This window comes from Dermacentor albipictus, chromosome 2 (assembly GCF_038994185.2).
Source record: "Dermacentor albipictus isolate Rhodes 1998 colony chromosome 2, USDA_Dalb.pri_finalv2, whole genome shotgun sequence".
In the NCBI taxonomy this organism is placed as follows: Eukaryota; Metazoa; Arthropoda; class Arachnida; order Ixodida; family Ixodidae; genus Dermacentor; species Dermacentor albipictus.
The window spans coordinates 167,510,510-167,571,457 of record NC_091822.1 but is presented as its reverse complement, the minus strand read 5'-3'; the positions used below and the strand labels follow the sequence as shown (position 1 = coordinate 167,571,457).

At 46.2% G+C, this 60,948-nt stretch overlaps 3 protein-coding genes across 3 annotated transcripts in view; all 3 read right to left on the bottom strand.

The window, feature by feature from the left end:
• Positions 1–544: 544 nt before the first annotated feature.
• On the bottom strand, positions 545–11,662 carry LOC135910668 (carbonic anhydrase 2-like). The gene is made up of 7 exons (XM_070533143.1): positions 11,551–11,662; positions 9,526–9,561; positions 6,412–6,591; positions 5,799–5,956; positions 3,470–3,559; positions 2,189–2,497; positions 545–925 (listed from the first exon to the last, which is right to left on the bottom strand). Exons 1-7 carry the CDS (start codon positions 11,618–11,620, stop codon positions 809–811), a joined length of 960 nt encoding a protein of 319 aa, XP_070389244.1. The 5' UTR covers positions 11,621–11,662; the 3' UTR covers positions 545–808.
• Positions 11,663–14,138: 2,476 nt separating this feature from the next.
• LOC135910667 (carbonic anhydrase 7-like) lies at positions 14,139–32,860 on the bottom strand. The gene is made up of 7 exons (XM_065442706.1): positions 32,703–32,860; positions 27,460–27,492; positions 25,878–26,057; positions 19,020–19,171; positions 18,558–18,650; positions 15,889–16,119; positions 14,139–14,678 (listed from the first exon to the last, which is right to left on the bottom strand). Exons 1-7 carry the CDS (start codon positions 32,773–32,775, stop codon positions 14,553–14,555), a joined length of 888 nt encoding a protein of 295 aa, XP_065298778.1. The 5' UTR covers positions 32,776–32,860; the 3' UTR covers positions 14,139–14,552.
• A 9,431-nt stretch (positions 32,861–42,291) lies between these two features.
• LOC139056284 (double C2-like domain-containing protein beta) overlaps positions 42,292–60,948 on the bottom strand; it is a 33,531-nt gene continuing 14,874 nt past the window's right edge. The window contains exons 3-9 of the mRNA XM_070534386.1: positions 59,139–59,213; positions 58,940–59,043; positions 57,044–57,167; positions 54,915–55,072; positions 49,914–49,992; positions 49,437–49,536; positions 42,292–46,683 (exon numbers count right to left, since the gene is read on the bottom strand). Coding sequence (XP_070390487.1) covers positions 46,559–46,683; positions 49,437–49,536; positions 49,914–49,992; positions 54,915–55,072; positions 57,044–57,167; positions 58,940–59,043; positions 59,139–59,213 — 765 coding nt within the window. The 3' untranslated portion in view covers positions 42,292–46,558. The remainder of the gene's footprint in view (positions 46,684–49,436; positions 49,537–49,913; positions 49,993–54,914; positions 55,073–57,043; positions 57,168–58,939; positions 59,044–59,138; positions 59,214–60,948) is intronic.

The window sequence follows — 60,948 nt, the reverse complement described above, 5'->3', positions numbered from 1 at the left end:
CGCGTACACTACCATTATCATTAACGTCGTCGTCACCGTCACCTTTACCGGGCGAAACGCCTTTCATTTTTCTTTCGATTTTCATTCAGCAAAGTTGTGATAACGGTATTTAGTTAAAACAAGAAATGGGAACCTTCTTTGAATGCCAGGACGACAACACGCTGGAACATACTTATTGGCTATATAGCCCTCATTCACTCGATGGACGAAGCGCTGTGATTTACGTAAAATATTATATGAAACTGTGGCTGGTGGCCGCGCGCCCTTACAAATGAGTACCTTGAAATCGTCGTTCATGTGTTCCATGCATTGTGGGAAACACTGGGAGACATGACAAACTAGAGCCATCGTTACTGCGTCACAGGAGTGCATTCGATCACACATCAACGGCATAGTTGGGTCCGAGAGTTCTCGACACTTGGCGACCATCACGCTTTCTCTGCGCACGCCTTCGTACGCTCTTCAGCGTTCATATGGTCACGTTATTTATTCTAGTAAAAAGAGAGCAATGCCAGCTGGTGCACGCCTGTTGGAAAAAAAAAAAGACGCCACCAAAAATATGTTATAAAAAGTATACGCTGCGCATTGACCATATGAATACGAGTTGTAATTGTCATTTTCGAATAACGTCACACTACGAATGACAAGTCACCTCGCTTAAGTGACTTGAATGCAACACGAATGGGAAATGCTACGATTCGCAATCGCTCGACATACACTATACATATGCGCAGGCCATTAGCGGGACAAGACGTGCGTGATGTATCATGCGAGTATCAGTCTCGGGGCAGCTGCCCAACGCGCGGCGTCAGAAAGGCGGGAAGGAGGAGATTATCCTGCGGTCGTTGAGTTTCTGCGGCGGCCTGAAGTTGTCCATTAGGGGCTTGACACCCGTGCGATCTTTGAGCCTCCGGAGCTTTTGTAGCTATTGCAGAGAGATAAAGAGAGAGAGAAGAAACGCGTTCTTTAGACAAATAAAAAAACATATTCTTGAAAAAAAAAAGAGTATTTGTATAACGCGTGTGCAGAAGTACAAGCAGGAAACTACAGCTTGTCTAAAGGGACACATAGTACGTCGCCTCCTTTGGACCGCTAGACTGAGAACAAAGCATTCGTACAGCTCGCAGATTGCGGTAGCTGGGCTTGAAATAGCACACCCTGACTGTCGCGATGGATCAAACGCTATGGCAGCTGTGTGTGTACGGGGAAGAAATTACAGGTGTAGAGCCACCGTCGGACGTAACCTGAAAACATCAACGGCGACTTCTCTTGTTTGTCCTGCAGGGTTAGCTAGAGCTTTCCGGCGATAATGTCTTCAAAGTGTTCTATAGCTGGAACCCTGGCGTCTTCCAACATTTCCATAGGCTGGCGTTTTTTACAGTCTTCCGTATTTCCTAAGGAGGGCGCTAGCTTCCTCTCATCATTGTCCGAGTTAGGCGACGGGGCTGCACCTGAACGCCTCCGAGTGAGGCAGCATTTCCCGCCCATACATTTCTCTAATACCAAGTTCGTCCATGTGGACCACGGGTTCTCGAACACGCAGCTAACGCTCTATACCATACGTGGCGCGTCGCCCTCGAAGCCATTGCGTGCTACCATCAACGTTTAACAGCATGTTCTGACAAAAGTTTCTGATGCTATAAGCGAGTGCTGGTGTTATATGAGCACCACATGGTCTTTCCGCAATCAGTGGACGATGCTAGTGCAGATAGCTATCGCCACCCTGGCCTCTGTTACGTGCTGCGGAACAGTTAGCCGCCGCCATGCTCAGCTACTGCCTTGCTGCACATCTCAATACAAGATTCCGGCGCATGCAATGGCCTTCAAGATTAAGTGCGTGCTCCGCGGTCTCGGAGGCCGAGCTCGCGTGCATTTACGTCTCAACGCTGCCACCACGCGAACAGTAAATGTAATGCAGCACGTGTGTAGACCAACGGGTAATGCACGTTGTACAGCGAGTTCAGTGTTACCTACATGGCCGATGAATTTCACAACACTTGTTCCTTTATCTATAACGAGAAAGCAGAAGTACCAGCGAAACTAACGCTATAGTACAAGCGAAACTAATGCGACTGGTGTGGTTTACACCACACCAGTCGTTGTGGTGTGAACCTCTCCTCTTGTCATTTGTGTTTTTGACTGTTTTTTTCGTTCAAATAATGCTTATGGGCCCACGCAGAAACCTCACCAGGGACTCGCTGATGAATGCCTGCCTGTTGAAGACGGTCCAACTGACGGATTCTGTGCACGGAGGCATGGTGAGCGAGCCACGGTACGTGTAGAACTCGTCTCGGCCCGCGGGTGGCATCAGGCTGTCCAGCGTCAGCCGGGGAACGTGCGTGTCCGCGTCTCCTGACGAGCTGTCGCCACGGCCCGTGAGGCGGCGCACCATCCAAGGAAGGAGGCGGCGTCGACGGCGTTTGCTCCGGGCGCCGGAGTTCAGCGCAGCCAGGACGGCCCGCATCGCCTTCACCGATTCGAAGTCCACAAACGTAACCTGCGTCGATCGGACGCGGCTGTGTTGGCGGTGGACGAGCGATACCGAACGGGAAACGAACGCGATTCCCCGCGCCGCCAGAAGGCTGCAGCTTCGTTTCCGTGAACGGACCCGCCGCGGTAGCTTCTATGGCGTTGCGCGGCTGAGCTCGAGGTCGTGGGTTCGGCAACGGCGGGCGCATGTCGAAGGCGGCGAAGCGCGGTAACGCTCATTTACCTACGTTTGAGTGCACGCTAGAGAATTTCAAGCGGTCTAATTGAATCGCGTGTCTCATACTACGGTGTGCCTCATAATTATATTGTAGTTTCGGCATGTGAAACCCTAGAATGTCCTTTTATGCGAAGCATACTAGCCGCACAACCACGCTCTTCCTTGCTGCGCTGCGCGCGGCCGCGTAGCTACCATATGACGTCATAACAGCTGCAAAAGCGGAGGCTCAACTCGTGCGCTCGCTTGCGGCCGCGTAGCTACATAGCCGGGTCTCAGCTCATGCGCTCGCCTGCATGAGTTGTTTCTTGGTCTAGCCGAACCAAATATAGCCAAGCAACAGCAGTTCACCAGGCTAAACATTGGTTCAACAACTAAAATAAAGGCTAGTATGCTTCGCATCCTGGGCTTAACCTTAGCTAAGCCACAGCCATTTTTTTTCTTTCTTAGTGAACTCAACGAGAGCGCGTCGAGACTAAGTCCGGCTGGCTTAGACTGAGCCGACAAACGTTCACATGAATTTCGCCAATCAGGTTGAGCGAGTCAGTCCACCTCTCGTAGTCACTCAGCCAAACTCAATCCACCCAGACGTGTCACCGACTCGGTTAATCGCGTACCCTGTGCGACGCCATTTGAATGGAAGGATCACGTATTGATTAGCGGCATGCGAAAGGCGATTCGTTCTTTTCTGCTTCCAGTGGCCAAACGCATATCAGTATGTAGCGCAATACAAAGGAAACTAAGGTGCGTGAGAAAGGCGCTTACCCTGTATAACGTTGCAATAATGGCGACACCGTCATGTTCCTTGGCGGCATCTGCGGCGCTGTATTTCTCGTTCGTATAAACCAGCTGTGACTGAAAAAAGAAGGAAACGGCAACAATACGATAATACAACGGTAGGAAGAAGTTTGTGCTCAGGACCAATGGCGACCGGGCGGGATATAACTTTTGACCGTTGCAGCCCCGACTGCAGTGCGTTGAAGCTCAAATGCACACAAACACTTCACCACGGCTTTAGAACGCTTCACCAATGTGTTGGCGCCTTCCACCAAGCGCCATGATCGCTGCCGCGAGGCCAAGACGTTATCTTAGGACTAACAGACTTCGAAACTATAGAGATTTTCATAAAACGGTTTCTTCATGCGATGACAGTCCGATCCGCCCACCGAAGGACTCGGGAACCATGAGCGGTGTATTAGGAAATGGAAACAGCACTAAACCGGCTTAGACCGGTAAGTAACGCATTCAATGTTCTACATTGGTTCATCCTGTGGAGACGTGCCAGTTATAACTGGAGAAAATTACGGCCAAACTACCTCTAGAATTTCGCTCCGATACCGCAGCCTCAATAATTCAGTGTGACGTCACCAATTTTAAAGTAGCTTTAAAATAATATGGTCGCTTTGGTGGAGGAAAAGTTATTCGGGCCTGCTGGTTGAGTATTTGACTCTCTTGAGTATGCAATATAGTCGACTGGTTACTAGACTTTGGCAGAGACTCTCAAAGTCCTCGCCGTCACATAGAGCTGGTACAGGAACACGAGAGTGGCGTAGCGGCCCGTATTTCGTGTTTGTGTCCATTCTCCCTTCCTCCCCCTCCCCCGTTTCGTTCTATAGCCTCCTCTCAGTGTTACTGTGGCCGCTTTGCTAATGCAGAAGGAGAATTTACAAAGCCAGCTTAACGTAAGAGGAAGCCTTATCTCGGAAGTTCTTATCTGCATACGTCGATCACGACGACCACGTCACCAATTTCGATTGTGAAAAGAAGAACGTAAAATCAAATGATCGATGAAAGTACATCTTCAATTTCTGCCATAACTTTCCGAAATATGTTATGAAATACTGCGTCATTTCAAAAATCTCAAGTACAATGCTTACAATCCTGTAACTATATAGGCAATATTACAATTCTGTAAGTAAACATACATTACGCACAAAACGTACAAGATTGACGTAATATGCATCACTCTGAAGAATTCTAATAATTTGTGCGGTGGGCTTTCACAAGGCGTTCGTTAGCATTATATGAGTTTCACACTGGTTGTAAACCCAGATATAATACTTGTGCGCTTGAGACGCTCTAATAGATGCAGCTTACAGACCTGCGACATCTATTTTGGTGCGGACTTCAGGAATTGCAAACGCGTTCTTCAATTTTTCTAAACTTACTTATTTTCTCCAGTGTTTGTAAAACGTTTGACTTCTTAATTTTATTAGGATTGCAAATCGAGTAAGTTGGTAACGATCCAACTTCAAAAGCAACAATTAAGACAAGGGCAAGCGAAAGAACACAGGGCATGTGCTGATACCAATTGACTTTATTACAAGTAGACACCAGGTTATGCAAGCGAAAAAAAAAAAATGCGTGTTCTCTTTTGCCTGCTCCCCTCTTAAGTGGTGCTGTTGAAGATGGAGGTCCTAAATCCAAATCGTTTCATACGGCTGATAGAATTACATCTTTCTCTCTCACGTGATTGTTCTCAAAAGCTTCCTTTTAATGTTTCCTCTAACTGGTTACTGAGAGCAAAAATGGGATAAATTGGTTTCTGGTTGGAAAAAATTGTTTCCGCAAAAATGGAATAAATTTTTTTTGTAACAGTGTATTTGCCGAATTGTGCATTGCAGTATGTTTTGTGTGCCACATTTGTTGATTTCATATATGTATAATCTGCATTAGCAATCAGCGTTAATTCTTTCGGTTTCAATTGTACGTGAGTGCTATATGTACTGCATATACATTCTGTTTCACTTGAATTCATTTTACACATATATGTATGTATATATTATACATATGCATTATGCCTGACACTCGTGTTATTGGGACTTAGTTAATTCTAGCTTAATACGTAATACCTAACCCTATGCTCTGTCACTGCTTGTTAAAAGGGGCTGTCAAGGCTGTTACCTTGTCAAGCCATAAAAGGCTTTTTTTTCGCGGTCCTCAACATTGTGGTGTTGAAAATAAAGTGAATTGAATTGAATTGAATTGAACATAAGGCTGCAAAATGCGGCGTAGTTCCGCGTGAACGGAGCATGTATGCGCGCGTTAGAGGACACCTCCATGGGGTAGGCGATATGCGCGCGTTAGAGGATACCTCCATGGGGTAGGCGATACCGTCGACATGGTGCTCGGAGCCCTGGCGCGAGCCGGATCCCCAGTGGAAGAGCGCGTGCCGGAACACGAACTTGCCCGGCAGCCGACCGCCCCGCACCGTCCTCGCCGTCACGTCCCCCGGCGCCGCCTTGAGGGTCACTGTAAGGCCACGCCAACCGCCCACAGTCGCGCGTACTTGTTTTCAGGCAAAACGGACGCGAGAACTGTCAACCGGGGAATTTGTGGAATTCCATTTCGGGGAATTTCTCACAGCCACAGTGTTGCCTTGAAACGTTCAACCCTGTTGCTTATGATTAGAGAAAGCCGATCACACCAAACAATAACGACACGGGACAGCTTAATTCCCAGATTGCCGTTATTTTCATGTGGCATGTACCCGCATCTGCGCAAGGCTGAGATAGTCAAGCTTCGTCTCGGGAAGCATTATGGAAAAAAAAAATAGTCGGGTGCCAACGTACCCTAATGTGCGATGGTTTACTGAAAGTGTGGATTACCAACACGTCCAGTAGAGCATATTGTTCCAAGGCACCGAACAGAGAGCCCAGGATAGCGTTCAGCAGCAGCGTGGTCTCGCATCGGTGACGAGTACTCACGAGAAAGGCCGTCATTGTTGACTGTGAAGTTCTCTAACGGCACGCCGTGGCCCTCGAACTCGAGCGCCTTCATGGCGATGTCGTGCACTGCGCTGAACGTCTCGATGTTCACCGGCGACTGCTGTGTGCCGCCGCACGAGTTGTTGGCGATGCACTGGTACTGGGGCCACAACCACGTACCTGCGGCAGATCGTGCGCAGAAGCAATCGAAAAAGTCTCGAGGAAGAGGTTTGCGAGGAGTGTTTCAACCTGGCCCGAATAGGTATTGCATGGCGGCATCCTTATCTGAGGCAAGGTGGTTAATCTTGAAGATTTAACAAGCAAGATGGCTAATCTTGAAGTTTTAACAAGGTTCACGTGTGACATCTTGTGGAATTTCTTACAGAATACAGAAGACGTGGGCGCTGGCAGCATGAGGTAACCAGGTGAACAAAGCCGGGAAACTTACGGTGATGATGATGATGATGATGATGATGATGATGATGATGATGATAATTTATTGGTAGTCCCTTATGAACGGGGAGATGGCAGACAGTCCCCTAGTCTGCTAGATTTAATCAGGCATGCATATATGAATTTCATTCTATAGCACTTTTGTGCACACCTCGTAAATCTTTTTGTTTCTTCGTCTAAAATTCTCTATTAACTTTGTTACGCTAACTCTGTTGTAATGGGGCCGCTCTTATCAATTTCTTCCCTGCTTTCTCTCCACCAGTACTCTACAGGTCTCTTGCTTATTACCACTGCTGACTGGTTGATGCTTCCGTCCACTTTAAATCCAAGCGCTTCCGGAAGGGACAAGTTACCTACGGGTCTGACTGGGTGAATCCCTTCGGATTCAGTTAGGATGTACTGAGTGGTCTCCGGATTTTCGCTGCCGCATACACATGCCTCATCTTGTTGCGCATACTTGCACCGGTATGCATTTGCCTTTAGGCCACCAGCTCGAGTCTCAAATGGCAAGGCACTGCCATTTGTGCTATCGCACAGATTTTCCCTTCCAAGTTCCTTCTTCTCATTCTTGTAAATATCCATGGTCTTTCTTGCCTCCATTCTTTGCATTCCGCTGTCTCTGTCTGTCTCACTTTCTCTCTTGCTACTCCTAGTTGTCTAGCTACACCTTAGATTACCCTATACTGAGTTGCCAACTTTCTTGACCTCTTCCTTCAATCTGTGTCCACGCTTTACATGTAAAGATACTTGTACACTTTAGCTGCCCATTTATTTTGGTCGACGTTCCTGAGTCTTTCTTCAAAAAACTGATTTTGCTCTGCGCATTCGTGACTTGAAGCGAGGCCCAACACACGCTACAACAACAGAGTTAGCGTAACAAAGTAGATAGAGAAGTTTAGACGAAGAAAAAAAAAAGATTTACGAGGTGTGCGCAAAAATGCTAGAATGAACCTGTACTGCCTCATCTGTGATTACGCGTTGGGCTCCCAAGGTCAAGCGGCCTACCGATCTTTGGTTAACTCCCAGCCCCGACAAGATATCCGATTTTAAGCACATAATGGCATTAGCGAGCGTTAGCGCAGGCACCATTACTCCTTTCCAGATTCCACGCACCACTTCATATTTGTTGAGGCCCAAACGTGCTGTATGTTTCATTATTGCTGTGTTCCGCTCCCCCTTTATTTTCAGATTATCTTGGCGGGTGCTCGAGTGAGTCTTTCGTCCGTTTATGTACACGCCGCGGTATTTGCACTGCTTGACTAGGGACGTGAGTTGCTGCTAAATTGACATCATGTAATTACTCGCCTCTCTATTAAATATCATGATCTACGCATAATTCATGCGTAGATTTGTCGCTGCGTTGCCACAAATGACCGCAAGTGTCTGTAAATCTCTTGCATTGTCTGCTCGTAGCACTATGTCGTCCGCATACATCAGTCCGGGGACATTCTGTTGCGCCAACGGCAGCAAAGCTGGTAGCGACCTCTTGTGGCTGTTTGTTAACCAATGTGTGTGTCAGAATTTTTTCTTTTTTTTGTGTGTGCTGTACTCAGACAATGATTAAACAAAAGGGCCACTATGTATTTATGACTATGCTGTTGTTAACGCCTTTACACCAGCGACTAAGCAGCGCATAGCCTGACATTGAAATAATAGTGTTTGCATGCTCTGGTTGAGGAAAACGTCACGAGATGGCGCCACAGTAGTTACCGCTTACGTTTACGTTTCCGCTATTCCGCCATTCTTTAAATGCTCAGATTTACTGTAAAGCTTAAAGCTCCCTGAAGTCGCGTGCCCTCGACTTCTGTCGAACGCCTTCCAGTCCTTCATGCGTTCGATACAACATCTGGCACGCTAATATTGCACCACATAAAAGCGGAATCTCTCCGGGATATCGTATTTCTTCAGTGACACATTCCAAAGCCTTCCTTGACCCGCTGCAACCATGACGTTCTGCTGCTGATCTCGAGGTTGTGCGTTTCGTACTTGGCCGTGACGGCCGCATTTAGGTGGGGGCGAAATGCAAAAAAAAAAAAAAAACGATTGTGAAGTTATATTGTGGTACGCCTTCTAGAACCCCCTGCAGGTGGTCGAAATTAATCCAGAGTCTATCCCTACCGCATGGCGCCCCCCCCCCCCCCCCCCATATCCAGTGCGTTCCTTCACTGCCTCAATAACCATGAATGAATGATTCAAAGTCCGCCTTCCACAGTGCGGTGTCATGCGGATGGGTACTTTTGAACTGGCTCGCTTTTTGATTTTTTTTCCAACGTTGCTGCAATCGTCGTTCAACAAAGCCTACACAAACTCCTCGTATGCAACAAGGACAGCAAGGGCTATCACCGTTTTTCAAGTTTGGTGAACTGAGATCTCAATGTTTGTTTGCTCGTATTTGTTTTCTCCTTTCTTTTTTTTTGCTTTTTTACATTTTTAGATGCACCGCAGGTTTACCGTAGGAACAGCGACCGTCCGAAAGAGCTTAGTTTGAAATCGTTTTGCGAGCTTAAGATGCATTACTACCCTCTTCGTAAATGGGTGCAGAGTCACCATATATAGTATCTTAATGTATATTTAGTGTAAAAAAAGTGCATAATTTTTCCCTTTATGCAAATTCCAGAATACTAATCGAAAAGAGGTGTACTTATGTAAATGCAGACTTACCGTCATTATCATAGCTCCAACAGCGTTGTATCTTTGCTTTACGAGAAAGAGAGAAAGAGAGAGAGAGAGAGAGAAATAAACGTATGAACGAAAATGAAAAAAAGAACTTACACGCCAGTCAGAAGAGCTGCAGGGGCTGTATTTAGCAACGATTCTTTTCATTCTAACGCTTCTTGGCCTCCGTCACCGATTCGTATGAACCAGCGCTTCCGCCATCAACGCGATTTGCTTATTGGCAGGACGCGTAATAAGATATTAATAAAGTAAGAGGAGAAGAATCGTTGCGAAATACTGCGCACCAAGCTGCGATATGCGCATCCCACGAGTCCCAAATGCCATCATATGAGGAAGCCTGACGAATGCATTATGAGAAACGCGAATAGCCAACGCAAGCAGCTAGTAACAAGCAGGAGCGAGTAGGGATAAAAGAATAGTGCTGGACAGCAAGGCCTGCGATGCACCGACCTGCGAACATGGAAAAAGAGGAAAAGAGGGCGACATATGTTAGCACCCGAAGTTCTCGGTTCTTGGGGTATGCCCGTATGCTCCAGTTTTCGGCTGACTCCTAATCCTCATCAAACCATGCGCCTACATTTGACGAGTTTGCATGCAATGAGTCGAGTATTTTTCAAAAGCTAAGCCTCCTGAGACCGATGAAAAAAAAATAACGGTTTCGTAATTCTTTTTCAGAGTCGCTATTCTGATTACCGTTCGGAATGTTAAAAAACGTGAAAAACGAATTACTTCTTTAAACACCGTGGTTAGGAGCATAAAGCAGAATGGGCAAAGTGACCTTCTCCCTCTGCTTGTTCTGACAATAGATGCTTTTGTTTACCTCGGTGTATAGCTGAATATGTAACAACGTGTGATTAATCGGTACATTCACGCCGTACTTCGGATACTGATGACACCTCACGCTACACGAAGTGCGCTTTACCGATACTTCTCGTTGTCCGCGATAACACACAGGCACACCAAAAGTTAGGATAAGCATTCTCGAAGTTTGGCGGCAAAATTTTGATTAAACCACTGACGTATCATGCCCCATGCATCTAGAAACGCATGCTAAACGCCAGTTCCGTAGCAAGATTTCGGAAATGCCGTCATGTATGCAATGACACAGCTTGGCCCGGCGGTGTCCACCTACGCATTTCCAACATGTTTGCAAGTCTACCAAACGCAGTGTCTAAACGAGCAAAATGTTAATGTAAGCAGGCAGACTGAGTAACGTAAATATTAACGTAAGGTTCCAGATATAGTTTTCCTAGAAAGCACACGCAAGGGCATTTCCTTATGAGTAATTTAATGTATATGCACGCGATGTTCAGTGATCCCTAATCAGCACCTTCACTAATATGACACAGTCAATGGCCTGCATAATACATCTGCCATACGGGCACTTTCGACCGTGATCTAGCCCGATCGGGAATCGAATTTCTATGTCACGATTGGATTATTTGCACAAGCTGCAGAAGGGAGCCAGTCGCGGTCGAGCCATTCGATTCCGATCGGGCTCGATCGAAATTACACCGTGCGACTCGCATTAACGACGCTAAGCCTAAATGAATACAGAGAGAAATCGGGCTGATTCGCGTTAGCTCGTCTTGCAGTGCGTTGAGTACAACTGAGATAAAGCTAATACCACGATAGGGACACACTAGACAAAGATGACAAAACATCCCTGCCTGTCGTTGTCTGATGTGTCCTATCGGGGTTAAATGTTCTCAGCTGTACTGAACAATGCATTGCAAGATCCTCCAAATCCACAAATGCCTGCTGAAAGGCATAGTGACGACCTCAGCTTGCTTTCATGCCTTTAGCGTCACGTCTGGCGAAGGAGCTGCCTTTGGTCTCGCCGCCCTCTCTCCTCGCATCGTCCTTTCGCCAAGCTTCCTCCTATCTTATATCAAGAGTGTCACAAAAGAAGCAACAACAATTGATACTTAGAATGGGTGATCGAGAATAACCACATTTACAGTAAACACCGCTGGCGCTATATTGCGTGAGCGCTTAGCATTTCAATACTTGCGTGCTGTTCTTTTGCAGAAGGCTGGTCATAGTTGGTGATGATGACCCCGGAGGCTGTGTGGCGCATACCCACTAAAAGAGTTCATCCGAGAGTCGGGCAGCGTAGATAATTAAAATAAGCTTTAGAGGCGTTGGAAACCCTTCATCTTCACCCATTTGTATCTTTCCAAATTGATCATTTTAAAACTTCACATTCGTTCTAATTTAGGTACACTCCTGGCTTTTATTTTTACTTTTTCTGCCTTTTCTGTTCCCAATCATTTTACGTAGCAGAGTAGCATGTAGGCGCCTATATACAGGCCGTCGTAATTGCCTGCACTTCATAAAAGGACTTCATAGAATATCATAAAGAATATCGTAGAATGTAAGCAATGAATTACCAGCATCAGATTCGCCTATGTAACCGTCTGAACATGCTTGACAGGCGTCCTTTCACAATGATCTAAGTGCTTTGACCATGGCCATGCCCTGTTAAGCAGAGGTGGGCTTAACTAGCCGTCGCGATTTTTACAGCGAAGCTGTATGTGGCTAAGGTACTATGCATTTTTGTTCTCCGTGAACAAAAAACTGTCATCATCAATGGTTCATACCTCCGTAAGCATTCATGCTACCGTAAGCAAACAAAAAATGCAATGGCTCATAGCCCCGTAAGGCAGAAGCTACAAGCACTCTGCAAAGGGAAGCGAACAGTGCTTAAATTCTTTCCCATCACGCTTACAACATACACAACAGCATGTCAAAAACTGTCATCATCAATGGCTCATACCCCCGTGAGCAAGCAAAAGATGCAATGACTCATAACTCCGTAAGGATCATGGCTATACTCACCTTGCGTGAATTAGCTGCGATACCACTAACCCTGTTGTCGTTGTCGCTAATTTCAATGTCAAATGTCAAATGTCAAATGTCAAATGGCTATGCCACACCAATCCGGCTCAACCAACCACCCAGCGGCGTACGTGCATCGATTTGACATTGTCAAAGAATGTGATTGCAATTGCGAGTGAAATAATGACCACCGATCAAGACAATAAAAGAGTGTGCGTGCCCTTCTTCATGATGACCACGCATCAAGACAATGAATGAGTTCATACCTTTGTTCAAAATTACGTGTCACCTACGCGTCGGGTGCTAAACAGCTTCGCTGGGTGAGCACCTTCACGGAGTGGAATGGCTCACGATTTTTTAGTGCAGACTAATCTTATGGACTGCCTAAAGGTGACATGATGATTTACCTTCGACATTGTGCTTCTGTTTTAACTAGCGGAGCTCATCGTAGCGTTTTCTTTATATCTATGTGAAGAGAGTACTGCGGGCTCCGGCCCTTCTAAGTAATGAGCGACCATCCTGTAGTGACTAGGCTCTGCTTTTGATGCTGGTGCCCGCAGATGCCACACTCCCTTGCGCTTGTGTTCATGTGTGCATTGTGCATTTCGATAATTTTTTATTTCTTTTCCCTTTGATTTTTCCTTGATTGACGAATTTGGAATTTCGGGAGAGTCGGCTCTAACGTTGCCTACCTTCCCATGATTCTACATCCAAATAAATAAATGAATGAATACACCACTCATTCATTCAGATGCAGAAACGGGGGGGGGGGGGAAGCAATCTTCTCTTCCTTTCTCTCTTTAATAGACTTTGACAGTTTAGTAAGCGAAACGAAAAAGACAGGAAAATGAAGTGTGGGGATTGATCACTCATAAGCAGGTCGAATAATTTGCGCGTTCGAACAAAACTACCAAAGAAACTACCACCTTTCTTATTCTCTCTCTTTCTTTAGTGTTGCCATTTTGTTGGACGTGTTGCCTTTTACAAATTCAAGTTTATGTGCAAATACAGAGGCAGCAAATATAGATACACGCGAAATGACTTGTGAGAACTTTCATTCCTTCTCGGTGATAGGTGAAGTCCCCAAAGTTGTTTTCGTGTGTCAAGTGCGTAAATTTAGATGTAGATTCTCGTGATATATCAAGTGCGTGTTGATAGTTTATTCTTATTTGCTTTCTCTTTCTTGCTTGCCCCTGCCTAAGTGGTGTATTTGATATTTTGGGAAAGCCGGCCCTAGAGATGCCTACTTTTCTTTTGGATGCAAAAAATGAAGGAAGAAACTTCGTTCATGTCGTTGTCATTGTTGTTTGCTGTCCTTCTCGTTCTTGTTCTTGTTTGTGTCGTCGTTATTTTATTCAATGTTGCATTTTTCTTATTCAGATGTAGAAACATGGTCGGGTAGGGTACTTCAGGAGCGGCTATCCCATAAAGCCAAATCCATTACTCAAGCAACAATAAAAGAAAGGAAAAAAAATAAGAAAACATGTAAAGCCACTATTCTCCTTCAGCCGACAATCACGTGAAGAAGTCAAATGCATTCGAAATTTAACTTCTTTTGCAAGGTTCTAAAGTTTCTGAAAATTCAGCGCCTGGAAATTTTCCTTACTTTTTTTTCATCCTACAGGGACCTGGCCTTAAGTGATAAGGCGTCATTATCGTCAGAGCCAAGCAGTATTAGAGCAACAAGGCCCCACACACAGTGTAGTTACAATAGGTGTGTAAACATGCAAATCAACATGAGTACGAGGAAGGCAGTTGAGTAGGATGTGTATTTTGAGCAAATTTTGTGAGAGTCTACGGACAAGTGTGAGTGAAATGTGAGGATAGTCGACATGGTATAGGTGTAATATAAACACGGCTCGGTTTCACTCGGATGCGTGTTTACCTTCACGAATTGACAGTTTCAATACGGAAAGTACTTCTGGTACGGAACTGCATACCTGCTGCGATGCTCATGATTTCTATAGCTGACCAACGCTTCGCGCTTTTCAGTCAGGGCTGTCCTCCTGAAGAGGCTGTAGGACAGCCGCTCGCATCTATTCAGCTATGAAAATTGATTCGCGATGCAGCCCTGTTCGCTTGACCATGCTGAGTTATAGTCTTTGTCGGAGCCTTATTTGGCTCTTTTCTCACTTTATAGACAACACGTACAATCGATGGCGTACAGCGTCCTAATATGGGAAGTTTCTGAAGACGTAGCGTCCATTCACGGGATTGATGGGTCGGAAGTTGTTGACAAGCTTTTCAGTGCTGCTTCCGTTGCCAGGGGCCACCTTCAGGTCACGGAAAGCTTGCAGCTAGAAAAAGAAGATGAAGGTCGTTTAGATATCAGAGGCAACGCTAACAATCGCTGTAAAGAGCCTTTCGCACTGAATGTGGCGGCCTCACAGCGGTGTGATTCACCGACGAATGGATCGACAAATGAACCGACTGATTGTATCCACCAAACCAACTGGATTGATTGATTGATTGATTGATTGATTGATTGATTGATTGATTGATTGATTGATTGATTGATTGATTGATTGATTGATTGATATGCCAAAATGGAAGTCATTTTATGTTCCCGACAGTGCTCTGAACTACCACTAAAACAACGCGCAAGCAAGCAGGCTTGCTTGCTTTAGAGCACTTTCATAGAGTTCAAGCTAACCCAAGATGACAGTGACCACAGTCGACTATTCATGATATAGGCATGTAATATGTTCACTCAAAATAATGTCCGTCATAAGACTGTTCACATGCCTGTGACAAGTGTTATAGTGGGTGCACTGTTTCCTTCATGATTTTGCTGTCTTTATCTTGTTTTTGTTCTACTTTTTTTTAAGTAGTCTCCCACACTTCTTAAAAGCCAGTTCTAACGAGACTTACGTTTCCACTTTACGTCACCTAATAACGATTCAACTTTAAAATATGATTAGGCTTCACATTACATTTAGTCCATTTCTATCCTACATTTAGCTTCTGAGCCGCCTACGGAACCCGGTGCAAAGAAAGCGAAGGGCAACGATTTTATGACTTACGCAGACGACGTGGTTTAGATGCTTTGAAGTTGAATCTTGTCGTCTTAGCCGTTCAGGTGGAGAGAGAAAATTATTTACGTTCTCGAAAGAAATCAAAGTCGGTCAAAGGCATGCAGCCAGTTCCGAGAAAATATCGACAAGTTTTCAGGCAGTGCCTATGAGGATGGCAAGGTTGTCGAAAGGCTACTGAAGGTTGTTATAGACGTATCGAAACATGCCACAAGTTAGTCAATGAACAGTGATAGCAATTCGAAAGGTCAGAAAAATATCCACGGATGTTGAACGCAGAAAAAAAATTGAAATTTTTTGCGTAAAGACCGCACCAGCTTGGCTAGGTCCATTAAAGACCCATCACACGTCAGCACCACATAAATACGTATATATTTTGTACCTAGTGAAACTGATCGCAGTGCCAGCAAATTCCAGTTTAACAAGTAACCTAAGGAAAGACTTCTAGCTTTCGCATTGACCTTGACCGACATGCCTGTGCTTCGCTGATTCCATTAGGACTCCTGAGCACTGTCCAGGTGACAGCCTCCGAGCACGGCGGCGTGGTGAGGGAGCCCTGGTAGCGGTAGTACTCCTGTGCGTTTTGGGGCATCAGCTGTCGCAGCGGCGGAATGTAAGCCAGGTTCACCCGAGTGCTGCTTTCATTGCGCATCTTCCGAAGAGCTTGCACGATGCTCGTCAGCGCCGGGTTGTCGTTCCAGCTCACCTGCCACGCAAGCACGATACACAGACCTGTCAGGTATCCTGAGAAATTTCAGAAATACACGCTGTTAATCAAGCAACAGCAGGAGAACACGGGAATCCTCAGCTTGCAGAAGACGTGCCCGTGTTTCCTGTCAGGGCGTAAGAACCCTTCTCTCGCACATCGGATTGCAAACGCTAGTTGCTTGTTCGATCGACTGTGATCATCAGTACGCCCCTCTTCGCGGCATTGACCCGCAGTGTGCCTACAGCATCCCAGGGGATAGGACACGGAAGTTGAGGGCGTCATCCGTAGATTAAGACATCGTGTACAGCAAACGCCCATCGTTCGTTCGTTCGTTTTTCTTTTTCTGACAATACAAGCCTTTTTGTCGAAACGTTGATTTACGCCGATGTTTTTGTTTTGTTTTTGACAGTGAAACTGTTAAAGGGAGTTCCGGAACTGTTCTCAGGTCTGCGTACGACGGCGCAGTCGATACAAACATACCAACGCAGCGTGTGTTGGAGCCCCGAATTGTTTTCAAAAAACGTAATGAGCATAGATTGTAAAACAAACGTTACCTTGCGTATATCTCGTTCGAATAGACAACTTATATGCACGTTACCAGTAATCCGCCATTTTCGATTTTCTCATGTTGTTATACCGGCTCAAAGTTGGAGGTGAGCTAGGAGTTTGTGCAGCTGCGGTGCTGAAAGCTGACTGCTGCAGCGCAGCCTGCGTGAGGGTGTCATTGAAATCAGCTAGCCGCGACCGTGCTGTATTGCTGAGTTCGAGCAATGCTGTGAGCCAGCAGACTCCTAGTCCTTCCGAGGTTGTGCGAGTACTCGCTTATGCAGCTTCTCTGTCACTGATACCTTTGTTGCTCAGATTGGCGTACATCTGTGAAGGTTGTTAATGCGAAGCGTTCTTTCCGGAGACAATCCAGCTTTTGTCCTGTATCTCGGCGGTTTCCGTGGGCCGATTCTGAAGATAATGCAGTCTAAATATATGTGTGACAGGAGCCGTTGGGAATATGACAGTGTGTATATGTTGCTCTTCAATGAGCCTGTCTGAAGACAGCTTGGATAAGCGGGTCGGACAACAACAAAATAAACCTACTTAATGACATCACAGCATTACGTAGATGTTAAGTTGAGCTTGTCTGACTTTCTAATGCAAACGAATATATACCCCATTGTGCAAAATTCCGTCGTAGTCGGCATGACCGAGAGATGGCGGCAAAAATGACCAATTGCGCAAGCATTAAAAAGACGCCAAAAATGCTCGAATGGACATAAATTTTCTTAAGGAGGTTCCTGTAAACAAAGTGGATTGATAGATTTGAAAAGAAAAATTTGGTACCCTTCAGTGAGGGCGGGAATCGAACGCTGGACTTCAAGGTACGAGACGAGTACACTTGTCCAACACCATGGCGGCTTCACGGTTCTGGCTGGCTAAAGGTGCGGCCTAGTGCGCGTGTCAGTGGGCAAATGATTGTACAAACAATGGCGAGGACGTGGCGCCACGTCATGAGTGTATAAAAAAGAGCGCGTTCATGACGTTTCGAGGTCTACAAACGGTATAATGCTTTCGCACTCCCGCACTTGGGCAGTGTTAGGTGTCTCTGCCGAATTTTTCTTCGTACTTTACCGCTTCATGTTGATTTATTGAAATCTCCGTCAGCCTGTGACAATCTTTTTTCTTGTTTCGAGGCTGAAAATGTAGTGTAATGAGGTGAAAATGTAAATTTTTAGTGGCCTCAGACGATTAGGATAGAAAAAGAAAAGCTGTCTGCACGATTCGGTGAACAAAGCACATGTCAGCGGCTAAAATACTGAGAGGTCTGACCACAAAGCTGATTTTGAAGATGACGTGTTCATCGAGACAGAGTCGAATCCACGAAGTGGTTGAATCTTGAGTCGTGGCACGTTCGGGCCGCCGCCAAGACAACTAAGCGCTTCCCGAAAACTTGGCGAGTCGCTTCCGTATATAGTATTCGCAAGGCCACTTATCACGAAAACCAGTGCCTGGGTTGGTTTCAAAACAAGCTGTTATTGCTTTCGTAGGAGGCACGCCTTATTGATGAGTGACCGAAACTCGCAGCAACTCGACGGCTAGCGTGGGTGCTTTTGATTTCGAAGAAGGATTGTGACAAGAGTGGAGCTGGCGTGTAAGAAAAAGCAGCGAAAGGATTGGTGGCAACTTTACGCTGCGGAGCTCCGCTGTGTGGTTACGACGGACGCCGCAGGGGTGGGCCCTCAGCTAAGTTCGTCCCGCCTGGTATTCATATTGCAATCTAACTGCGCGCGCGTTTCACCATTCCACTTCATTGGAATATCGTCGCTGCGGCGAGTCGTTGAACCGGCGAACTCGCGTTCAGCAGCAGCAGAACGAGGTGGCCATGGAACTACGAATTATAAATTTTCTTCACCGCATCTCACGGGGTGCACGCGAATGCATACCTCGAAGAACACCGCGACGACCGCGACGCCGTCTGGATGCTTGAGGGCCTCTTCCCCCGTGCTGTACTTCCTGTTCATGTGTACCAGGTGCATCTGCAAGAATGAATGCAGGATGAATCATCGAACTCGGTAGTCTATAAGCGAAGAGCAATAATGTAGGACAACTACACTGCACAAGTGGTAGAGCGCCACAGACCCTACTTGTTGTTACCCTGTGTGTGACTGAGCGTTTCACTTAGCTAATTTTTCGATTGCTGTTGTACCCTCTGATGAGCTACGCTCGCACTTTTCGTGCTTAGCAATTACAAATGAACATAAGCATTAACGTAATTAATAGCAACAGCATGTTGGACTTTACGCATGTGAGTTCTCGCGTGAGTTGTACAAGGCTGCAATTTTTTTTTCGTTATCTCGCTGCCTGAGTTCCAAGAGGTTCGCAACAAACTACGTCACATACCCTACCTCCATAGGGAAAACATAGCCATTGATCTGGTGTTCGGAGCCGATGTTGGAGCGATTTCCCCAGTGGAAGTGGAATTGTTGAAAACCGTACACTCCATTGAGGCCCGGACCAGTGATCACAACTTGACTGGCTTTGCTCGAAGACACTTCAACTGTTTGGAAAGTAACAACACAATTACATGCGTCAATTATTCACCGCTCTTCGCTGAAGTTTTCAAATATTTTGAGCTTGTGCAAATTCCGTAAGTGCTAGTAGCCACGAGACAGCGCGTTGCGTTCGATGGGGGAGGAAAAACCTTGGCCGAGACGATGCCGCCAATATTTAGTTGCCCACTTCAGAATTGTACCAGCCGCATGAAATTCTAGATAACGAACGGCGTTGTGAGTGGCAAGATATACTTGCGGCTGCTTCAACGCTGGGGTCGGCTAGGCGCTCGCAGCTCTGAGAAGCAAATGGCCGCATGAGTGGTCCCATTACTCAACCATGGGGACCCGGTTCCAAACTGGGGGACGAAGAAGAAGTGACGGTAGAGAGCATCTGTGTTTTCGGCTGTTCCACTTTTCTGTAGCTTTTTAATATTGTGTGTACACAGTGCTCGCGTCGTCCTTCGGGATGGCGGCCACACGTCCCGTGCAGCTTCCCGTCGACGCAGTTGACCCAGCTGCTGCTCGGCCGGTTGGTGCCCTGTGTGCTACGACCGTCACCGACGTGGAGCTTCCAGATTCGGCCGATGACTCCACCGTGACTGAGATGGATTCCGACAGTAGCAGCTTCACGCCTGTTGAATCGCGCCGCCTGAAAAGGAAGTTGCGCCGGACATCAACAGCTGGTGAGTCGACTACAAAGACTGTTGACAAACTTGGCGCGTTACGCCGGACATCAGCAGCGAGGGAGTTGCCTGCAGAGAATGTTGATGCACCTGACGGGTTCTCTGTGGCCTTCGTAGCCACAACGGAGACGGCTAATTTGAATACCATCAACAGACAGCGGCTGTCCCAATTCTTCGACCAGCTGATTCCGGGACAAGTCCAAGAGGTCAGAATCAACGCTTGGAAGAATGTCCTTACGGTAGATGTGAAATCTCGGGCGTCCGTGGACAAACTGAAAGAAATTGGAGTGTTAGGCGGTATGCCGGTCCGCCCCTATCTCTCTCACGGCAAACGGACTTCCGCTGGAGTTATCACAGACGTAGACCCTGAAATAACGGACAGCGACCTGCGGACACTGATCAAATCTACGGCCAAGATAGTCGACATTCATCGTTTCGGCCGATCACAGTGTGTTAAAGTTGTTTTTGAAGCCGACTCCATCCCATCCCACGTCAAGGTGGGCTATGTGCGGCATCCTGTCCGTCTGTATGTTCCAAAGCCTGTTCAATGCCGCAAATGCAACAGGATTGGCCATGTGAGTGCTGTTTGCAGAAACGACATATCCTGCCGTCGATGCGGCGGATCACACCAGCATGACACTTGCAAGACAGAGACAGTCAAGTGCACCAACTGCTTCGGCGCTCATGAGGCGACGGCTAAAGACTGTCCTAGGATGAAGAACGAGAGGCTTATCCTGAAGAAGATGGTAAAAGAACACTCCAGTCACCAAGAAGCGGCCACGTCTATTCGTCGCCGCAAACGTCGTTCCCGACACCAACGCCCAGAGTCACGCGTCACTAGTCTGTCTCAGGCGCCGTCACAGCAACTCTCAGCTCCGTTGCCTCAACGTATTGAGCTGCAGAATGATAAGACGCCGCCTGCTGCAACGGCCCATGTTACCACGGTGGTTCAGAAAGATGCGGGTACATTATCCACCTCCTCTGATGTGGAATGGCCTGCTCTGTCATCAAAAGTCGTCGAACCAACGCGTCCATCAATCCGTGCCGGTCCAGTGGACATTAAGGACAAGCCGGAAGACCAGCAGGTGAACGTTCTTCTAAAAGAACTTTTACATTCCATGCGTACGCTGCTTTCAGGCCTCAATACGCCAACAGCAAGGGTTGTAGTTCAGTTTTTGGATGCAATTGAGCCGCTCTTGGCGGCATTGCAGTGATTCATTATGGCGCTACCACACAACCCCTTCTCTGTGTCGATGCACATACGTCGCAGTGTAGTGATGCAGTGGAATGCCCGAGGCCTGCGTGGTCGCCTAAGTGACTTCCGACAGCGCGTCCAGAAGTACCGCTTCCCTGTGATTGTTATATGTGAGCCCAACATGCCTTCTGCTTTCCGCCTTTCTGGATATGTACTGCTGTGGTCTCGAGAAGCTGATGAAACCAGCAAGGTATTAGTGTGCATACGCCGAGATATTCCACACTACCGCCTTGCCCTCCAGCACCATAACTCGAACCACTACATTTGCTTGACGTTAACGCTTAAAGGGCGGGTCTTCTCGATCCTCGGCGGCTACATTCCACCCAGAGATCACATTGATTTCTCGTATCTGTCCTCAGCAATCCAGAGTTGCACAGCTCCCCATATTATTGTGGGCGACTTCAATGCTCATCACCCCCAATGGGGAAGTACAGTAATGAATAACCGAGGCAAAGCCTTGTTCGACTTTATGCACTCACAGGATTTCGTCAATATTAATGATGGCTCTCCTACGTTTCTGCGTGGCGCGTCCTATAGTAGCTGCTTGGACCTGACGTTTGTTTCCTCACGACTACAGTCTTCTATTAGGTGGTTCAGTGATGTGGAAACACATGGCAGTGATCACATACCAACGTATATCTGCGTCAAGTGGTTCGCACCTACCACTTCGTCTCATGTGCGGTGCACGGACTGGCCCACTTTTAAGACATTCGTGGAGAATTCCTGTGCGAATCTCGAGTCACCAACGCAAATAGAAGACTTGATCACCTCCGCCCTCGGTGAGGCCACGCGGACCATATGTGCACCTTCATCGGGGTCTCCTATCGACGTGGAATTCGAGAGGTTGCGCGCAGTCCGACGGCGCGCTGAAAGGAAATATAGAAGGACGAAATCCACGTACGATCTCGCCCTTTGTCGCCGAGCTCAACGACACATAAAGCGCCATCTCGAGAAATTAGGAAGGAAGCGCTGGAGAAAGTTCTGCTCATCACTGGATCCTCGCAAGCCGCTGTCACGTATTTGGCATGTAGTCAGGAGCCTACGTTTCCCCCCACAAGACAGGTACCCTTTCAGTGCTCTGGCCCTTTACCAACGCCGCAATGATGTAGATGTAGCGGACGACTTCTGCAAAATGATTGTGGGCACAACTCAACCAGCCTCTATCCAATCCGAAGTTTTCGCGCCACCTTCCTCAAGTGACCACTACGACTTGCTCTTTACGATGCCCGAATTAGAGGCTGCTCTTGCGTCGTGTCGGCATTCATCTGCTCCTGGCCCTGACGGGATCTCGTACTCGTCTCTGTCTCACCTTGGCAGGGCTGGTCGCACTGCACTGCTCAATTATTACAACGACACATGGGTCTCCGGTATTGTTCCGCAGCAGTGGAAGATCAGCCGCCTGGTTGCTCTCTTGAAGCCTGGAAAGACTCCTTATGAGCTTACCTCATACCGCCCAGTTGCATTAGCCAGCTGTGTTGGCAAAGTTATGGAACGAATGGTCCTGGCGAGGCTCGAATGGTTTCTGGAAAGAAATGATCTCTATCCGAACATGATGACCGGTTTTCGGCGGGGTCGTTCTTCAATTGACAGCGTCATTGACCTCGTTACGACAGTGGAACATGAAAAACGTCAACGCCGACTCGTCGCCGCTGTTTTCTTAGATATCAAAGGGGCCTACGACAACATCCTTCATGAAGCCATTCTCGATGCCCTAGATGACTTGGGTATTGGCGGCCGGCTCTACCTGTGGATTGTGAGCTACCTCAGCGGCCGTTTTGTTTACATGTCCACGCCTGACGGAGACACTAACCGTCATCAGGTATGCCGCGGAGTTCCTCAGGGAGGGGTTCTCAGCCCAACATTATTTAATGTGGCACTGATTGGCCTGGTGGGTGAGCTTCCACCTCACATCCACATCAGTGCATATGCAGATGACATCTGCATCTGGGCTTCTGGTACAACACGCCCACAACTACGTGCGAAATTACAACGGGCTGTGTCATCTACTTCACGATACATACGGCGTCAGGGCTTGTGCTTAGCTGCCGAAAAATGTGCTGTGGTTGCATTCACGCGCAAGTCCGTCTGCCGCTACCCGATCTCCATTAACGGTGTCATATTGCCGTATGTCTCCCACCACAGATTCTTGGGCATTATCATTGACCGCGATTTGTCATGGACGAGGCATGTTAACATGTTGAAGCAAAAACTTAATCTGTTTTGCCATGTTCTTCGCTTCGCAACAGGCATGAAATGGGGCCCCACGGAAGGCTCATTACTAAGACTTTATCAGTCTCTTTTCGTGGGCTACATTCGATACAGCCTTCCGATACTCTCAAACTTGAGCATTTCCTGCTTACGGACATTAGAGAGCGTCCAAGCGCAGGCACTCAAAATATGCCTCGGGTTGCCACGGCGTGCCTCCAACAAAGGCACAATTGAGGAAGCCCACGTATGCCCATTACCGATATACCTGTCCCACGAACCACTTCGTGTGTATTTACGCTTACTGACACGACACCATTTCCATCCATTGACGTCGGTTCTACATGAGCGTCCGGAAAGCAGTTTCACAAGTGCACTCCGCTGCCATCTACCCCACATAACAACAGGCTATGCCCTTCCATATCACCCCGTCAAACCACCATGGGTGATGGTTCAACCTTCCGTGTGCGTACATGTCCCCGGCATACTAAAGAAATCATTGGTTCCCGTCAGTGGACTACAACAACTTGCTCTCGCGTACATCTGGTCAGAATACCAGACATATGTTCATGTGTACACAGACGGCTCCGTGTCACCTAAGGCATCGACAGCAGCTGTGGTGATACCAGCCCAACAGATGACTCGAGGTTTCATACTAGACCATAATTCAACATCAACCACTGCAGAGCTTGTGGCTATTCGGGAAGCGATTCGCCACATCTGCGGGGAAAGACCTCAAGAGTGGTGCATTTTCACGGACTCCAAACCCGCGCTGCAAATTTTGGGATGCTTCCTGCGCCACACCGCATATCAGGTTCTGGCCCTGCAGATCACCGAGCTGCTTTCATACGCTCAAGAAAAACACCACCGCATAGTGTTCCAATGGATCCCGGGACACTGTGGGCTCAACGGTAATGAGATGGCCGATGCTGCAGCAAAGCGCGCCCTCAGCAATGGCCTGCGAACTGCAGTGCCATTCTCCAGACCGGACATCACATGCCTCCTGTCGGAATTAATGAGGAGTGCGACGAGGAGATACTGGGCCCAGCCAGACGCTCGTCACGTCCGCCTTAAAAGCCTGGATCCCGATATGAAATTTCCAATTCTGCGTGGAATTCCACGCCCTCATACATGCCTGATACACCGACTGCGATTAGGCGTCGCCTTCACGCGCAAATATTTGCACATTATTGGACGGACAGACTCCCCGGACTGTTCAATGTGTGGCGCGGTAGAGTCTATAGAACATGTGCTCGTGGTGTGCCCTGAGTATGCGCGAGAAAGACTGACATTGGCAGGTACATTGAGACAATTACACAATGGACCACTGTCAGAGGACCTCTTACTAGGCGCGTGGCCACAGAGTTGGCAGACGACAGAGACAATGCGTGCACTGTCACGTTTCCTATGTGACACGGGCCTGGACTCACGCCTGTGATATTAGTTGTGTAATGTGTCATTCACCTCGTTCCTCCCATTATCATCCTCCATTGTGACCCTTTTTCTTCCCCTCTTCCCCTTCCCTTACGTAGAGTAGCAGGCCAGATGCTCCATTATCCGGCCGACCTCTCTACATTTTCCTTTCATTAAACTACCTCTCCCGGTTCCAAACTCATCCTCGACTTCATCAGAGGGTGGGCATATGGCTTGATGGTCAAAAAGGTACCCTTTGAAACGACATGCTGGCACCAAAGTTCGTTCTTTTTTAAGACGCAGCATTGTTGTTATCTTTGTGTTTTTAGATTCTTTTTGTGCACCGGGCCTAGTTGTATATGGTTAGTTTCTGATCAACTTAGTAGTTCAAGTGTAGTTCTGTTGTGGGTTAAAAAAAATAGTCACGACAAAGCATGCACTTATATTGCCGCCTAATAGATATTTCAGGGGCGGGAAGAGCCCATTATAAAATGGGGCATCAAATTCAACCCTTTCTCTTATTTTGATATTTGGACTACATCAATCTGGTATGCGTCATTGGATAATTCGGCTTATGTAGCGCGCAATCTTGACGGAAGGCGTAGTGCCCGTGAGCGCATGTCTGTTCAGCGTCAACAAATAAATCAGGACATAAACATGTACATATAATGGCCACTTATAGATGTATTTAAAGCATACACATCTGTGAACAGAATTGTGCATGATATTCAACTGTTTTTTTTTTCTACTTTCTCAAGTTTTTTATTATTTGGGCTACCCCATTGTTGTGCCACTAAATACGTATCCGTCATTGGCGAACTTTCCAAAACGGGTACGAGCCACTGCGAGAGAAAGGCTTAAATAAATACATCAAGTTATCTGTCGAGCTTCCCTCTCCCTCCATCTCCCCACGAACATCTCATTACCGCTCTTCCTTCAACAAGCGTAATATAATGCCTTTGTCCTCGTGAAGCTTCGATATCTCAGACTGTGCGTCAGCTCGATTTAGAATTTTGCATATCGCCACACATTGCGGGCGGTGTACAACATAAACAGAAACGTTGCTTGAGATAATTGTTGCGACGCATGCGGCCGGCACTACGCACCATAGCGTTCTAGCGGAGTGTGCGAATGGTTGGAACGTGTTGTACTTACCCGTGTGCCCGGTGTTTACAACGGATACGTTTTGCAGCGGGTCTAGGTACCCGTAATACTGGACGACGTCAAGTGACTGGTCGTAGATTGTCCACCTGTCCACTATGTTAATGGGTGACTGGTAGTACCCGCCGCACTGATTCTCCTCGTCCAACTGAAGATACGGCCATTGCGCGACCCCTACGATATGGAAGAGAGGGGAAATTCAACAGCAGACTAACGGTACTGCGCTGTCGACGACTATGGGAATAGCAGTAAGGTGCGCGAGACAACAAAACCTTACAGGCGTATAAGTCTCTGACGCACAATTTCCTTCTCCGAAAAGAAAACCCGCCAACTTGCGAAAAATGTAATGAAGCTCTCACAGTCATGCACATCTTAATAACATGTCCACACATCAATACACTGAGACGGAGGTTTTTACACAGCCTGTATAAATTGCACATTCCATTACACCCTACCCTATTACTTGCAGATGACCCCCTAGTGCCATTTCCTAACCTCTTCGACTTTTTAGAAGAAACTGGTTATTTACACCAACTATAATGTAATGCAGGTTTACCTGCCCTAACTTTCCGTTTTATTTTGTCTTGTGACTGGCGAAGCATGGCCTTAGTTGCCTTTGTGCCACTAAACCCAAACTAACTAACTATTTTATTTTTTATGCTAGGTAAAACAATGGAAGGAACAGGGAGTGATGCAAACGAAATGTTTTCTACTTTCGCGCGCAGTGTTCGTGTATTTTAAGTTCAGTATACAGGCTGAAAAGAAAAGGCTTTCGAGTGTAATAACATGGGCCTGGAGTAGACTACGTATCTCGAATACGGAGGCACAGTTTCGGCACGTCTCGGCCTTCATTCGTGGGCTAGAAGAATGAAACGTATGAAATGGCTTTCCTGGTGAAAATCAAGCTATGGAAAGAATGACCGTTGGTGCGTGACAATGCTTGACCGCGCAGTGCTCTAGGGTTGCCAGAAAAGAATAATTAGTTACTCGTGCGCTTGAATGACGAGGGACGAGGGCAAATGGCAGTACATATATCCTCTATTAGTAATACAAATAGAAAAGCGATGCATTATGGGTAGCGTTCTGGTGGCGCAGTCGACAACTAGATTGCCTCCTGCAGTAACCCTACAGATGTGGGCCCTAACTATAAAGTTTACGTGCAGTAGCCTTCAACAGACAGCTGGAATTGTGGGCGTCATTACGCCATGTGAGTTCAAGGTACCAGAGCAAAGGCGAACACAGTTGTCTATTCGAGCATACGCAACTGTTCTGAAGGCCTAAGCCCAGACCAGCACAATATACATATGCACGCATTCGTCGATCGCAAACCTCGACGTGCTGATGTCAGTAATTTAGAACGCCTAAGAAATAAACACAGAGCGGGCGCTGTTCAATGTTTATTGTTTGGAGTGTTAGAACACTCGCCAAATAATAAGTCAGAATACTCGCAGGCACAGCAACACTCAATTCAACAGCAATGGAGTTTCGTTTCAATACCCAGTCACAGCCCTCTTTGTCACACCGTTCGTACCATGGCGAGCACAATATGCAATAGAACGGCGAGCACGATACTCACCATTTCCGTAAGTCCATTCGTCCTCGCCGCGACCTGAAGTAGGAAACAAACAAACAAAAAAATAAGTGAGCGCAGGCCAGCTAGACATATTAGAAATCCGAATAGACCAGCAGTTTGCGATAAGGTCAGTTGAAAATTGCGCTACCACATGCAACGAGACAACAAGGAGCACACAGACAATACGCTGTACCCGCATTGTACAGAGCTGTTTTCGACTGACCATAAACCAACTAGGCCGAGAATAAATTCTCCATAGACTTGCGTTAATCCACAAGGAGGGATCAGGAATTAATATTCTGTCGCGTCAAGTTATTACTGTGGGAGGTAGCGCAATCGTTGAGAGCAAAAATGCGAGCGAGCAGCTATGAACTAACGGACACGAATGTGACGCATTAGTTAAAACTGCAGCTGAACATTGAACTTGTCAGCAAGCAAGTCGATCACGTCTACCGAGAGGTCAACTTTAATAACCCAAAAGACGTGACCACGCACACACACTAAATCATCCTCTCCCAATTCCTGAAGCAGCTTACTTTGACGTTACAAAATGCGAAATAGCATGAACGAGGTCGATTTTCCTTACTCTCGAGAGTTCCAGCATGTTATATGGTGGCTTTACGTTTTTTTTTAAGCAGTCTTAAGAGTTATCACCTTCGGAGTCAATCAGATGGTTAAATCGCCAGTGCGGAACCATCAGAAAAAGGGCGCCGAGGCTATTTTATTTTGACAAATAAAGAGACTTTCGTCAGGCTAGAAATTAAAAATTTAGAATGGCGTTTACTGTACGTTTCTGTCGCGGTCGCAAAGAAGTGCCGCTAACTCTAGGACAACAAGCATTCACACTATCGTTGACCGTGTTCACTACATCAGTTGGACATTTTGTGACTCCAATCAACTTTTTGCAACAGTCGCCGTAAGGCCAACTCCAGCTTCGTTTCGTCCAATCTGGCCTATGTATGACCACCATGCTACTTTGAAAAAAAAAAAAAAATTCGCCGGGAAGGAAAACTATTTCTAACGCAACTTCCACCTTCAAGTCAAAAAATTTTGTTCTCAGTTGGGTTGCACGTGAGCCGTCGTATCGTTGTAGCTACTTGGTAAGGAATTGCCAGCGAACGGAAAGGGTAACTAGAAAAAAATCGTGAGGTAAGACACAGAGAAAGGACAAAGAAGCGTGTTGGAATAACAATTTACTTTATTTCTGGCGAACGGCATCCGCAAAGACCAAGCGGAGCATGCGTCTCCGCACTTCAAGACACTTGAAGGCAACCTCTCCGGCTTAAATCATGGGGTTTTACATGCTATGGTGTTTTACATACGTGGCGCGGATTCGATCCCGTGACCTCGTGCGCAGCAGCCCAACACCATAGCCACCGAGCAACCACGGCACCTCTCCAACTACACGCGGCAATCCTTATCAAGGAGCCAGAAATTTAGGGATAGAGCCTGGAAACACGTCTGTCGGTTATTTCTAACAGACAGACCTATTTATCAATCACACATTTAGATTAATTGGGGCCCCATAATTGTTTACATCTTTAATTATTTCTTGCAAATATATAACATTTCAAGATTGTACAGGACTAAAGGCAATAGTGCCTCGCATAATTCCCTGATCCCGGCCCCTATCAGCAGTACAGCGCGCATATAAAGTGCACATTTGCTACAAACAAGTTTATTAATAAAAAAAAGTAATTGTACTTGTTGCTTAAGCCAACATCAGAAATGTATCGCTATATTTAAGACAATAGTATTGTCGAGGTTACACACAAGGAAGTACAATCAACCTATATGACTTGCATTATTCGCAAGAAGACAGCTGATGTGTGCGACGTCATAGAATTGCGACCCAATTTCCAGCCAAGCAGTTCCTTTCGAGCAGTTGCAATAAATGTTTCAGTTCTTTGTAATTATATCGCATGGTTTAATATGTTGCCCGTATTTGAAGGCTCCATTTGAAACGTTGCTTTTATGTAATGTTTGGAGCACTTCTTGTTGGGAATTTTAAAACTCAACAATTATTCAGCACGCATCTTACTTCGCTAGAAAATTTCGTAATGTCTTCCCACCATCTCCCCGTTTCTCCTGCTCACCCAATTTTCACTAGATTTGATATCATTTGGGTTCACAGTTCTCCCAAGGCAGCGGGATAAATTCTGCTTCTTTCGTAAAGCACATTCATAAAGCTGCGGATCGCTCGCATGGCCAATTTACTGCATATGTCGTAATTAGTCCCCTGTCATTGAAGTGTGCCTACATATTGCCCAAAAGGCACTCTTCAATTCTGGTAAATATAAAAAAAGTGCTCTGTTTAGTTAACCGATGGCATCGCTGGAACCAAATAGGAACGTCTTATGGCGCATGGAAATAGAAGTAAAAGACGACGGCTAATTATTTTCAACGCTTCTAACTGGACCAAGAACACAAAAACTTTGTCGCACATTGCGCTTTCGATGACCCCCCTCCTCCTTCCACGAGATATAAGCCCGTTGTAACATACCTACAGCTGTGTTGTGACACTGGGAAGCATAGCTGATAGCGGCCGTATTGCACGCTCCAACACTTGAATAGCGTTTTTTTAGAAACACAGTGTTTTATCCAACCACATGTATTCAACTTTGCACAGAGAGTTTCCACTTATCATACCACCAATTTTCACTAAAGTTGGTTTTGGTGGCTTTTAGAAGTCTACCATGACAGCGGGGGACATTCTTCCCCGCTCAAGACACGATCATAACACTCCAGAGCTCTTGCACACGTAATTTTTTGCGAGAGCCCTAATTACCAATCTATTTTGAGCTCTACCTATATACACATCACCCGTTACTTTGTCCTTAGAGTCAGCAAACATAAAGAAACTGCCTCCTTTAGTTCGGTGAGCAGACTAGACTAACCCAATTTACCACACTTGAAAAGTAAAAAAACAAGAAAGGACTGAATAATTATTCATAACGCATCTAAATAAGCCAGCAACGTTAAAGATTCGCGACACATTGCACTTAAAATGCTGCCTATTCCTGAAAAGAATAAAATTTCTAGGATTTTCATGGAACACTGAACAACGTAGCTAGGAACAGCAGCATATGATAAACTTCGAATAGCTTCGAATGATTTTCTATAGCTCAGAAAGTGGTTTTGGCACGTAAAACCCCATAATTTTTTTTTATTTTCTATAGCTGCATTTAATCAACATGCATTTACCATCGCACAAAAACTTGCCATATTGTTCCCCCTGTGTTCACAAAATTTTACCTACGTTTTAGTTGTAATTATGCTAGCGCAGCAGACCACGTTTCACACCGCCCTTAGAACTCACTAATAACGGTATGGACCCCTTGCATACGTATTCTGCAGGAAAAATACGCTTAACCCTCCTAGTTGGAACATTGCCTAAACATTGCTGATACCATGCCCATAATTCTCCCCAGATATAAACAAGAAGCCTTGCTTAGCTCACCGAGTACACCAGAGAAACAAACTACAAATCTCATATGACGCAGGCAAACACATAGAAAAACGAGGGCCTAGTAATTATCTGCAACATGTGCATTTCAAGCAGGGAAATGGAAGGTTTGCAAAGCATTATGCGTAAAACTCTTCTTATTTTACACGAAATTTCAAGTCCGCATCTCATGCCGTTGCTTTAAGAGTCTGGGAAACATTTAGGTTAGCGGTAGCGAGACACCATGGAACACTTGAATGAGCGAGTTTCTACAAAGGTTGTAATGAATCTACACAGAATACGCATTTATCGCTCGTCCCTCAAAACACTGCTTCCTCTTTTGAGAAAATATTAGCACCGTACCCCGCATAGGTTACCATGAATACAGGTTAAAAACAACTACATGCCGTGTATAACCAATAAAATTAGAAATAAAGCGAGTATTAAGTGTTTTCAGAGCACATAAACCGCGCATACAGTTCGAATTTTCGATACACGTCAGCAGAAAGTGGCCTCCGTTTCTTCAAAATATTAAATATCGGCTGTTTTTCCTCCTGCTAGGAAATAAGTGCTAGTGTAACTCTTATTTAGAAACAGCCTGAAAAAATGAGATTAGCAACGTCATTAGTGAGTCATTTGGTAATCAAATGGCTCTGCACGTTCGACCACGGTAATGTTCACGAACATATCTACGATAAGTCATGATAACACGATGAAATTCCGACAGTTATCGCTGTAAGAGGTTTGATTATAGTTTCTTTATAGTGATCAAACTCTGAGACTGCAACGCTATGTAGGCCATCTCTGGACGGATATTCAATGGTACCAGCTTTTCCTAATTCAACTATTTCATATGCCATAAGGCACACGAATCGTTGGGCGCGGATGATTATAATATTTTTTATCCAGACTGCTCTCCTGGCCCGCAGATTACATATAGCAAGGTGCTTGTGTTTGAAATATGGTTAGGTGGTCAAAAAAAAAAAAGCTGGGTATGATGTAAGCAGCGCAAGCGCAAATTTGTTAGGGCAGGAACTGCCCAGCGTTAGGCCTTCTCCAAAACGCGAGCATGTACGTCAAATCCCGCAAGTCGTCCGCTACAGCGCTTTCCTAGAAGGCACAAAAGACAATACAACCTGCCCAAGCCGGCGATGCTCAGTAAAGTAAGGAATTACTTACGTGTCCGCTCCATTAAGAAAAAAAATTTAGCGTCCACTGCACTTTCGTTGTACTTTCCAGCGTGCAGCTGAACGTGCCTGCTTTAAATATTGGGGGTAAAATGGCATACTTTTCCCCCCCCCCCATCCCTAAAAGAGGGGGGAGGCAAGTACCCTCTCTGCGCCCCCCCCCCGAAAAGTACGCCTATGTACGAAAGCCAGTGCTCTTGTCCCCCAATGTGCGCTGTATTAATGAGATAGTTTTACGTAACTTAATAACGATGCAGTAATATATATTGGTTATTTCTCAGCTCTACACCCGGACTTTGCCTAGCTACGTCATTCAATATACTACTAATTACCGGCGCGCATCGGTCTTCGTAAAGGCTTCTTGGTGGGATGGTTGGTTTTGGGTCCCGCCGAATGCCTTGGGAAAGGCTTTCGTCTTTTCGCGCGCGATAAATGACCTTCATCAGGAGAGATAAAAACGCTGTCCGCCATAGTGTAAGCCAGCTAAGACATGGCCTATCGCTCTGCAGCATAATGCCAATATCACCGAGATTACCGAACTGTTTCCACGCGCTACGAGTCAGTCAGGCTCTGAGGGCATGAGCAGGAATCGTGGAACCAACAGCAGTACTCACATGCGGCGAGTAGAATGAGCCAGCAGCTCAACAAAATAGTCGAGTCCCTCGATTTGGCCGAGAAGCGGCCCATTGTAAGTTGGGAGCGTAGTTCAGTTCTATGACTCTACTAAGCCGCCTAACGGCTTGGATCCAGCTGATGCTCACGGAAAAGCAGATGCACCTTTGGTGGTGGCGGAGCGTTTCTCTGTAACCTACTCATCGCGAGATGCGCAGACTGATTCGCTGTACCGAGCAAAAAGAATGAAGCAAAAAAAACAAAACTAATTACCAATGTCAGCCGCGCACTCGCAGGCGTAGGCCCCATCCCAGCTGCTCTTTGCCGCTTGAGTCAGCTTTCTTGTTTCCGGTGCATCGAGCGACATGGTGTGCATGGTGTCCCAGTGCAATAAAACGAAAAACAAAACAAGAAAGTTGAGCACCCTTACAAGAACCATTGGTGGCAGGGTATTAATGGATCTTAGAGTAGGTACGAATAGTATCGGTTTAAGGATACTAAAGGAAAAACTAGGGCAAGTGCGCGCAGAACACCGCAAGCATGACGGCTAAGCAGCATAATAAAGCTGGGGTAACAAGCAAACTGCATCTGAACAGAAGTACCTAGTATAAAAGCGTGCAATGTTCCACGGCGCATACACTACAGAGTGGTAGGGGGCGGTTTATTCATGCTCGTCTCTCTTTCTATCTGCCCCTTCCAAGCTCATTCTCTTTATATCCCCCTTAACACTTCCCACCATGCCGGGTAGCCAACTGGAACTACGTCTGGTGAACCTCTCTGCCTTTCTATGCATCCTTCTCTCTCTCTCTCTCTCTCTCTCTCTCTCTCCCCCTCTCTCTCTCTCTCTCTCTCTATATATATATATATATATATATATATATATATATATATATATATATATATATATATATATATATATATATATATATATATCAGCAGAAGCTAGACCTCGTTTCAGAAGGGTTGAAATCTGGGCCAGTTGGTACATACTTGAACGAAAAAACCAGTCAAAAACACAAAGGACAAGAGGAGAGGTTCACACCACAACGACTGGACTATCAACTGAGGTTTATTAGAATCGGTGTAGTCCTCAGTTGATAGTCCAGTCGTTGTGGTGTGAACCTCTCCTCTTGTCCTTTGTGTTTTTGACTGGTTTTTTCGTTCAAGCTCGTTTCAGCCAACCAGTATAAACGACAGCCACCTGCGTGTCCCAGAGAAGCGAGGTGGGCTCGCAAATTGTGGCCCACCGATCTTACCGCGAAGGCTTTCGATCAGTCTACGTTGCACACAGCGCGATCATAGGCGGACAGCGGATCAGCCATACGGACTCTTCTGGCTCCCATTTCTGGCTGGATGACGCAGCGAATATCTTTCGCACCCCCACACTGAGTAGTTGCGCGGAGTCAAGGATACTTTGGCTCTTGTTGAGAAGCAAGTCCCATAAGCTAAGCCTAACCTTGTACAATAACTCTTGCCCACGGTGCGAGTCCTGGTCTTCATTGCGTCACGTAACATGGGAGTGCGCCAAAGACCTCATAGTATTAATTCACCTTTGGCACTCACCTTACTAAGGAAGCCCTGGGAGGCTATCCTCGCTCTTGCTGACCTCGAGGCCCAGAAGGGCCTCCTGGATCCAGCTGGGCGGATCGCGGTGGCCACTTGAGCCTTGGAATAGGGACCCACTCTGCACCGCTCTCTTCACCCTTTTTGTTTTCCTTATCAATAAATGTTCATTTCTCCTCCTTGCACGTGCAACTGTTGTTTATGGTGATGATGATATGATGATGACGAGATGATATGATGATATGGTGATATGATGAGGAGGATGATGATATGATGTCGATGATATATGATACGATGATGATGATGATGATGATTTTCTTATAGTCTTTGACACATACCCATTCACGCGGATAGGACAATAGTCGGGCAAAGTTTGCACATTTTTACAGTGAATAAATTTAGAAGTCCATAATTTTGATAATTAAATCAAAGCCGGTAAAATTCAAGGTGATTGAGCAAAGAGCCATTCTGATAGAGCAAAGCTAGAGAAAGAAAATGCTGCGCATATATTTAAAAATGAGGCAATAAGGGAAGAATGGAATTAATAATACGAATAACGATAAAATTGGTTTGATTCAACAATGAATGTTGTAGGAACTTTACAGCTGCTCTAGCAACTTCGTCGTTACTGTCGTCCCAACAACAGCAGGCCGCCATCAGGAGGCGATTTCGCGGTGCCACCGCTCGATTCATGGCCGATCCCCTAAAGTGCGTTGCGCCATCTCACTAGGGAACAAGGACTTTTGCTTTGCATCGTCCGTTACACCTTACGCTTGGGGTGGCCGGGGCTTCACCTATGTGGGCGTAATTAAATTGCTTATCGTGAGTGCTGTGAATACGCCATCACGCACATGTTGAGGCACTATTTGTGCTGTAGGCTGTATTTTTCTCTTTTTTTTTTACTTGCGATATCGAGCCTATACTTGGTGTTCGTCGAGCCCCTTTTCTGAAGTCTGCTCCGTGTCATATGTGCGAGATGTCTAATCCTGCAGAAATTTTAGTTGCGATGGCAAGTCATATTGTGTGTTTGCACTGGCACGCGCAGCTACTTGTCTAGAGTATCAATTGTGTCGTGTGTGCCTAGGAGTGGTATAATCACGGAAAATTTTACATGCAATAGAAAGTTACACTTCATCTTTTTTTACTGGCTCATGTCATCTTGAGTGAAAAACACTCATGTACGTCCTTTATCTAATCACGAAAAACGAAAACAAGAAAAGGCTGACAAAAGAAGCTCAAACAACGCCTGAACCTAAATCTCCGAGAGAGTAGTTGTCATTCGCCGTGTGCATTCCAGGTGGGGCCGCAATGCCACGCCTCCTCAGCAAGCAGAGTTGCTTTCACCAAGACGCCTAGTAACTGCGTCTTGCTAAAGCAAGTTTGTGATCGTGCACCTGAAGCGGTGAATGATGACCAAGAGCAGTACAACGATCGACGCCATGTAGATTACAAACATAAACTTACTGTCTCAAACTCTTTCCGATCGCACTTTCATGAAAAGAGATTTTAGTTTTCTCGACACAGTCGCGCACTCCCAGGGTGATCAGCAGCTACAGTGCTCTGCTGCCGTACACGAGGTGCTGGGTTCGAGTCCTGACAGTGTAAGCCGCCTTCCTGTAGAGGCAACATGCGAAAGCGCTCGTGCACCGAACCTCGTGTACAAGATAAAGAACACCACATGTGGTCGAAACAAAACCGAAGCCTCTCATTCAGGTGTCTCTCGAAGCATCTGCGTTGGTTTGGTACGTGAAACACCACAGCTTTAATTCAGTCGACTGCATCTGGAATTATTCGAAGCGTGTCCCCATTACAGGGAACCCTGAAACCGCATTCTCCTTTTTGTGTCGCACGTCGTTTCTGTCCATGTATACATACGGTCAAGTGCAGTGCAGCAGCTGGCAGGATAAGTTGATAACATCAAATCACTCAGTCGATCAATCAACCGATGTATCCATCAGTGAGCTGAACGTAGCGAATTGGTCATCATGCTGACAAAATCCGCTTGAATGACTCACCATTAGCTACAGATACAGGCTCGGCTGTGCCTGGGTTTGGGGGCATGTGTAGAATGCATACTTCAGAAATAATTTAATGAATGAATGGTTTAATGAATGAATAATAATGAATAATGAAGTCGTGAAACTTCACCATGACGTCCAACAAAAAGGCCACGAAGTCGTTTTTCAGTGGGTACCTGGCCACTGTGGAATCAGTGGCAATGATTCCGCCGATAACGCTGCTCGCACAGCTCATCAAGAAGAGCACAGCGTTCCGATTCCGCTCTCAAGGACTGACGCTGCAAGGCAGCTTCGACACCTGGCACGTAGCCTCACAGTGACCGAGTGGAACTCGCAAAACTTACGACTGACACGTCTACATCGACTAAACCCCTCCCTGCAGCTCCGACCTCCACCCGGACTTCCTCGACGTGAAGCTACGCTTCTCTGTCGCCTTTGGTTAGGAGTGGCCTTCACAAAGGCATACTCTACATTAATTGGAGTGACTGACAGTGCAGCATGCGAGGTCTGTGGCACCGAAGAAAACATCGACCACCTGCTGTGCCACTGTCCAAGATATGCCGTAGAGAGACAAGAACTTGCCAAAGCTTTCCAAAAACTGGACAATCGGCCGCTTTCTGTGCAGGTGCTGCTGGAAAACCGCCCCCATCGCCCGTCGGCCCATAAAGCGGTGAAGGCACTTCTGTGTTTCTTAAGGACGACGGGTTTGTGCGACCACCTGCGACTATTAAGGCAATTTTTGTAAAACCACACGCGTCAGCGAACTTGCCGCAATTTCCTTCTTTCCTTCCCTCCTCTCTCTCCCTGTGATCTTTGCTTTCCCCTTTCCCATTCCCCCGGTGTAGGGTAGCCAACCGGACGTTATTCTGGTTAACCTCCCTGCCTTCTTTTCTCTTTCCTCCTCCTCCCAGAAATAATTTATTTGATTTTCTGCAGTGGTAAAAAACAGCTGTGACGCACGTTCCAGCACACACCTGCTTAACAGTCATCCATGCGCTTCTGTGGCTGCTTCGTCGTGTTGTGGCAACATCCTGTTTCGAGTCATATGTTTCCGCGAATACAGAGAAGTGTACTAAAATGATGATCTCGCGAAATGCGAAGCTGGAGAACATGACTGCGAAGTTCGGCCTGTATAGAAACACGTAAATCTAAAGGACAGCTAGCTTTACAGCGGGTATGAAAAATTGCTGTTTCGCCATTCCTTGACGGCATAACAAATTACTCGCTTCATATAAAGCCATTTTTCCCCATTTAATTGAGGAAAGTGGTTTCACGGTCTTGTCAAAGTCAGCACGCACATGCTGTACTCTAGCGTCGATGTTGTTTACTTACCTGGCCAGCTGACAGAGAGGCTATGGCACTCTACTGTGGAGGCCGAGGTCTCCGGTTCGATTCCCTGCCCTGGCGGCCATGTTTATTGGTGGGCGAAATGTAAAGACGTTCGTGATTTGGATGAGCGTTATAGGACACATCGTGGTCAAAACTAATCCATAGCCATCTACTGCGGTGTATACCTCGTCGCCCCATCGTGTGTATAGGACGTTAATTTTAGTGGCACGAGCATCGAGGGACACGTGTGTTTCTTCCGCAGCACTTCTGGTTCACCTCCTGAGACGACCGGGGATGAAATTCAAAAGGAATCAGGAAAAAATTGAAAGAAATAGCACATTACAATATGCATGGGTTTCATTACAGATATATCAGAGGATAAGCTTAGTCACAAGTTTAGTTACTGAAGGGTCTGGAATAATTACAATTAATTAGAAATCACCGATTACCGCAAACCAAAGGACAAAATCGCAGACTTTGCGACTTCGCAGTCGCTGGAAATCAGTGTCCCATATATAGATACCATCTCCCATATCTTCGGCACTAACGGATCGCAGGTTCTGTGATTTCCAAATTCATTTGAACATCTGATAAGAGAAAATAGAAATTTAAGAATTGTAGAGCCAAGTGGCTTGCACGAACAGCACGATGCGTAAAATTTGTGTTGACTATCACTCTCGTTTGACTAACTGCTCATGCTCGAAGAAACATCAAGGCTTCAATGCTTCTTTTGAAATGGCAAAGCTTTTTGCGCCTGGTCCCATCGTGGGCGGAGCCGCCAACTTGATTGCGGAGCCTTCAGTTCCCCCCCTAATCAAGTTCCTCAGGACACTCTAATAAAGTTTTTGTCACTGTCACAGGGAAGAGGGACTGTACAGAACAGTGTTTATTCCGTAACGTTACATTTCTTTGAGACGTGGCAGTATACACAATCATGGTAGTCGTCAGTTGATACATCAATGCAGTCTTTGGCACACTTTGCAGTTTGAGTGCATAGACAGCATTTACACGATAGGAGAAAAACAATCACGTGGTTCATGAGGATATGGGCCGGTCATTACGGGAAGGCAAGCGTTCCCGACACAGTCGCTACTGTTTGCGCACACATAAACATTTCAACATGTCGTACTGATACCTTGCACTCGCATCACAAAAGAAAGACACATCCCAAGCTTTCACCAGACCCGCGCCAAAGCATTCACGTTCGAGCGCCTAAGTTGTAAATAAGCTAATTGCGGCTAAACTCTGTACATACTCGAACAAATGCTTCACGTGAAAGGCTGAAACGTCTTTCACCTGTATAAACACGAGATTGTCATTCTTTTACTTTTGCTCGCCTTCCACGCAAAACAAAAGTAGTGTGCGGTTGGCGAGGAATAGAAATTTTCTATATCTACTTCGGTACCATTTGGACCTAGCGAAATTTCAGTGGCTGAGTGCGAAGACGGCAAACCGCGTTCTTCGTTCTTTGGTCACACATTTCGTGTAATCTTTCTCAAGACCTGGTAAACCATCGCACTTAATCACGGCTTACTGGGCAGGGAAATTTCGCCGTCGAAGTGTCTCATTGTCTTCATGTAATAAAAAAAATAAGGCTCGTGTCTTTTCTAGAAGCTGCGACGCATTCTGTTGCTTTATGGCTGAACCACGTGATACGGGAAACACTACTTGATCCACATATGTCATGTACTTCAATGTCAGGGGTCGTGTAGACTTAGACATTTGACTGGCGTTGGTGACTGAAGCAGTAGGAAGCCTGCTTTACAGATCTGAGGTGTGTGATACGAGGTAGAGATGCTGGGATATCAGGTTGTTCAACAATAAATACCAAGTGCAAGGACCCGTGAACTATACAGCCAGTCTTCCTCTAGTGCCGGTAAATCAAATAAAAAGAAGTCTTCCAAGCTTCTGGAAGTTCTGCCAGCGTCAGAGCATGTCGAAAGAAACAAATAGTTGCGGTCCCACGCACTGTATAAAATGGGGCCTGTGTTCACAGAACTCTGTTTTACGCAAGTTCCCGCCGCGGTCGCATCACTATCGCTCGGAGGATTATATCATGAGTGGCGCACGCCCGGGAAACGGATAATGAGAAAACGCTCGCACGTCCTCATTAAAATGGTTTCGTTCGTAGACCGATACTGCTATATATTTTCAGGGCGATATCAGTGTTAATAATGAAGTACGGAGTCAAAATGGGTTCGATAATATTTCTGCGTATCTCCCTTAAGAATCTCACTGAAAACATGTGTAATTAATTGACCGTATACAAAGGATAACATCGTTTTATTTTTTTGTGCGGCTTTTGCGCAAAAGAAGTTCTGTGACTGCGGCCCCTGGTGTTCACGGCACTCTTGTCTATGTACATGATACACGGTAAGGCTAGGAAATGAGCAAAGCTGCAACACACGCCAAGCGGCACCATCGCAACACGTCCTTTACATTTTTTTTTTCTCACTTGCGAGGGCAGCATAAGTACGTAAAAGTATACCCTGTTGTGTTGGGATACGTCGACACATGGTCAAAATTCAGAAAAAGTTTCCTAAACGTATAGGCGCAAAAGCTGCGTTGTCTCCAACACGCTGTCACGCACTAATCAATGTTTCTCAGATAATGCGCAGCACAGTCAAACTTTCAGAGGCAAGTTATCGACGGGAATTCCGCAAACTGCCGCCGATGCTTACAGCATGTACAACCTTACGGCAGTGAGCGTGAGAGCAAGTTCAAAGTTGTGTATATAGCGCGTGGTGGTGGACGCGTGCTTCAGAAACAGTTTGTCAAGGATATCCGTAACAGTCAAACCCCTCAGGGTGAACGCGTGCAAAATCTTTGATGAAATTGTCAATGCCTAAAGAAATCAGTTCATAAATCTACAAGGTGGAGAGCTAGATTTTAATAAAATGTAAGAATTGTCACCTGCCGATAAAGCACGTGAAGTAGTAAAGAAACCGTAGGGTCTTTTTTTTTCAGCGCTTCTTGCTGCTTACAGGCGGATTAAGGAGAAGTAGAAACTAGAGGCCGAATTTTTGGTAATCACCACTATAAGGACAGCAAAAGCCTGTGTGACGTGTGTATTGTCTAAGCCTTGCATCGCATAATTCGACGAAAAGCTTGGGCTTGCCGAGGGCTTTATTTATACTATAGTCAAAACGCTGTGGAGCTCGAGTTGGACGAAAAATATTCAAATTTACTTAGTTTCTTTACGCAGCTTTTAAATGAAAGCCGCACTGTGCTAGCACACGTACTACACCAAGCTGCAACTGCGGCTATCATCGTCATCATACTTAGGCACACTGCTGCATGGCCTTTCGCATCGATCTCCAGTTACTCCTTTCCAAGCTGCCTGCCGAAGCTTCCCGAAAACTTCCTTCATCATTTTTTCGCAGACCCTGCCCGGAGTAAGCTTTAGACGCCGATAGTATAGCATGGTTCCAACTTATGAAAAACAAGTAACTAATACAGAAAAATAAACAAAAACAAAAAAAATCTACAGAACGGGAAAGATTGCAACCTACTGATTTATGAATATACATTTTTTTACGTCGTTTCTCGGATGTGCAAAATTATTGATGCTACGTCGTGTTAATCATTAACTAGGAGTTCCTTTCATGGATTTGACAGAAACCCCATGCGCAAGTGGCACGAGTCAGAAATCAGGCTGCTGAAACTGGCTGTAGCGTCAGAATGTACATGACCTCGCTTCTGGCAGTTGATACCTCAGCGGCTGGACAACAGATTCCACTTTTTCGGTCAACAACAGGTCACTTTTTCGCAGCTACACTCACGCTGAACGTGTGCCGGTTAGCCGAGGTAACATTTTGACAAGCAACAATCACTATCAACGAATTGTGTTCGGCATTCTATATGCGAAGGTTCATCTGCGTGATATTCTAAAACAAATCGAATGGCTTCAATTGCGGACTCAACGATATATAGCATTTCAAACAACAAAAAGGAGTTCGCAGTAAGATGGAGACTTGAAGTGATCAACTGTGGGGCGAACGAAGGAGGCATCAACCCGCATTTACATAAATAATGCGTGATATTTCGTTGCATCCCAACAGACATTGCAATGAATGTAAATAAAAAGGTCAGTGGAAACACAACGGTATCTCTATAGTGATTTTAGCAACGACGGTGTTGACACTTCGACAATAGTACTGCCTTCGTCAGAATAGCAATTGCCCTGTAGTATGAGATATGTGGTAAAAACGTTTCTTAGAGAAGTCAATTGAATTATGGGATTTTACGTGTCAAAACCACGATTTGATAATTAGGAACGCCGTAGTGGGTTCTCCGGCTGAAATTTGACCACCAGGGGATCATTCAACGTGCCCCCAGTGCACGGAACACGGGCGTTTTTTCGCATATCACCCCCCATCGAAATGCGGCCGCCGCGGCCGGGATTCGATCCCGCGACCTGGTCCTTAGCAGCACAACATCAAGCCGCTAAGCCACCGCGGCCGGTTTCCTTCGAGAAGAAGTAACAATGATCCGCCGCAGTGGCTTAGCGGCTGTGATGTTGCGCTGCCAAGCACGAAGTCGCGAGATCGAATCCGGGCCACGGCCGCCACGCTTCGATGGAAGCGAAATGCCAAGACACTCGTGTACTTTGATTTAGGTGCACATTAAAGAACCCCGGGTGAACCAAAGTTCCGGAGTCTCCAATTACGGCGTACCTCATAATCAGGTCGTGGTTTTGGCACGTAAAACACTATGGTTAATTTTTTCTTTTGCCGGCGGCCACTACTAGGCCGGTTGTGCTGATACGGAGCTGATGCAGCTGCGCATTTTGTATGCTTAAGTATTCTTGACAAAGGAATCACGGTTTATCGCAACAGATAACATGGAGACAAGCGGAGAAACTGTAGTGTGACTAAAACCACTGAACGGATGAAGAGCGCGGACACCAGTTAGGGTACGTCGTCTTCAACACAACTTTGTTCGATGCAAAAGGCTCAAAGGTGTCAAGGTTAACGCCAGTGTGCAGATAGGGCGCACTGGAACATCGAAATGTTTGTGCACATCTAAAAATGAATTCTTCTTTACAGTAAATCTATGGACATGGAGCCAGTAAACATGTGGATATACACAACTTACAAGCGGCACTCTAATTTGCTCACGTCTTTACTACCGCCAGCCACAGACCTTAAAGTAAATGTTCGCACCTTACAAACAACGTTGAATTCCGTACTTCTTGTGAAGTAAGGTATACCTTCTTTACGAGCCATAAACACAACCATTATGCTATTTACCACATGCGCTCCTAACAACGTGATTATTTCTGGCCCCGCATGAAGCCCGTCACCCTGAAAAGCCGGAGTACTGTTCTATTGCAGGCTGTGTTACTAAAACGAATAGAAAAAAAGCACCTAATCCGCTGAATGAAGATAATAAAACACAGATTCTGACGCTTCGAGGAAGACAAACTATAACGTTCTGGTGCCCCTACCACTTGCGAACAAGGGACCCGTACATACCCCGAAGCGTCATAACGTCTGTATCGTTTGTGTTTCTTTTCTTGGTTAGGCGCGTCTGCAGCTTGTTTCACTTGTGTTCGTTCCTCGTCAGACGGGCTTCCATAAAACACTGAACTGATCTGTGAAATTGATTACTAAACCAAACGCTTGAGCGAACTAATTATTTGAAGCGCACGCCGCCAATAGCTGCATCACAAAAAAAAAGTAATCTTACAAAACGAAATGCAGATGTAAGTCAGCAAAACCACTGTGCACGTCGCAGTGTGCTAGGTCTGCCTTGCATCACAGTCACAACCCCGACAAATTTCTCGGACTCCTTTTCACATGCTGGGATGGACCCCAGACATATTCGACTGCATATTGTGCAGTTTTTATACCCCTTTTTCTGCCGGCATTTCCCCCGAGTTTTTCTTTATCTCAACTGGAGGACGTGACACAATTGGATGACGTCAGAATTATGGCAGCAGCACACACGACGGTCTTACATTCCTACATGTTAGTGCAGTGCAAAATGGCAGCTGTGCTCGCTTATCACGCCATCTGCTTCATTGAGCACACACAGAGAGCTTTGCTTTTCTTTCTTCAGAACGCGGGAAGGGGCGATACGCAGATGACATGAAAAATGAGACAATGAATATGATGGAAAGCAGATGCGGTGTGGACAACATTGTGCTTCGCCGTCATAGCACAAGTCATCATCACCTGTTTGTGCGCAAGTAACGAAGTGTTAGCGCGATTAAAAAGGAAAACAGGGAAAGAAAAACCGAATGTGCCGCATAACGTCCGTATACAATGGTTCTCCAAAATATCATGCACGATTATTGAATATGGAGGCTACGTGGCACATATTTCCCTCCTTCCTTTCTTGAAGAGTGGGAAGGGAAGCGAAGGGCAGGGTGTCCTCACCTGAAGAGTAATTTCCGGCGATTCTCTACATATCTCGTGTCTACAACTTTACAAGCACAATGACAACAGAAAACGTGATAGGACAGTATCGTTATCGTCATCGTCACCCATTATCTTACCCTCTTTCTTTCCCTCTTCCCCTTCCCCCAATGCCGAGTAGCTGGCTAGAGGAATATACCTCAGGCCGACCTCTCGGCATTTCGTATCATTGGACTTCTCTCTCTCTGTCTCTCGTGACAAGACAGGTGGGCTGACCCATTCCCGCTTACCTCACGCCTCTTGCCACTCAATATCTAATTTTTGGCCTCGGCGCCAAGTTAGGACTGATGATTAATGCATGAAATATGTTTCCATCATGCCGGGTGGGAACGCAGGACGTTCTAAAGCCACTGTCGGAAGACGCAACGCACTTCTTATTACACGACACGGAGCCGAGCTAAAAATTTTGAGGGGAAATTGCGGATTCAGTGCATGAAAACTAAACTGTTAGATAACGCAAACATTAGCAGTAAGCTCTTTCAAATGTTTACCCTAGGCGCAGCGCGGTGGTATAAAACAATGCAGCAGTAAGAGTAGATCTCTCGGCTCATCTCGAGGACAAAGAAAACGAAACCAAATTACGCAAGGGTCTCGGAAGTAGGCAGTACAAAATCACATGAGCGACATGGCAGACAAGCAGGAAGCTCACGTATTACGTCAACCAGAAGGTGACGTCGTCGTTATCTACATCACTTTTGCTTAGGCCAGCTTAGCTGAACTGCCATGACGACGTTTTTTGTTTTAGTTTTTCCTGCCAGAGGAAGAAAAGACGTCGATGCCCGTAGCTCCTGGAAAGCGCGCGACCATAGAGTTTCACGCTGTGGCCTTTGACATTGCACGGGCGTCAATCTCCAAGGCCACGCTCACACAAACTTAACCTGCTGGAGCAACAACTTCATATGAGGTAGCACAGTACACACAGACTCGGCTAATCAGATTGTGCCAGTTTCGGATATGCGTTTAGAGTTAAGTGATATGGCACGCACTGCTCTTCTGGGGCACTGTCAAATTCAACAACATTGCCGAATTCGTTTTCAGCAGGTAATAGGAGACGAAACATACGAGTGAAGTTTAATTTTACTGACAACTGGGTACTCAAGGCATGCCCGTGGTTCGAAGAATTGTCTCAAGCCGGCATGGTTTCAGAGCTGTTCTGCGCTGTGAAAATTGGCGAAATAGCCGCAGCCGCCTACCGCACTTGCCCGTGATTCGAAGCGAGCGAATACTGCTGCTTCGAGTTATTCTCAATCTTAGTTAAGCGACGCTCGATGTACCCGCATAGACACCAGCGCCACCATATCTCGCAATAACGTAAGCTTCGGGAACTCTATCGTTCACAACTCACACATTCTGACGTCAGCCGGGCTACTGGTCTTGCTTGCAACCTGCCCCACAGTCTCGACACATGGAGTTACGAAGTGGCCTTTTGCCTCCTTTCTTCTATGAACCATGGCAACACTTGCAGCGATCAACGCCTCCCCCCGATAGCTATCATCGTGTAACTTGCTGCTGTTTGCTCGCGCTCTACGCGAATGCAAACTGCATTGAGGTGTAAAATGCTCGCCTTTGAGATGTTTTAAGGGCTGTAGCGATACCATCCATTCACCAATGGTGAGAAAAAATAGCGAAAGGGAGAGGGGGAAGTAGAGCAAGAAAGGTTAATCCACTGACTACTCCACAATGGCTATTGGGGGAGGGGGGCAGAAAGATAATGAGAAAGGCGAGAGTTAAACGCATGCACCGTGCAGGCATATGAGCGTTCATTAGGTAGTACAGACAGCCACAAAGCCCGGTAACATTAACGAAGCCAAACGACGTTCATTTCGGCGTATTGTGTAGGCATTCGCATCGGTATTCGCATTTTTCGGTTAGTTTCAACCTCTCCGTACTGTTGCTAATCTAATACGATTAAAACTTCGTTTTAAAATCAATTTAACAACAATCAATAAGAGAAGAGTTCCATAACCTTTACGCGTAAACGTCAAACCGGGCAGGTGATCCAATTTTTCTTCCTGTCATTCTGCCATCCTGCCTGTCATCTAGCAAGTTTGAAGTGAAGTAGCATTGAGGCGTGCTGAGCGCGCACTCCGTGTACGACGGACACTGACGTAATGTATGTTTAACATTTTTCTCGCAAGTGCAAGACGCTTTCAGACCTTCCGATAAGGAACAAATAAATGTCGATGGAAGCGACTCGCAGTCACAGCTTACAATGCAAACTCCTGTGTTGTGTTGGTCGGACACAGCGAATTGCACGTTCTTTCGTCGCGATGCAGACCCTACAAGGTCAACGGCGATACCGTGCGACACGGCTGCTACTTTCCGTGTCGTGTTGAGAGGGATACCTTCTCACAAGATCTCAAGACGAGAAAGTTAAAGCCGTGGTACCCCCACGGGTACATCATCGTTGCAAGAGGTTTTGGTCGATGTCAGAAGCTCTCATCGCTGCGTTGAAGCCTGGCCTGGAACGAAGGGACAGGCCAACTTTCGCAGGGCGTAGAGGCAGGAGCGAGGTTGCTGCGCTCGTCAAGGCACCAGTGGCACGTCGACCAGCGGGTGCCAGCGCTCGAAACGCTGGTCGGGAAAGCGCGCCACGTCCACCCAGTGCTGCAGCTGGTCCCGCTTGCAGTGCAGACCCAGCTCGATGCCACCTGCAGCATGCACGAGTAAGGTTGAGTAAGAGTGAGCGAACTGAGTTGAGTGAGTGAGTGAGTGAGTGAGTGAGTGAGTGAGTGAGTGAGTGAGTGAGTGAGTGAGTGAGTGAGTGAGTGAGTGAGTGAGTGAGTGAGTGAGTGAGTGAGTGAGTGAGTGAGTGAGTGAGTGAGTGAGTGAGTGAGTGAGTGAGCGAGCGAGCGAGTGAGTTGGCGAATGAATAAGTGAGTGAGTGAGTGAGTGAGTGAGTGAGTGAGTGAGTGAGTGAGTGAGTGAGTGAGTGAGTGAGTGAGTGAGTGAGTGAGTGAGTGAGTGAGTGAGTGAGTGAGTGAGTGAGTGAGTGAGTGACCGAAAAGTGGATTAGACTTGAAAAGAAAATGGTCAACACCTGCCAAAGCTCCAAATTTCGAGCCTCCATTATGCATTTTTTACTGTTCCTCGAGACGCAATATCAAGAGACACCAAATCTCTGCTACTATGAAGAATCACTAGCACAGTGAAAGTGCAATTTTCCCATAAAGCCACCAAACAAAGGCATGAGCCGGAGATTCCTTTTCCCGAACTAAACTGTTCGGATCTCGTTACTGCAGCAAGGTAGGCTGCAGTGTACGTGGATTATCTTTTCGTGCTTGCATGTTACAAGAGGAAGGGCTGAACCCTGAACTGATTGTCAGCCTTCCATTAATAAAATTAAAGTATGGGATTTTACGTGCTAAAACCACGATCTGATTATTAGGCACGCCGTATATAGTGGGAGACTCCAGAATATGTTTGACCACCTGGGGTTCTTTAACGTGCACTTAAATCTAAGTACACAGGTGTTTTCGCATTTTGCCCCCATCGAAATGCGGCAATCATGGCCGGGATTCGAGCCCGTGACCTCGTGCTTAGCAGCCCAACACCATAGCCACTAAGCAACCACGGCGAGTAGCTTACTATTAACATGGTATAACACGATGTGCATTAAGCTTCTATAAATTAACGAATTGCCCGGCAAGAGTAAAGCCGTCGTCTCCCTAATTTTTCGACAACGCGACGTTTCGATATTCGATTTATCACGTTCGCCTTATTTGCTCTGCACTTACGGCTAGTTATTTATGCTAGGGTTCTTTCTGCCGGAACGTGTGTGTGGCCCGAACAAAGAAAATTATGCGTTCAACGCAGAATAGCAAAACCAAGACAAACGGAGCAAAGCAATGATCAATCATTATATTGCCTACACAAGCCGTACATTAGGTAACAAGTGAACGTGCAGCTGCTTGCGAAATAATAATTATGTCACGTTTTTTTATTATTATTATTTTACGTACAGACATTTCCAGGAAAACATGCTACCAAGTCGGTGCAGATCTGTTTGCTAAATAGGAATTTATTTATGTTTTTATAGCGTACCACCATTTACCAGCAGATATGCATTAAAATTTTTGATCGCTCGAACTAGGATTAACGCTCGTAGAATCCACGTTTTACAAAATGACAGGCGAAACTGATTCATGCAAATAAGTCAACATGCCGAAGCGTTCACGGACAAAACGGCGACGACCTGAGTTACGAACGTCTTACCCACTAAGTTTTCCTCGTGTAAACAAGCGGTTGATAACAATAGCATCGTTAAAAATCCCCATCATCCGTGCACATATGTTTTGTCACTGCGGCTGCATATAGTACTTCCCTCATGAGCAGCACAAATGTACATATTCATCATCAGTATCTATCTATCTGCGACAGTGAGACACTACTCCACTGTTTTCTTTTTCTTTTTTTTTCTTTTTTTGATGCGACACCCTCTTTCACACCGTACAACGGGGCTGCGAGAGATCTCAACCAAGAAGCGCGTTCCCTCTTTAGCTGAACGCATACTCATCGCTGTCACTATTGAATGCGGCAAAATGACGTCGGGTGTGTAACGCTGTACCAAGCCATCAACACATATTGAACAAGCATGTCGATACAAACTATAGGACGCACCGTTTATACGTTTTGCTAATGTTGCGGAAGTCAGCGTGACACCAGCTTCCGTGTGACGCTTATGGTATCACAGCGTGGTTATTAGCTAGGAGTGCGCCGATGACATTTTGCACTGGCATATAAGAGCATGTAAGAGCTGCACCTGCTTTTTTCCCTGTCCGCGTTTCAATTTTCGTTCGCAAGAACAGTTTGTCTGGTCTTGGTTCGTCTGGTGGTCAATTACACTGAGCTTTCCTTTCTCTTCCCCCCCCCCTCTCTCTCTCTCTCTCTCTCTCTCTCTCTCTCTCTGTGTGTTAGCCCACGTTGTGTTTGCGTGTGCACGTGCGTGTGCATGGTTGCGCCACTGGTCAATTTGAGGCACACCGTGTAGATCCCCTGCACTTCTTACTAATGTGCAGTAAGGGTTCAGTGTTCCAGAATACATTCGGAAGGAAGGTTGGGCGCCTTGTGCTACCTTAGAACCACCAAAAACTGAGCTAGTTGGTAAGGATTTTATGCAAAAAAAGGTGAAGCGTGCTGACAGGAAACAAGAGAAGATAAGTGGACAACACGAACGCCGCTCGTGTTGTCCACTTCTCTTCTCTTGTGTCCTGTCTGCACGCCTCACCTTTTTTGCATAATTGTGCTACCTGTATTTTTTTCTTTACTATCTTTTTCTTTCTAATTTGAAGGCGCCAAAGTGATAAACACGAACTAGCAAAAAGCCCCTCATCCATCCGCATCGCTATCAACACCAGCCCATCACCGCTATACACTGAAGACGCATTCTTAAACCGTGCCTTACCCAGATATTCGTCGGGTTTCCCGCTGTCTTTGTCCCAGGCCGTGATTTGCAGAAAGTGCTTGGCGAGGTCACCGTTCGACTGCAGGCTTAAGGCAAGCTCCTGCGCATTGAGAATTATCTCTAGTGAAATGTGGGCCGGATAACTTCTTCACGTGCCAGGGACCAAAGGGGATGAACCCAGGTGCAGTCCCGGAGACAAAGGGGCCAACGTTTTCAGATGTGGACCCCTGTTCGTCCCACAGCATCCTTGACATCATTGGCGGGTAAGTTTAATGTGGTTAGTAGAAGAGCCACGTAAATCACGCGAAAAGCAGCTTGTTGCGCACAGAACACTCTAGCGAGTTCTACGCGCAGCCTTCACGTTGCGTGCTCAAAACTTGCTGTCATCGTGTTATAACGCCACGAACGCTCACAGTGCTGCAATTGCTGAGTATGTAAGTGACAGGGGCCCACAGCATACCATCGATCTCCCCTCACCTCGTTGTACTCGGGATCCGCAGTCTTCTTCTTCGCGGTCGTCTTCCAGCCGGGATGGCCAGCATCCGGCTTGAGGTTTCTGTCGCGCGAGAAGAGATGATGGCATCGATAATTTTATGCCTCGTTGTAGCGCATTTGCAACGATCTTAAACCAGTAAAGAAATTACCTTTACGAATGCTGCCTTCTGCAAGACCTAGCCCGAACAAATCAGCACGCCGTGAAGGCGGTATTCGGCTCATATTTACTTGAGACATATTATGGCCCTTTTAAAAGAGAGTCCCGCACAGATATTTCTGGGTGACGTCCCAGTTTTTCCCCACTCAGCGTCTCACTCCTTTCTTCAGGTTTTTCATTCTTTCAACCCACTTCTCTGCCTAGACCTGCTGTGCATCATTTTACCTGCAACTGCCTACAAAGACACACGGGATGACGCGTAACCTATCACGTTATCTTCTATTAGCGAAAGAGTGTGGCTCGAGATGAATAAGAAAAATTTACAGATGGTTTGGTGGTCTCTTAATACCTGAATAAGTACGCGTCGGTCGGTTTAAGCGTAACAGAAGACCAACGGCATTCTTGGGCGTTCACTTTCGGAGAAAGTTTCACAATCACGACAGACTCAGCCCTGTACGCGTCCACGTACACTACCCACGGCGTTTTGGACGCTGTGCCGAGCTCGCCATCGTTGCACAGTGCCAAGAGCGCTGTTGGCCGCATACTTCGACGTGGCCAGTGCCGTGCCTCTCTTGAAAGTGAGACCATCTCCGAAAGGGAGCGCCCGGATAAATGGCCCACAATGCGCTCTAATCCTCTTAATGTTCCGGGTACCCATGAATGAGTCGCGAACAGTGTTACACTTCGTGAAACCAATCATTAACGCTTCGCCTATTATATAGCATCCGGCTCTTAAGCCTCTTGACATATGCCTCTTGAGTACGCGCTATACATTGCGTTGAGTGAACGTCCCCAACATCGGTGATGTGCATTTGGGGGAGAAAACATATGCGCCGGGAATTGAGATGCAGGTTAACTAAAATAATGCAGACGGGAGTAATACGCGTCGTCAATGATGGGTGAAGTATACAGGAGCAGTAAAATTAACTGAGAGGTGCTGTCCTTGGAGTTTCTGCAGGTGCATAGGCCAAGCGTAGAGATGACCTTGCACGTGATTCCAGTGTTGTAGATACCCACGCTAGCCTTGTTAATTTCGATGTTCATGACAAAGCAGCTACCCCAAAAACAAGTCCTTTTGTGGTACACTCCACTAGAGTGATTGTTGTACTCAGTATTCCTACAAAAATCATAAAGCAATTTCAATAGAAGCAGGCAAACGGAATGATGAAGTTCAGCTTTTGTTAATGTAGACGCAAGAAATGAAAATATTGTCACGCACAACTAAGCTATGTTGGCGAGTTATAAGAACACAAACTGCTTCAGTGTATGCCAGAGTGACACAGGTGACGACGCCATCCAAAAGTTATCGAAGAAACCTTCATTCGGTAACAATCTAATCTTGCTTTACTATAATCTACTAGGAACGTCCTCTCGGAGTGAAAGCGACGATGTGAACAGATTTAACCATTGGCCAGAGCTAACGGTAATGAATTCTTTCGATTATAAGATAGTCCCACATTTCTGGCAAAAGGTAGTCCCACACTGCAAAACCTTATATGTCACAAGGAGGCCTTAAACGTGCCAGTGAATGTTAACTCAGTACTTGACTTGTCCTTTTAAAGAAATCAACCAAAGAACCTTAAAGGCCACCTGTAACAAACTTTGGCTAGCGCAGTTATATAAATTAAAGTAGTATATTCTATGGATGCCCGCCATCTACATACTTTGGACGTGCCCTGAGACGAGCACAGTCCGCGAAATGACAATTAGAGGTGTAAAGGCAAGAAGCGACCAACCTGAAGACTATGAAAGATGGATCACGGACAATACATTCTATAAGTGGCTTTTCTTGTGTCTGCATAAAACTAGTTTTCATGCTTACATTTAATTTCATCCCGAAGTTACGCCGCGCGACAATCAAAGCTGTCTAATTTGTCAGCTGTCTAATTTTTTTTTATTGAAGTGAAATGTTAGGAGAGGTTGGCGCCTTTATGGTGGCACCGGCTACTCCTTGTCACTTGGCAAACGAAACAAATTTACGTAAAAAGGGTGAATAGTGACACAAAATATAACACTCAGTAGAACACTGTGTGAATAAAAACTATACGGTCCAACAGTACATGAGTCGCAAAGTTCTGTGCATTAGTTCAGTCCACGTACACATATATAAAGACAGATGTTTTGTACAGCCAAAACACACAGCACATGTAATACACTGCAAGTACAAAACAGAATCATACATATCGCCTAAAAGTTGCGATCATCACATAAACCAATTATGGACCATGAACAACATTTATGTAACTCATTTAGCGTATTCGAATATCGGGTACCTAATATTTTCCCAAAATGTTGGTGTCCTCCAAAAACTTTTTCAGAGCAAGAAGTGCTCTTTTTTGAAGGCCCGCAGTTGGCCATGGGCCAAGTATCTTTTTAAGAGTGAATGGTCTTCTGTCTAATATACACAAATTAGCTTGCAGTACCGTTCTTTGTGTAGCGTATTTCGTGCATTCGAGGAGAAGATGATGCACATCTTCGTCTGGGTGGCCACAAGAACACTGCGGACTAGAGGCACGTTTTATTCTGCACAAGAAGTGTTTCGTAAATGCAGTACCAAGACGCAGTCGGTGTACCAATGTTTCAAATTTTCTGTTGTCTCTTAGAGTTTCCGGCATTGATAAGTTTATACAAGGGTCTATAGAGTATAATTCCGAGTTTTTAGTTTGTTGGTCAAACCAGGTAGTTTTACTGAGGCGACAAGAAATCTGTCTCAGGATCAGACGGACTTCACTACGCAATAGGGGAAGATTGGTCGTCTCTGCGTTATTGTGCGCTCGATTCGCAGCTGCGTCCGCTGCAGTATTACCGGGAATATTGCAGTGCCCAGGTATCCATTGAAATGCAATTACGTGGTCCATTGCGTTTGCTTTAGTAAGTTCTTTGAGCGTCTCATACAATAGCGAACTGTTCAAAGAATTTTTCTTATTGCTCTGTAGTAATGTGAGAGCGGCTTGCGAATCGCTAAAGATAACCCATTTTTGCGAATGTTTTTCTGATGTTATGAAACGCAAAGCACACAGGATTGCAAATAGTTCTGCCATGGTGGAAGATGTCTCCCGGGATAATTTGAATGTTTGCTCTAGCGCTAAATGTGGAATGACGAATGCTGAAGTCGAAGAATTTTTATGACACGAACCATCTGTATAAACGTGGATGTACTGGGGATATAATGAGTAAATTTGGAAGAGTGCTAGTTGCTGTGCGGCTACTATGAACATGTCTCTCTTTGATATAATCCCGTCAACCGATAATTCTATTTTAGGGCATGTTAACATCCAGGGAGGGTAACTAACATCCACTTTGCATAATTCAAATCTTGGTAACAATGCTCTATCTTCTCGAACAACATCGTGAATTTTGCTTTTGTTTCTTTCGGTGAGCGCGAGGTTTAATGGATGCTTCTCATGTTGGGTTAAGATGCGATAAATATGTCGGCATGTTTCAACCGTTCGTATGACTGGAAATGGAGGGTGACGAGCTTCAGCAATTACTAAAGAACTCGAGGTAGCCTGCGGAACCCCAAGACACACTCGTAGCCCCCTTGCTAGTAAACGTTGAAGACGTTCCTCGGAAGTTTGCGATAATCCATGGAAAATAGGGGCCGAGTAAGCAATTTTTTGTTTTATGAGTGCATTATGAACTTGTAGTAGCGAAGAGACTGATCCTCCCCACGTTGTGCCAGCGAGTCGCCGAAGTACGTTTATTACTGCGTTGGCCTGCTTTTCAATTGCGCGGATGTGTGATGCCCATGTTAGCTGGCGGTCAAGAATAACTCCAAGAAATTTATGCTCTTTCACAAACATCAAACTTTGCCCGTGTGGTTTCTACACCTGGAAGGTTTGAAAAAAGTCCAAGGAATCCGCCTCCGAGATATTTTAAAGCACCGAGAGCAGAACATCTGATCTCTGAAAGTCATCTGTACTGCGCCATGCGCCATTTCGGGGCAGCATAAATGGCTTTCTTTTTTTTTCTTCGTTTTGATATCAAGAACGTCTGATTTTGAAAGCTTATTGTGGCACATCCACTCGTATTTCAAACTTAAAATATTTCACAGGGGCTGCTCTCCATTGTAACCCATCTAGGCGCAGCATTCACAAGCTACATTTGTTGTAAATGCTGCATGCTTGTAAATGTAAATGCCGTTTACGCGGCCCGAAATTTCATTGCAGTTATCCTTCAAATCTATCGGCCCGATTGCTTTCACATAGCGGATAATTAACCTCTACCAAAGAATAGAACTTTGCTGAACTCAGCAAAGTCCAGCAAAGTTCGGGCGTAACTTCGGTATGAAATTAATGTAAGCATGGAGACTAGTTTTATGCAGGCACAAGAAAAGCTACTTATAGAATGTGTTGTCCGTGATCCATCTTTCATAGTCTTCAGGTTGGTCGCTTCTTGCCTTTACATCTCTAATTGTCATTTCGCGGACTGTCCTTGTATCAAGGCACTTCCAAAGTATGTAGGTGGCGAGCATGCATAGAATATGATGCACTAATTTATATCACTAACCTAGCCACAGTTTGTGACAGTTGGCCTTTAAGGTTCTTTGGTTGATTTCTTTAAACGAACAAGGCAAGTACTGAGTTAACATTGGCTGGCAAAGGAAGGAAGGAAGGAAAGAGATAAGAAGAAGGCAGGGAGGTTAACCAGAATCACGTCCGGTTGGCTACCCTACACCGGGGGAATGGGAAAGGGGGAACACAAAGATAACAGGGAGAGAGAGGAGGGAAGGAAAGAAGGAAATTGCAGTGAGTTCGGTGCAATTTCTGTAAGGCTGGCAAAGCGGTTAACAAAAGGCCCCGTTGTGTCGGCGCTTGTGTCCTCACAGTCGCACGAAGGGCGCCGTTGGGGTCCGGTCCCTGCGCATGAGCCGCACGCATCGCACGAGTCCCACGATGAGCTGGTTGCGCCCGCTGGCGTGCATCAGCGACACCAGCACCCGGGGCCGATCGGGGCTCAGCTGGCACGACGCCTCGTCACGAGCCTGTCAAAAGAAGAGAATGAACAGAATGCTCGACAACGTTTATGTGCAAAGGTGTGCGTGTGTGAGGTGTGGGAAGCCGGTCACGTGGCACTAGTACACAGGCGATGGCAGAGCTAATACAGAAGAGCATTATATATATATATATATATATATATATATATATATATATATATATATATATATATATATATATATATATATATATATATATATGTCACCTCTCTCACCTTCAGGACTCTCTGACATCATCCAGGTCAGCCGTCTCAAACATTACCTCTCTCGGACAGATGAGCCGCACCAATAAGGTGCTTTTTCCGACGGGGGTGATGTCACAGTCGGTAATGTGTGAAGAAGGGGACTGTGAGGGTGGCCTGAGAGACGACGAGGAAGAGAGAAGTTTTTATCGCTGCTCTACGCTTGTCGGCCCAGCCATTAAAAGCCATCTGTAAATAGGCGCACGCTTCTTCCTTTCCGTAACATCATATATATATATATATATATATATATATATATATATATATATATATATATATATATATATATATATATATATATATATATATATATATATATATATATATATATATATATATATATGTATTGCAATTGACTGTGGTTTAGTATTTTACTTCTCCGCGATGAGGCCGGACGGGTCAAGTGGGCTCCTCAACAACGCAATGCAATGGGGTGAACTCGGTTTAAATCATGGATCCGGGACCTCAAAGAGATGCGACGCAATGCTAAAGCAATTTTCTTGCATTTACCGCCAAATTAACACTGCATTTGCTGCCTCGCGAAGAAGAGTGAAGTGCAAAAAGTGATCCTTGTGTCACCGTTCTAAAGTGCACGCGTTTGTAAGGTAAGCTGCATGCTTGTAAATATACGATCAAGACGGCGCACAAGGAAGACCAAAAAAAAAGGGAGACTAAGCTGACAGTTCAGCTATAGTTTTTCTTCGACGTTATTCGCCGTTTTGAACAATAATCGTCGCCTCGTGATTTTCGCACACCTCACAGAATTTCGCATGTAGGTGGCGGCTTGAAGTGAATAACAATGGGCAAGTAACGTTTCAGCAAGGGGGCCTGTCCTCTTCAGGGCAGCTCAATCTGCTGCACTGACGATGACAGCCTTTTGTTCTCGAAATTTTTACCCTGGCGACATTCCTCGTTCCGTGGACTCGGGCCGTTGACTCGGGCGGCATCTTCGGCTTGCCGGACGGCTCAGAGCTGGTCTCCCAGCTCCGACCTTTTGAGAACTCTAGAGGCCTATAGACCCGAAATTTTTTTGAACGTGGCTACATCCATCACGTTCGCAGGAGGCTATTCTTACGCTACAGCGGTGCTTAAGGTGCACTGGCCTCAGTGACTGCTTACAGTTCTGCAGAACTACAACGTCTTGCGTCGTTCGTGCAGTACTCACGTTCTCCTTTTTTTCCTCTTTTTATTCAACCTTTCCCTTACTCCTGGCATGGCTTAGCAAAGCGAACGTTAGTCTGGCAGGCCTGCCTAGCGTTCCTCCCCTTGCTTTCTCTCTCTCTTCATATTTACTGCGCACTTTAGAGTTTGGAGACGAATACAAACGTCATTCCATTCATTCTTGTCCACACAGAGCTGATGTACACACGTCTCGACTGTTGCCTAGAGCGCAATAAAACGGTATTCTTGCGCTGTGGCTTGCTTTCAAAAACTACGATCGTGTGATAACGATAGTCAGCTGTACACTAATTCACAAAGTTTCAGCGCGATATCCTGAGCCTATAGTGGCTGACTTATTGCTCTTTATTTTCTTCGCGGCTCACTGCTCGGGAGAGTCTACGCAATAGTGTGGACGCTGGTACTGGATGCAAGAAATGTGTTAGCAACGTAGCGGGGACACCTTTCCAAGTCGGTAGTCAACGCACCTGGGCAGATGTTCGAGAAATCAGTCGACCGATTCGGAAGCCCTCATTCGGAGGCGTTCACCGAACCTCACCTGTCGGCTCCTGTCCAGGGCTGCGTTGAGCCAGCACATCTGGTTGGGCGTGAGTAGCGAGAGCGGCACCGTGGTCGAGCCCAGGGCGCAGCTCCCGAACCGGTAGTCGTCCAGCACGGTCAGCCTGCGACGGACCCCGGTGCTTCCTGTTACACTTACCGAGACCACGCACCTCGCGCAAGTCGCAATCGTTCCTCCGACACCGACCTCTAACCGACTCGGAGGCAGGCCTGACTTCTACGACTACACGACTATGATCCACCATGTATACAGTCACCGTCACGGCGTCGGGCTCTTTCAGGAGAGAGCGCTTCCTCGCCGGGTTCCCTTGACGCTACGCCAATGTTAAGAGCACCAGCCAACGTCGCCAGCGTCCCGCTCTTTTTCTTTTTTTCTTTCAGGAGAAATATGTGATGAACGAACGCCGGTGACGCCTTCACCGAGAAGGTGTGGCGGTGACGCAATACACCTTATATATATATATATATATATATATATATATATATATATATATATATATATATATATATATATATATATATATATATATATATATATATATATAGTGTCTTATGATATTTTTTACATTTCTCTCTATTTTAAGCTTTATTCGCTCAGAGCGGGCTTAACGCAACATCTGTTGCCGCAACAGCACGCCAGGTGCTCCGTTTCGTTCGCGTTTGCAACCAATGGTAATTTAGGTGCCGTTTTGTTGCTACAGACACCGCGGACTTTTTTTCACTCAATGGACGAGTTCACACTTCCGCATAAAAAAAAATGCAAATGAAAGTGGATAAAAAAACTAACTGACGTTTTCCCACGTCTTCGCATTACACGTGCGACGCTGTTACCAATTTTGAGGATGATAGCGAATTTTTAGGATGACACCAGTTTCGAGATTTTCTTTCACAGATTGTGCAACGAAATGCAAGGGAGTTCCAGTTGTTTTTGCGCGTCGACGCATAAAACTGCGGTTTCTTAGAAAGAATTTTTGCCGCAAGTAGCGCATATATTGAAAGCCGCGCGATCCTTACAAATCGTTCCAAATGGATAATTTAATAGAAACTTACTCGTGCCAATTCGTAAATTGCCACTGGCGCCGCAAATCATTTAACTCAGAAGTTAATTATTGTCTATTATCTCAATTAGTCGACAATGCATTTCGATTTCTCATGCCAGTAATGTCCGTCGTTTCGAGGAATCCGGCTCAAGCACTGCAATTACGCCATCTGGCACAGATAATTTTTAAACATTCTTTTTGAACTTGAAAAACCAAGCCGCATGCCAATTCGGTAAGAGTTCGCAATAATGCGGCCGCGCTACACTACGGCATTCCTTCGATAAGCCCTGAAACTGCTTAAACAGCGACAATCCATCAGGCTATCAACACGTCTCAGGTGAGTAAAAAGAGGCTGTGGAGAGCGCATAGCATAATGCACGTCCCACGCTGTTGCGAAAGAATGTTCCCGCAGCACTTACAGGCACTCAGTGGCGTGACATACTTCTCAATTAACGGAAAGTATTACAGAACACCCGTACAAAACTCACACTGTTTGCAGTTCTTCTTTCTCTGTTTTTTTTCTTCTTAAGAACAATACAGGAATGAAACCGGCTTTCAGCAATGTTGTTGACATAACTGGTAATGATATTTTCTTCTCTTCCCTGTCACAATGTTGATATCAATAAAATCATTTTTCCCGATGTGTACTTCGTGTTGAGAGCCTATTTTTGTGTAATTCTTTATATCGTATCAATTTCACAACTTCTTTTCTATATCGCATAACAGTGTACTGATATTTGTGCTATGTTTTTATCCACGCTACATGCCCCCTCCCACCCTTCTATTCCGTGTGGCGATTTAGGTCAAGTGTATATAGAGATAACTAGACTATATACTTGAGCTTTCGTTCGTCGATGGTGCTGTCTGCGTGGAACACAAGGGTCTCGTTGAACTCGGGATTCACGGTCTTGTGCAGAGTCTTCGTCTGCTTTGTATCACCCTGGAGAGCAGCAAAAGAAATGCAACACTACTATATTTCCTGCACGTATGTTTCAGCTTCGTCGCAAAGCCAACGGCCAGGACGCCATCGTTCACCTTTTTGAAGCTGGGCAGGAGTTGTACCCTGACGAAGGGATCCGAGAAGCCGCTGTAGTCTGTGCCGTACAGTTCCTGCGAAATCACGTCCGCGAGTAAAAAAAGAAGAGAGAGAGTGTCAAAGCACAGAGAACAGGGTCAAACCGCCATTGTGTTACATCGCCAGTAACACTGGCACAGAAGCACTGCATGCTGGAGGAGTTGGTATTTCGTAACTGATGAAGAACAGCGTGATAAACAAGTATGAGAAGAAATAAACGCGACAAGAGCGCTGAGTAGCAACTGAGGTTTATTTGTCAGAAACACGAACGTATATATGTATTTTTGTTTGAAGTACGCGTTAACAGGAGGTCTCGAGTTGTCTGTTGACTATAAGACCTCTTATACCGATATGTCATCTTTGAAATGCATACTTCAGATTTATGAAAATAAAATTGAAATTGAAAGTGAAAAACGTTTCAGATGAGCCTGTTAAGTAACATGTAAGAAAGTCGCAGTTTCGCCAGAAAAGTGAAGCATCGGTTGCGGTAGCAAGTTAGCAGACAGTGATACGAAGTAAGGATAGCACTTTTATCGGCCGTATCAACTTGTGAACGCTCATTTGCTAACTAAATTAACAAGCATGTTGCCAGCGAGCAAAGCAAGCATGAACTAATCACGCTCGATGACCGCGGGCGCGCGCTGACGAAACGCTGGCATGAGGAAGCGCGGCAGCAGCAGCGAGCGAAGTGACCTTCGTGCTGCGTCGCGCATCAACGACCGATGGGCGCCGAGAACACGCAGCACACACAAAGGTACGAGCCGTCGACGCACCTACACTCTTCCCCCAACACAGATCGCTTTGAGTATACGGCCCCGCAACCGCGTGTAGCCGCCACATACGCAGTTGCAGCCGGAGTAGAAGAATAAAATTCAGCCTTTGTTCTGCATAAAGGAAAACAAGGGTGCGATCGCGCAAACAGCTCGCTTTTCCGTTCTCTCGCTTGCCGTCTCGTGATTCGTTGGCGCCCGCGCGTTTCGTCACGGCCGTCATTGCGCCGGGGCGGGACCACAAAATGCGCTTACGTCACACTCCTGTCAATCATTCCAAAACCGAGTGAAATCGGCCGCTATCGTGGAACGGTCGACAAGGGCATTCGTTTCGAAGAATGAATGGCCGTTGCCATAGCAGCGCTAGTAGCAGACGATGCGCCTGTCGTCTGCTCGTAATGTCGTCGCTCGCCGAGCTTGGTTGGCCCTGCCGGGGGTCCAGTTTTTTTAGATTAAAGCGCGATCTGCCACTGCAGAACGTTAGCGATGTTAATTATTGAAAACAACTGTGATCACAGTGAAATTAAATGTTGTGCCTGCGCTGTGATAAATATAACTAGTGTTCTTCTTTTTAATGTTGTTTGATCTGACCTCATTTGTCGAGAATGCTCGCCGTTTCACGTTGTGCTCAGAGAATCGCGTTCATTGTTCGGCGGTTTGACGCTCACGAGTCACGATGACAGCTCCTATTATCGCGCTTTTGGAGTCTCTCGGGCAGCCTCGGCGACGCATCTCTCGGGACGCATTTGACGAGCTTACCGAGGAAGAGTTCCGCGAGCAATTCAGGCTCTCGAAGAGCACTGTACGGTGGTTCTGCGAGCAATTGGAAGACGTTATGGGTGGCCTTCGGACCGGTGGCATCACGACGCAAGGCAAGGTGCTTTGTGCTCTCCGTTCGCGACGGGGAGCTTCCAAAGATCCATTGGCAGCGAAGAATTGGTATCCATAGGGCTGGCTTCCGTGAGCGAGACCATTCGCGCAGTTGCGGAAACAATAACCG

What these genes read in the sequence shown, in the direction of transcription:
- LOC135910668 (XM_070533143.1), bottom strand. Translation starts at nt 11,620, where the DNA reads ATGCGCCACACAGCCTCCGGGGTCATCATCACCAACTATGACCAGCCT. An exon ending in TTGGAGCTATGATAATGACG is followed by an intron (nt 6,592 to 9,525) that starts GTAAGTCTGCAT and finishes GATCTGCCGCAG; the next exon opens with GTACGTGGTTGTGGCCCCAG. An exon ending in TTATTGCAACGTTATACAGG is followed by an intron (nt 2,498 to 3,469) that starts GTAAGCGCCTTT and finishes CGATCGACGCAG; the next exon opens with GTTACGTTTGTGGACTTCGA.
- LOC135910667 (XM_065442706.1), bottom strand. Translation starts at nt 32,775, where the DNA reads ATGGGCCGCTTCTCGGCCAAATCGAGGGACTCGACTATTTTGTTGAGC. An exon ending in GCTATGTTTTCCCTATGGAG is followed by an intron (nt 18,651 to 19,019) that starts GTAGGGTATGTG and finishes TCATTCTTGCAG; the next exon opens with ATGCACCTGGTACACATGAA. An exon ending in TCGTCGCGGTGTTCTTCGAG is followed by an intron (nt 16,120 to 18,557) that starts GTATGCATTCGC and finishes CTTGCGTGGCAG; the next exon opens with GTGAGCTGGAACGACAACCC.